Raw genomic sequence first — 72,089 nt, forward strand, 5'->3', positions numbered from 1 at the left:
CTGAAGGAGGAGGGCTGCCATCCATCCAGATCTGTGCCTATTCCTGCCGTTTAAACCCGAGCATGCTCGACTAATACCCCTGCCTCACTTCTCCGTCTGCTGCTTTATAGGCTTTGTTTGAGGAGGCTCCTCTGTTTCCCCTCTCCATCTATCTTCTTCATATTTTTCACCGCCTCATTCTCAACCCTCCTTGTCTTATCACCTTGATCTCTTTGTTCCTGTCCTTTTACTTCCACTGCCCCCCCCCCCCCCCCCCCCCCCCCCCCCCCCACCACCGTACTTTCATTTACCTCTTTATCTCTCACATTTCTCCTTAGCAATTGCTTTCTCCATCATGTTCTTGTCCTCCTGTAAAAGAAAAAAAAAAAAAACGAAAGAAGTTGGGGGTGGGGGTGGGGGCTTAGATGAGAAGTCTGTGGCGTTGAGCCGAGGAGGACACACTCCACTTAGATAAATATCCCCATCGCTCTGAGCAGAGCCAGGGAGATTTATTCATCCGCCGAGCTGGCAGAAAATTGACTTGTTTCATAGGGGCAGGCTGGTGACGCATTGACATGAAAGGCAAGGAGACAGGGTGGAGGGAGGGAGGGAGGGAGGGAGAGGAAGGAGAGATGAAGAATGATAAAGACAGAAGGCAGCACGAAGAGGACGGAGGGAAAGAAAAGGAGAGGAAAAAAGGGGAGAAGGCAATCTAGCAAGAGGGGAGGGAGAAAAACGATAAAGAGAGATGAGAGAGAGTGATGTCCCTCCCCTTGTACCAGAGGATAAAGCCAGTGGGGTGGTGAAACAGTGATGAGGGAAATGGTACAGTTGACATTTATATAAGAGGATATTGATGAAGCAGAGACACTAGCAGACTCAATCCAGTCCTCCTCTTCCTCTTTTACTACTTTTCACTCTTCCTCTTGCCGGTCTTTTCTCCTCTGTCTCCTTCAGCACTCTCTGTCTTTGGACTGATGAAGTACTCTTATTGGACACTACATCCTCATTGAGGCAGAAGGGCCACAACCTTGGGTGACTTAAGACTAGAGCCACCAATGCATCACAGTGATAATCTCTTATTTTCATCCTCCACCCCTGCCACGTACACAAACACACACACACACACACACACACACACTCCCCATCGTGCAGCTGCTATGTTGCAGCATCGTCCCTTATAGAGAAAAACTACAGTCCCTGGTTTTTTTCATACCCTCCATGCTAACACAGCAAATAGAAAGGAGACGAATGCTGCTTCCCCTTTGCTTTACTGAGGAGGTTGCATGAAGGCGCATGTGTGTGGGTGGCTGTATTTGTGTGTGTGTGTGTGCTTGCTTTGTATATATGTGTTTTGGTGTGTGGCTGTAAGTGGGTATGTGTTCTGGGAGCACTGGGGTGTGGAGGAATTCTGCTTGTATCAGCACCTGGGCTGCACAGAGAGAGAGGTATACATGGGAGAAAGATGGGGAAACTGGGAGTCTGTGTGTGTGTGTGTGTGTGTGTGTGTGTGTGTGTGTGTGTGTTTCTGTGTTTGTGATTGTGGGGGATTCAGAGCGGTGGGCGGATAACAGGGAGTATAGAGCAGATTATAATTTAGTCGCACTGCTGCTCAGGGCTCATGTCAACCTTGGATAGGGACCCAGGATGATAATTTGAATTGGGAATTAAGTCACCAATCAATGGTTAAATTTATGCTGAATCAGTGGTTTATTAGGGGAGGAGAACTCAATCACCTTAATGTGCACGCGTGTTTGCACACACATCCGCAGGTAGATCTATGTGTGAGTCTTTCTCCATGTCGTGTTTTATGTCAATGGTCGTCAGCAGAATAATGCATTGTTTGCCAATGAATGTAATTTTTCACATGCGTGGGTCCACACACAAGCCCTTAAAACCTAATGAACACGTATGTTGTTGGGTCCTGGTGTTTCTGTTTCTGATGGGACATTATTCATATGAATTGTAATCCACAAGCAAGGCCATGTCACAAAACCAACTTTTGTGTGGGATTAGACACACATCTTACTACGGCTTAAGAAAAAAGAACAAAAAAAAAACACAAACAACACTTTTGCTGAGATCATTGTGCTTTTATTTAAATTTTGACTCAGTCTCTGTCTAATGTGAATTCCAGTTCACATTATTATTGCTGATAAAGCATGCACATATTTGATAGGGCATTAACACAAATAAAAGAGAAAAAGGTTATCTAAAATTGTTTCACTACGCAAAAATGTATGTGACACTGTCAAAGAATCTTATTTATTGATCCAAATCCTACGGCTCAAACTTCATAGAATAATTAAAATGTTGTAACTTTCTGTGTAATTGCCTTTATAGTCTAAAGGATAGACTATAAATCCAAGAAGCCAAAAAAGACATAGATACTGTTGGAGGTCAGACGGGGTGGTGAGGTGCTCATATAATTGAGTTCCACCCTGGTATCGTCCAAGACTCGATTGTTTTTTTCACGTAACTTTTTTCCTTTTGTTTGAGACATCCTGTTTCTTTTTATTTGGTACTTAGATGTATCTAGGCACCAATATCTCCTAGATTACACCAGTAAAACAGTATAGTTTGCACTGAAGCATACATTCTAATCGCAAAGGTTTTAAAGGCCTTAAAAAAAACACATTTTTATGCCTTACTAAGTGACGAATCTCAAAAACAATATTACGGTTTTAAGACACAAACTAAACCTCTCACTGTAATTTTAACAGTTGTGTGGCTTAGATACAAAATACACAGTTTGTTATCTGCAGGAATAATATTGAAAAGATCTTTTAATTGATATAATATTTAGCATGGAAGCTCCCCAGCTATTAATCACTCCACCCGTCCTAAACCCTAAAACAGAACTTGGGAAGTTTGTATTATTGTAGCCCTACTGGGCCGGCTGATACACACTAAACCGTACTGCAAATCTAGCATTTACCAAAACAAAACGTTTAGATGTGAAATCACCAAAGACTACAAAACTCTGTGATTAGGTTACCAGCCAGTAATAAAGTCTGCATGCAGAGTAGTATACTGATGTGGATTATCAGTCCCAGTTACAACACAAGGCAGTGCAGGAGTTTCAGAGGAACTGCTCATAATTAATTAAAATTATATTTTAAAGGCTCCAAAAATGTTACACACCTACATTCTCCTTTGAAAACGGTAACATGCTACGTAACATTCAATTAATACAATTGTCAAGAATTCCTGCCTACTACAAAAATACTGAACAACTAAAACATTAGTACAGCAGTTATGCATGCATGATGTGTTGCATTAAACTAACAAAAATACATTTACAATCCCTTTTTATGCACTTTCTCTGTCTATCTGTTTCTGTTTCTATCAGCCTTTGGTCCTGAACAGCAATGATTCACACAAAGATAGACTGTGCCATTCACAGCATTAATAAACCTTTTACAAATGTGGTACTAATATAAAATGTACTTTTACAAAAACACTGCAATAAAGCTTTTATCTGCACTATATAGAGCTCATCTTTCATTACTCATTCTTAATTTATCAGGAAGAAAGGGGACAAGATGATTGTTTCTTGTTATGATTGAAATATTTAAAGTTGTTGAGTATAAATTATACACTAAAATAATATACTAATAATGAATTCCTGAGTTTTCAGTTTTCACCGAGCCCACATGTGCACAGATATGTTTTTAAAATGCAGCTTTGTCTCAAAGCTAAGAGAAGCTCCAGGTTTCACCTCCATGGGTGGATCAAGTAAAAAGAGAAAAGATTAAAAGAGATTAAAAAAAAAAATAGAACAAATCTGCATCCACACGACAACCACATTACAGTAAGAAAACCTTTCAGACATGCATATGAATGGAACTGACAAAGTCCATACCTATGTCTATGCTTTGTAAAATATGTGCGACAATTTTGTAAGAGTGACTGTTGTTGTTGTCCTGAACAAAGTGTTGCCTTGCCAAGATAAGCTACAATAACTGTATTCATATGTCACAGAAAGACACTTTGGAGTATCACATAATGTTGAAATCTGCAGTTTATGGCAAAATAAAGTGTCAGAATGTGGACACGTGCATCTGTTTATCTAGCACTTTCAGTATTTTCTGTTTCTTATGTCCTAACATCTACAAAAATAATCCTATAAAAACATGTTATCTCAGTACATCTCAGGAGAGTGGATAGCATCACTTTGGCCACAAAAGTGGATAAGTGCAAAATAAAAGAATTGCTACCAGTTTGGAGCGTGACATTTTAATGCAGTTGTGCTGTGTTGGAAGCAGGGACGCTTGTTCAGATGGTGGTCTTCCAGGATCTCTGTTTTAAATGCAGAACTTCTGGAAATGCTGAAAATACTTTCAGTTCATAAACTGGACACAAAAAACTCCCAAAGCCTCTACAACTGGCCGATTGTAGAGGCTGTTCCTCAGAGGTAGAGCCATGCTACAGACCTTTAAATCCTCAGATGAATGCTTTTAAACCAATGATTTCCTGTAGTTTAGGACATGGAAATACCATTGATAACACAATTGAAACCAACCAATTTAAAAATGGCGTGAAACAGCAATACACTTTTTCTTTTTTATTTAACCTTTATTTATCCAGGAATAATCCCATTGAGATTAAAATCTCTTTTTCAAGGGGGTCCTGGCCAAGAAGGCAGCACAATAGGTCCACATCAGTTACACATTGAACAACATCAACAAAAGAGACATAAAAAACAGCTAAAACAGTTTGGCAATCACATCACTACAGTATAAATCACTCAATGTTTGATAAAAGAACATGTGCATTCAGTAGTCAGATAGACCTTGATCCTAGCTTTAAAATCTAGCAAACTTGGGAGATGATCCAATTTAAGATGACTCTGTAATTTATACCAGGACGAGGGTGCAAATGCTTTGAAGGCCCTTTCCCCAAAAACAGTCCGCGTACGAGGAATAGTGTACATTATCACTCTATCGTGCCTGAGACTACAGCTTTTGGTGTTGACTTTACTTCAATACAATAAAGTAACCAAAATGTTGTTTAGCCCAGAAATCAGTCGATATCTAAAATATACTGAGGTCTGAAGAACTGTAATCCTCCGCTCTTTTCTAATATACAACTATTAAACACCCTCAAACCACTTTTACACATGGTGGTTTTAAACAACTACAGGTTTCCTTGAACATGGTTGCGTGCGTGTAAATTCCACATATTTGTGTCTTTGGAGTCTGAGCAAATGTGAGTGGCAGACGTGCCGGAGAGGCACCGTGACCTTCTCTCTCTGGACTGTAACTCAATCAGAGCTCAAGGCGTGACACCGTAACCCTGCGTGGCAGGAAGCGGCCCGGCCGCTCCACTTTGCTAATGCCCCCACTAACGGCCGTGACCGCATCACGCTCATATCCCCCCTGGAAAACAAAACTGCCCCCACTGCCACTTTCTTACAAATGAGAGATAAGCCCAATTTTTCCGCGATTCGCCACAAAATGTGTGTTCAGGACGACAGGTTCACAGGTTACCGACTCTCAGGTTACAGTTTCATTAAGGGAATTAATGAGGCTGCTGTGGTAGCCGGATTACGAGAGTATCTGCTTTCCTTCGTGCTCGCCAAAAGCTCCTCCAGAAACGCTGTGTATTAACCATGATTATTTCCAATGGCCTGTAAATGGACAACAGCCGCTTTAAAGAACATGAAGATCGGTGTTGACTTTTCTCAGGCTATAAGGTGGCATTAGGTTAGGTCAGTAACACTTGTAGATGTTTAGATAAGGGAAGCTATCTAATCTGATTATGTGAGCTCATTGCTGTGTGTAGATGGAGGTAGTTGTTTCATCAGCTGCTCAGGAGAAGCACACAGTTAGTGTTGCTGGACTAGCCAACGCCTGCACACTGTGTGGGTGGTGAGTGAGTGAGTGCTTCACTAAAGAATCTTTTTCTCTGTGTTTGGGTATTTCATGTTTCATATATGTGACTAGGGGGTTTAGCAGCAGCTTTTGGGTCATTTGTTTTGCTTCGATCCTTTCAGGCAGTTTCTCAAGATCTCTTCTGGGCCAAAATTCATAAGAAAAATAGATTCATTCGCAGATGTGAATATCAACAACACGCTATCTTAACCCAAGTGATGGCTTTCCTTATAACAATCTGCATCTCATGGCTCCCAGCTCACCACCATCCTGTCACTTCTTTTAAAACAGATCATTTACACAGTGCACACTTTTAAAATCCATGACATTTTTAAAATGTAATAAGAAATAGCTTTATAAGATCAATATAACTCATTACAACTTTGATAAATGTTGTAAACTCTAATTAACCCTGAAAAGTTTAAGTGCAGTAGAGTCAGTGTGAAAGTCCAATACAGCATGATTTATTTATGAAATACTTACAAAACAGAAGTTATTGATTAGTGTTCCTGGACATGACAACGTTTAGTATTTTTTTGGACTTCTTAACATTTGCAATATGTAACACAAAAATATGACATAAAGGATTTCTGTGTTGTTGCATTTTTGTGAAGCACCACAGAAGTTCATCGTCATCGTAGAGATGCGCTCAGCATCTAGAAATGTATTTCTGGTTCTTTTTTTTTCTTTTTTTTTTTACTTATTTTGTTTTGCATGTACCATAATCATGTATTGGCATCACTTTAACATTTACCTATTTATTAGTATTTATCATGTACCACAGCAGGTACAAAATAGCACTACAGCACTTTAGTTCTCAAACCATTCATTTCCCCAGCACTGCATTTATCGTCATTGACCTCTATTGTGAATGCATATGCTATGTTATGTGTGCTATATTGTTTTTTTTTTGTGATTGTTATTATTGTTGTTGTTTGTATGACTTTTGCTGATTACATCTGGCAGGGGGACTACCGATGTAAACCAGCCTATGGCTGCAATCTGGGTGCATCTACATTTTTTAAATGCTGATTGATGTACATTGTCCCTTACCAAATAAAAATGTAATAATTGAATAGTGAGAGCATCAGAGAAACAGGCCCCACAAGAAACCCAAACACCCCACTCCTGCTCACAGCGCACTCCTCTCTTCCTGTTTCACCTGGAGGAAGAGTCCCATCACATCTGCAGCTACAAGCTCGGTGTCTGCACGCCTGAGCGTCCCACTGGAGTACGTTATTCTGAAAACAGCTTGGGCGTCAGGATTTAATGCAGTTCCTGTCTACACCTGCTTCTCATTTCATGGCTTTTTCTAGGAACCTCGTTGGACACATGACTCCAAGCACGTTTACTTCCATGAAATTCTTTGAAGTATTTTCCTTCCTTTTGAATTATTATGGGTCAGAGACAACCAGTAACTTTGTTAAAAACGCAATAAAACATGTAAGTTGTTACATTTAGTAATGAGTTAATAAAGCATGCGTGGTTTGTGGTCCCGCGCTGTGTGGCCCTGCGGTGGACTGGCTCCCCGTTCAGGATGTGTTCTGCCGGACGTCCCCCCGACGGCTCAGACGGCTTCAGTCTCTCCCTGAGAAGGAGAAGGCAGGAATAGAAAGAGAGCATAGAGATGAAAAATGAACGTGCACCCTTGTAGATGGGCCAAGCAAAAGATAGAGCTAAATTGAATTTTGAACACATAAATAAGATGTTGAGGTGGGAGGTATGTTAGTTTAGGTGACTGATTGGGGTTATTACCAGCCTGGGTTTGACACTGAGCATTTTTGGCAAACAGATTTTACACTATACATTATTGTTAATGTTGCTGCTTTTAGGAAAGATGTTTCTGGATTTCAGGATTGAAAGGTGCTCTTGTCTGGCAACATGTCCGCTGGTGTGATGAGTTGGCCACAGGCATGTTGAATTAATGTTGCTACGTTTAAGTCCAATGTCTGACAAAAACAGCAAATCTTCAGCTACTGTCAGATTAATGAGTCTCTACCCATATGTGCAAACAGCAACAGTGCGTTAGGCCCTAGATACCCTAGAAATCTAGATTAGTTACAACAAACAAAAACAACAGATGGAATATAGCTAAATTAATCTATGTTTTGCATGAAGGCTTATTCTTTTTAATAGAACATGTACATGTAGAAACAATAAAATTGAAAACATTTACATTAGGGATATATATACACTTATATTTAAATATATATATATATATATATATACCCTCGCTACAGCTCGGTTCGCTACCAATCGCACATGTGGAAACATTGGTACACATGCCTTTTATAGTTTTTATTGCTTTTATTTATTTTAATTGTGTTTTTATTTGTTAGCTTGATGTGTATTTATATTATATTATCATGTATGTTTTGTGTTTGTTGTATTGTATGTTTTCCTTTACCCTCTTTCCCTGCTGACTACGGTCGATAATAAAGATGATTGATTGATTGATATATATATATATATATATATATATATATATATATATATATATATATATATATATATATATATATATATATATATATACATGCTTTTTTCTGTTACGTATTGTTCACTGTAATTATTGTCAAAAAATGAAACTGTCCACCTGTTGACTGATTAATCAATCATTCCTTGATAAAACAGTTTATCTTTTAAAGAGATGTAACCGTTAATGAAAGCGCTTCCATAAAATCAGTTATGTTTGTAAATTATCTTTCTTTCATTTAGTTTTAATATTAGTGATACAGAAGAAAAAAAATATTAGTGATACAGAAGGATCAATGAGATTATCATCAACCAACGGTTGTGAGCCGGTCACCCTAATGCACATCTACACTACTATTTGAAAAAGACCAACTTTGCCTGTAAAAATAAATAATTAGGCCTTTATTTCCATGCATGTGCTGGAACAGGTGCAGGGTTTTAAACAGATCTGAATGGGTCTCCTTCTGTGTCAGAAATCGTGACAGGGGACAAGGTCATGTCATCCAGTTGAACAATCTTGAAACACACCATAAACTCTGAGGTGCCAAGGAGGGGAGAAAAATCCCAGAAACTCACGTCTGAAAGATTTGGGTGCTGGTGTGCCATGTGTGGCTATGTCAGGTTGGTTTCCGTGTGTTATTTCTGTCTGCAGTTATTTCCTGCTTATTCAAAGTATCAATCAGATTCCGTTTAGCCCAACAGAGAAGTGACACAAAGAAATGTGAAGATGCGCAAGCCTGCGCTAACACAACAATACGTTGATCTGCTCCCAGATAGCCATGTTTATTATCGGGGCTTGGGCTGAGGACGGGGCTTAGCTGTGGGGCAGGGGTCGTGGCACTGGGATTTCATGGCTAAGAGAGATCGGGCCACTTGTGAGAGAGCGTGGCCTGTCAAAGGTGCAAAAACAATGAGATTCCCCAGTGGAAACCCTGGACAAACACAGCAGAAAGACTACGGAGGGCATCACGAAGAAAGGTGATACTGAACGTTCTGGCTGTCAGTGAAGAGACATCCTGAAGTGGGTAAAGCCAAGTCTCAACACAAAACAAAGAAAATATGAAAATGTTAATATTATTTACTGCCTTTATTTTCCTATCCCCCCTCTTCCTCAGATTTGCATGTGTTTGAGTTCACCATTTGTCTTTGCTGGTATACACAATTTAATATTAGAATAAATTACAAATGGAAGACTGATGTCTGGGATAGATTTTTCTTGCGGGAAGTTCAGACTCCACCAACATTAATGTCCCTTGCCACCATTGGAGGCATAAATCTCTTTCCCCCTCTTTTTTGCCTTGAATCATATAGGGATATTGAATTACTCCCCTGCTCTGCACACATAGAGGCATTGTGCATTACATTGACTGATAAGCTGTCACCAGCAGTTTAACTTAGAGACATTCAAAGAGTAATACACCAGTTGAGGATAAACTAACCCCAGACCCCTTAGAGTAAGCTATGGCGCTGTCACTGTGAAAAATATGGCCAGGGCATTTCATATAGCATGCAGCATCTGGCATGTAAAAATGGAGGAAAATACCTTGAACAATGCTTGGTTTATGGCTGTTTTCATATTAAGTGACAGTTTTACCCTTGAACGTAAGGAAAAGCTTGAATCAGAGAACCGGGCTGGCTGATATACAAGCTTTACTTACCTATTCTGAAGGACGTATCGAAGTGCTTTAACGTCACAAAAAACCCATTAATACAAAGCAACATACTTAATTTTACAGTCAGCTTGTGTTCTTTGTCCTTAAACATCACCGGTGGTTATATTCTGAACTGGTAAGTGCAAATCTCCTTTTTTTTTTTTTTTAAACCTCTTTAACATATTTATGAAAGCAGCTGAAGGGCCTTTTTCACGCTACAATCTGGGAACAACCATTAACGCTTGGAGACGGACCAATGAGAGCGAACCGGCTTTCACTCGTCTTAGCCGGCGTGAGAGAAGGCTGATCCATCATGGTGGGTTTGGCGGCAGTGAGGCCCGTGGTACTGGTATGATTTCAGGGTGGTCTGTCCAATTCAACATCTGCATGAATGAGAGATTCACGCAGAAAAGCTGCGTTCACGCTGCTGCTGCGTGTGTTTGTGCTCGTGTGTCCTGGTGGCATCTGAGCTGGTAAAGACAAGAGAAAATGTAACTAGAATGAAACATTTCATAGACTGAGACAATGACAAGAAGAGGGGCATATCAGGGCCCTCCCGGGGTTGGTAGAGGATGGCAATGCCCAGGACTGTAGCTTAGGTAGGAGCACTGGGTGATAAAATGGGGAAAAAACTGGGATAAAAATATTAAAAAAAAAAAAAAAAAAAGAAGAGGGGCATATCGAGGGGATTGCTTGTTTTTCTAGAATTTTTCTATTTATTATTTTTGAAATCACGAGTAACATGAAAGCAAATGTTAGCTTTTTCTGTCAGTTTAATGCTGCTGATGTTGCACACGTCCGGAAGATGGTGGCCTATTTTCAACACGTTATTCAAATATGAAGCTACATCGTCAAGTCTTCTGCTAATTTATTTTTTTCTATAATTTGTTGTTGTTGGATCTTGATTTAGAAAAGAAAAAGATTCAAATTTAGCTGGCTAGAAGGCATTTATAAGCGGATTAAGCGTTTTTTTTTTTTTGCAACTGCAGTGATATGTAATGCACACAGCAAGCTTACCTTTGAGCATTGCTGAAAATAATTCATTCCTTGTCTTTAAATCCAAGCCTCAGCCTCTGACAAAGAGATGTTTAAAGGTAAGGCTGTAAAATTGCTATATAGTAAATGACCGCCACTAACTGAGAGGCTGAGCGAGGATATAAACAAGACGGATGTCTGTCCCTTTTAATATAACATAAAAACTGAGCTGGAGAAAATAAAACACCTCATTGTAATGAAATGCATTAGCTGCTGCACAAGCTTGAAATCAAGCAGAAGTGAGCACAAATGTCAAAAGAGCTCTCCTGTTGAGCAGAGCATCAGAATTAAGAGGCCTGATATCTAATCCATTTCCTGCGAAACCGGCGGAGTATGGGACATCAAAGAGAGTTAAAGGGGATTCAGCGAGAGCAGTTGAAGTGGCAAGGCGGTGAAATATTGCACATTTGGTTTCTTCTCTCCCCCGGCACTAGGCCTTTGGAATAATTAGAGCCTAATTCTGTCTAATTAACGGACTCAATTACTCCTGAAGAAAGCTCATCAAAAAGATGGCGGGAAAGCAGAGAGGGGAATGGTAGCGTTTTTTTCTTTAATTAATGAACTGAGTTGAATAACGGCCATGGAATTAAACATTTCCCCCAATGTGTATGAATTGCAAATTGGTGCATTTTTTTTTCCAAGACAGAAGCCCAGGGGCTAACGCTGCTGTCAAGTAGCTCTGTAAAAAGTCAAAGCGCCGATGCAGCACTAACAAATTACTTAAGATTACCATCTTTAGCACATGCAGAGGTCCTAACGAATGGCGATGAATTAATATGCCGTCTGTGGTTGAGTTCTCCTATTGGCTATGAGTTTCACTGATCTAGAAAAGCCAATAAACCGGGCGTCAGCGTGAACTTTATGGAACACCTTTCTTCTTGTACAATTGGTTGTCTGTCGATTGCATATTTCACATCCTTGAGACGTTGATATAAGTCTTGTTAAATTACTCAGCTGAGATATAGCTGTGCATACACTAGTGTTTTCAGGGGTTGAAAACTTTTTATGTGCTATCAGGGCTGTGCATGTGTGCGTGTGTGTGTGTGTGTGTGTGTGTGTGTGTGTGTGTGTGTGTGTGTGTGTGTGTGTGTGTGTGTGTGTGTGTGTGTGTGTGTGTGCACAAAGTGCTGTGCTGTGCTCAGCAGCTTTCCAGGCCCAAGGGTCGGCTAAGCTAACTCACTGCCTCAGCACTCTTTAGTTCAGCTTCTCAAAACATTCGCTGAGGCACTGGGAAACAAACTTAAAGGCCCAATATTATCACCCATATGTAGACAAGGAGAGAAACACAACAACACAGGAGACATTTGTTGTTATCCTCAGTGTAATCTGCATTTTCTGCAGACCAACACATTTGCTGCACTGTTATTTTATGTGTGCTTAATTACAGCTGAGCACAGGTAGCAGTAAGTATGATAATTTTGAGTATCATCATTGAATATAATGTGTTGAGTTTATATGTAATGTATGTTTCAGTTTGTCACAGCTTATTTACGTTGTTTTCCTATTGTCGCCCCTGAAAGTCTTTTAATTTCTCTTTGCTTAAGAAGAATGGGTAAAACTAAATAGTTGGGAGCAAAATGTCAAACGGTTGATTTTATAACCCACATTTACAAATAAACCAGGAGTGTATCTCTTCATGTCTTTGCAGTGTTTCACCCAAAAAATATTTCAAATCCTAAAAAGAAAAGGAATTATCATATCCACTTCAAGGCCTAAAAGTCAAAATGCAAATGAGAAATAAGTAAGACTTTTACATATTTGTGCTCGAGAAGTATCAATCTCCTTTCTTTTTTAACGTAAAGTAAAATAAAAGGATCTTTTAGAGATAATGAGCTGCAGATAATGACGAATGAGCTCTTGCTTGAAACTTGAGGGAACATTCGAGGCAAAATAATAGTTGCTGTATGTATTTTTTTATGTACAAAAAAAAAGAATTAATTTGTTTTTGATTCAACAGAATTTGCCAGAGTCATTTTAAATCCATGCTTCTGCTGAACACTACAATAGTCAAGAAGAAACCAAATCAAAGCATAAAGGTTAGCGTTACATGGAGTCAGTCATGGTACGATATTTAAAACTTGGAGAGATAAGAATCCCTCTCCAAAACTGTTCAATTCCTTCAAAATACCCCGCGAGCATGCGGCCTCATTGTCACAATGAGTAGATTCACGAAAAGATGGAAAACACTTGCATTTCTGAGAGGCATTTACAGAAGGTTTCTTCATTTGGTGTTAGATGTGCCATGACATGCCTTGTTTACATTTTGAATTGGGGTGAAAAGGACTTCCAGATCATCCAATTAAAGTTGTACCCCTCCAGAGACCCAGTGCCCTTTCTCTCTTCAGCTTATTGAGTAGCACCCACTGAGAAAAAGCATTTGACTGCATTAACAGTAAATGAGGCCAACTTCATTTTCTTCATTAGAGCGCCATTCTGAAGAAGGAAGAAAGCTGATCATAGTCAGCAGCGTGTATTTCTAAATTTACACTCTTAATTTGACGTCTTTCGTATTCGGGAGATTGGTGGTGGTAATTGAATTCATTTATAAGAACAAAAACAGATATTGTTACAGCTCAACTAACAATATTAAAAAAAGATGCGTGATAGCCTGCTATTTCGACACTGTCTTGAATGATCATCATTTAGGAGCACCTGCTGTGTTTTTAATATCCTGTAAATCTAATTAAGAAGCAATACTGTGATTTTGGGTTTGTGTGCGAAGAAGCATTTGCCCACAAGTCCATGGGGGATTCAAAAACCTAAATTAGAAAATGCTAAAACAAACAAATCGCAACACTGATAATTATTAGGTCAAGGCTTTAGAATCAATAACCGGGATGCTCATTAGCTGAATCATTTTCCTTTCAGTTGTTTTTTTTTACATTATGGGGCTCATATTCCCGAATGTCTCCGGTGTTATTTGAAAGCAGCTGCTGAAAAGCGGACAGGTAGATGGCTGGAGTCAGTTAAAATGTCTGTCAGCCTAAATACTTCTCTATTCCTGTAAAAAAAAAAGGAAAAGAAAAAAAAACCAATGCAGATGGCTGTGGCACTCCATCTGTTAAAGAAATGGTGTAATCTCAATCCTGAGGGTTGTTTCACTTTTAGCCTGAATAGCATGTGGCAGGGGATAAAAGGGATCTTATCTTATAAAAGGCTCCACTGGTTTTACCATTTGTAATTAGCAAAAATAGATGCCGGTAATTTGCCCTCTCTCAGTAGCCTATAAGAAGTCATCGGTTCATCACATTAGTTTGAAAAGTTCACAGATAAGCCCAGACGATGGAGAGAGTCGCACGTGTCTCCAGTTCATGATGAGGCTCCCCCCAAGCGTGCCCTTACACAAACGTGTGAGAGGACGGGTTGATGGAGAAGACGTGTCATGATAGAAAAAACAAGGGGGGGGTCCAGTTAAAATTCTGCAAAAGCAGAGACACACAATGGATTCCTCAGATCAAACACACACACGAGGGGGCAGGTTCCACTGGGGTGGGGTGGGGGGGGTGGTAGCATCCATCTTATGGTAAGCACAGCTGAACCATTAACCTCATTAGTATAACGGTCACACATGAGTGGAATGCACCATCCATGCTTCATGATGGCAAATTGATGCTGATACACTACTTATGTTGCTTTGATAAATTTAGACAGGAACAGGAAACTCACACAAAACTGCTACGTCTCATTATTAATGTAAAAAAAAAAAAAAAACTCTTTCCGGGCTGCTGATGGACGTCTGTTTTTGACAAACAAAAACCATAACAAAGACAATTAAATAGGTGTCTGAGGTGATTGGTTGTTGCATGGATTTGATGTGTTTGATTAGAACACAGAACAGATGTTTATCTCTACTAATGAGGCAAAGTTATGCACTCTACCAATAGGCACCTGTACACAAGCAAATCATATGAACCCACACAGATTATTTGCTGCATCTGTAGCCCTTTAAAGTCAACCTTGGTTCAGCATATTAAGTCAGGCAAAGAGCCTTAGAAAGACAGTCAGTGTGTCCACGGCACAGTGCGCAGGCTGTCTGCCATGACGAGAAGCGTGTGGCTCAGGCTGCGTCCTAGTGTCTTGCAGGCACCCTGTTAAAAATGTCACTGCAGGGAAGGAAATGGCCGCCCCGGGGCATCACGGCCCCCTTTCTTCCATGGAGATAGAACACAAATTGCATCCTGGCAGTCACGATGGCTCTCCAAATGTTAGATTTCAGTATCATTTCCTCGGCGCAGTGGCCTCAGAGAAAATAAATAAAGAATATGTTTGTAAATATAAATACATTCAGAGGCGGCAAAACGTGTCCGATAGGGCAGTAAATGATAACGCAGTAGGGAGCCATGTGGAATGTGCGTTTATCCCTTTGGAAGGCAATGACCTCTATCCCTCCTGACATTTCCCTGCCGCCCATCCCCAGTCAACAACAGCGAGGGTAGAGCGTATGTGTGTGTGTTACTACTTTGTAAGAAGCAAACACAACATGCCCCCAAGAAGTACCCTTTTCAGCCTCAACCATAAAATAAACCAGCTTCAGCAGGCTCTGGAATCATTCACAATGAAACATCGGCAATTCAGCATTAAGTGTTTTTGATAAATCACTTTTATGAGAAATGCTTGGAAAACAAACCGGGGATAAACTGCAGTAGGCAACGGCGAGTGAATTGAAGGAGAAAAATGTCTCCACCACATTTGGATAGACATGTTCATTAGTCTTGTTTACTAACATATGGCACAGGGACGAAACAGAGCTGCTCCTTTGATGAAAAGCGCAGCTTAACCATACCAAAGCATCCGAATTCACGGCAGACAAACAAGACAAAACAAAAGAAAGTGAAGTGATAATATGAGAGCGTGCGGAGGAAGGTTAGGTACAGGAAGTTGCTATGCCACTCTGACTTTGGCCTTTTGCCAAAGCTCCAGTTTGGGCTTGGATTCCTGAAGCATTAGCATCACACTTTCAAGCTGTTCCAACAGCCTGAGCGCTAACGGGCTAATGGGCTAATGGCTAATGAAAAGACTGCATCACGGGCATGGGCTCCATCTCACCAAACGTCCACAATAACAAACACACAAAAACATGGAGACTAAAACGGCGCTACCTTTAATGAAGACCACAGTTAGACGTAGAAACCTGTTTGGGAAACATCTGTTTGACCATTTTAACGATGTGGAAAAGTTCAGGACATCAACCTCAACAATTGGTTAACTCGATTTGCTTTTTTTTCATTGCCAACTTTCTTTATTACCACTTAGCAGCGTATGTCCCTTTGAAAACATGAGTGAAGCTGCTTTAATGACTTATGAACATCATATTTTAAAACGTTTTAACAGTTTTTTATAAGGTGTCTGGTAAATGTCTTGCATTTATGCGGTATAACTAAACTATTGCTGTTTTTGTTGTAGATCATAAAAAGTTTGGGGTTTTCAACTTGTGAAAGCTACTTTCTGTGCACTACACCATATGACAGCACAGTTCAGAAAATGGTAATAATTATTAAATAATTAAAAAAACAAAACTTAAAAATGTTAACGCATTGGTTTAAAGCTTTTCAGTAAATAAGAATGGGCCTTTTCCCAAAGCATTGTAACCTAAAAAAAGCTTTGATCTTTAACTCTGTCATTATTGAATTTGTCTGCATTTCATAATTCCATCATGGCAAAAGTTATTAATACTCAAACTAATTTCTGTCATTGTTCTTCCTTATAACTGAAAAAAGGAGACATGGAAGTTAGGTGTTATCCAGCATTGCTGTTAACCATTAAGAAAATAAATAAATAAGAAAAAAAAGTCTAATCTCCTCTATGGGCTTAATTAAGCCTCTCATATAGTTAGGGGCATTTTTTTTCTTCTTTTTTTACTTTTATAGTTTCTGTACACATAAAACCATAGTAATACATTAAACTACCTAACCTAATTCTGCATCATTAATTTCTCATTTATTTGAGGGTGGCTGCTGATGTAGTTGAGTAAAACAGTGCTAAATCTCTTCAGTCATTTATCTTCTCATTTGTTCACTTACTTGTTTATTCAGTGGCTCCATCAGTTGCTCTGCAGTAACCCGCTGTACTGGTTAAGTTGTCACCGGTGTAAACTACTGCTATCTAGTGGTGTGAGAATCCATTACACTGCAGGCAGAGGTAGTTTCTCTGGCTGATGACCAGAAACACATTGTAAGATGAAAATATTGAAGAAAAAAGGGGATCTTGAGCTCCATAATATTTTCATTTTTCTATGGTGGTTGTTACAAATTAAATATAAATATCATTCTTTTTGTTAAAATGGAAAGAAAATCCTGTTTTCTCTGCAATCCTCTTCTGACTCCATGCTGGGTTTTTATGGAAAGCAGCAGCAAACAAACAACAGACAACCTAACGGAGAAACCTTAATACACATCACAATCTAGGATGATTCCTTTCACATAACAAGGGTTCGCTAAACGGATTGATTGGAATTCTTGGGTTCCAGAATTTGACCTCATTGAACTATTTTGGAGATGTCTGACTAACAAGTTATGCCGATCAATTAAATAGCTTCTTCACTGAAGAGTTGGCAGAGGTCTGTTTTAACCCAACACCTTCTGAAGACTCTTTAGATGGTAGTTAGACCACACTCTGCTTGGTCACGTCTCCTCATATTTACAAGGAACCATTGCTTTTTTCCGAGGAAAACAAACTTTCACCAACGCCACCATCTCTGGTGCACTCTCCTGCAACCACTATCACCATCACTGTATCCCACCCGCTGTGGCACCCCCGTCGTCCCCCTCCTTTCCTGCCCGTCCTCCACTCTCTAACTGAAGTGTGGCGGGAATGAGTGATGAGCCAGTGTTTGGGTTAACGACAGAGACGGGGTGTTAAACCTGAAGTGTTTAATTAACCCCACAATGGGCTGGCCTGTCAGCCTGCGCCCATTCCCTCTTGATTGAGACTTGAGCTCACATACATTCACATATGTGTATACGCACACACACACGCACATACACAATCAGAGGCAAGTGTGTTCAAATTCACAAGGCACACATGCCCTTAGAGACACACGTAATGGCAGGTGCACACACACTCACACATATATAAAAGCACGCACCAGCCTGGGTGGGGAAAAGGACAAGGGGAGGGGAGTAAAGTGATAATACTCTGCCACAAACACAAGATTGCTTTTTTTTCTCCCTCTCCTTCTCTAAAGTCCATTTTCTGGGTCACTGCATTGCATTCATTACTGTCTTTGAAGACATTGGACTGAGAAGGAATAATGCTTCTCTTTCACTCGCACTGAGCAAGAGTGAGGAGTTGTGAGCACCGGAGTCAGGGCCAGAGGCCTCGGAGGAAGGAGAGGAGGGCGGGGACGCGGTAATATGTGACATCTTTATCTGGTTTTAATTTCAGTCATAAATATTGAATGCTTTATTTGCTCATCTGCAGCTGCCTCAACTCAGTCAGGGTTTGCGTCTCCTGCCTTTTCCCTTTTTTCTGCTCCACCAGCACACGCCATGTTTCTTATGTTGTAGCTCGGGGCCAAAGCAATTGGATTAGGTAACGATTTTTCCATTTTCAAATGAACTCCAAAATGGACTTCGGCCGATTGAAACACTAAAAATCCAGCCGACAGATCCCCTCCAGACAGAATGAATAATAATAAAGCATGATTTAAAATACTCTTGGATCAGATCTACATCAACAGATAGTGAGGATAGAGGCTATTGGCCACTCTCTAAGAGGGTGACACTGACATAGCGAGCTTTATGGGAATCATCTCATCCCCTGGGTGAGTAAGTAGGTGCCATATGACAGTGGCTCACCCATCAAGTGATGGTGACTGGAGGTACTGCTGGAAATTTGCTTAAAGCCTACACCAATTAACTTCACCGTGACAGATTCAGGCAGCCAATGAGTAAGAGCTATGCTGTCTGCCTGGCTGTGCATGCATGCGGAAAACCTCGGTTGTTAGACAAATGGCATGTCGCCTTATGTGTGTCTGCGTCTTTTGCAGGCACGCAAGCAAGCATCGACTTTTGTGCATTCTGCAGTGTGCATGCAAGAGTTAGGTATGTATGGGTGGAGGGTGGTGGTGTTGGGGGGGGGGGAAATCTCCAGTTTTTCAGACCCTGCTCTCTCTCCTTAATGATGATGTCACTCTGTGAAAGTGCACACATTGGTGCTGTCAGGGCCTCATCAATCAGAGAGGGGTTTGTCAAAGGAGCCCAGGCCCAGATTAACGAGGCGGGGACAATAATGGCGGCACATTTGCATAGAGAATTACCCTCATCTTCAGGAAAGTGATCGTGCCAAGAAACAGAGGCTGACAATGAGGACGTTAGCAGACGTTGTTGCAGCAGTTATTGGAGAAAGAAGCACTGTGATCTCTGTTTCTGTATTTAATTTGACTATTAAAACATGATTACAACATTGACTTTAATATGTTTCATGACATTTACATTTGAATTCAAAGACCCATTTTTTTTCTAACATTTAAAGTTTGAAGAAAATGAATGTAATGGCTCACATGTGAACATATATAAACAGAAGTGTTTTTTTGCACTACTTTTTAACTGCTTTCCACAATCACGTACAGCCCTAGCACAGTGTGTCCCCCCTTCTGTCCTTTTGCTTTCCTACCCAAATGAGACAGTGATGAATCAAGTGGGTTTAAGCTCCGTTTTTATGAACTCACCCAAGAATGCTCTCAGAGTCCATCTCCACCAGCGACTCAAGCAGGCACTCCTCCCTCCCAGCTCGCTCCATTGTCAGGCAGAGGACACAATGGTTAAAGCTACATATTAACTCGACTGTTGTTCGGAGCCATCTGGCTGAATCGGGCCCTCCCTCTCTGACAGACAGGACAGTAAGGGTCAGGTCACCTGCGGGGACGGGCCGGAGTACATTAAGGCGGAATGGTTATATTTTGAGTGTGTTTTCATGTGTGTTAGAGGGATTCAAAAAGAGAATTGTTTCTGTTAATCAGATGTGTTTTGGGGAGATTTAAAGACTGGTTTGTGAGAATGACAGCATGTGTATGCGTCAGGGGTACGAGTGCACAGATTTACATTTGCACCTGTGTTAGAAAAAGAAAGTGACTGGCTGTTTGTGTCTTTGTGTTTGTCCTTTTCATCACCACAAGAGACAGTGTGTGGGGTTTAGTGAGTGTGTGGTGGCAGGGGGCCTTCCTTGCTGAGCGAGAGCCAGACAGTTGGGGTGTCACCACCGTGATGGAGAGGGTCCTCCTTCACAGGAGGCCAGCAGCTGCCAGGTTTTCAGCAGCTTGTGCGGACGACTCCACATAAGTTAGTGGTCAGAGGTTTGTGAAGAAAAGGCAAAAGAAAAAAAAATACAACCAAAATAAAAGCCAGGAGATTTACACAGATTTACAGAGGTTGGAGTTCACAGTGCAGAAGGTCACAAGGTGCACTTCTAAAACACACAGACATCAATACACACTCTCCCACTCAGCTCTGATGGCATCTAATGTGATAGAAAGCTGCTACTCTTTTCCTGTCAAAATGTATTTTTAATAGAAAAAAGTCACATTAGCCACACGACAAAATGACATGCAGCATATTTCCCACTGATGTCTAGGTCCGGCCTGCTCTTATCAAACGGGTTCTGAATAAAACACTGTGTGTCATTTCAATACTTGTTTAGCTTTTTTATGATATTTTTTATTCACCTCTTCTCAGTATTTTCTTTGCGCATGTTTTTACAAACTTTGGAACAGATAAGGACGTATGCAGCCAGCAGCTGCTGAAAAAGAGCCGTGTTCACGGTGGGATGTGCAGATTATCCAGACAGAAAATACTTTATTGCCAATGTCACAAATCATTTTAAATCCTGTAGTATAATATTCATTATAAAAAAAAATAGCGATGTTGCAAGGTTTGTCAGTAAGTCATATCTCCAGTTGCTTAGAAAGCTCACTGCATGATGTATGTCCTGTACACAATATGGGCTTCAGAATCAGAATCAGAATCAGAATCAGAATCAGAATCAGAAAAGGGTTTATTGCCAAGTTTTCACACGAGGAATTTGTTTTGGGGATTGGTGCAACACAATACAAATATAAAAACAAATATATAAGAGATAAAATAAAATTAAATGTATAAACAATAAAAAGTATAAACAGTAAAATAAAATGTAGACCGGAAATGTACAAAATGAGGTTTTAAAGTGCCAGCAGATCCTTGTGCCTCTAAATAGGAATAAGCAGATAAAGATAATAGATTGATGGATAGATTATAACTTGTTCATAAGACATTTGACGTCCAGGGTCTAATCGGCCTTTACATGTCAACATTTTCTTTGCAGAAAATATAACATTCTGTGCTGTTTACTCTTTAAAGCTAAATTAAAGGAAGAAAATAAGGCAAACTATTTTTTTTAAAGTCAAACAAGATCAAATAGATTCTTAAAACCGTTCAAGATTGACCTTTAAATCTACTTAGAGAACAGTCTCTCCTCAAACTGTATTTAAGGATAGTAAATAAATAAATAGCCTCATTAATCACCTCTAGATCAGAGCAGACACTTCACCACCCTGACAGTTGACTTGGCATCCCCACTTATTACACTGTCATGGACCAATAAACTCCCTCGCCAGCACCACTCCACCAATCAAACATCTGGCATCTGCAGGTCGTTAGGGACGACGACGAATCAGATCCCTCACTCGCGCGGAGGAGGGGGAGTCGGCTCCGTGCCCGGACCCTCCTAATCTCACCAATGGGAATGCAGCACTCCTTGTAATCCAATTAAAGGAGCGTAAGCGGTTTGTTAGACACTGTGTGTTAATGTAAGCACTATCCAATATACTCTGGGCTGATAACAGCATGGCTGGGGATACACTTTGGTCCGTGGAACATAGGAGTGGTATACAGCTGGAGGGGCTGCTGTGGTAATATCATGATCAGCACATTTTTATGGTATTTGCTTGGGCCTTTTGGAGTCTCATTTGTACTATCTCAAATCAGGCTTGCGAAGTGTGCCAACAGGCCGCAGTGATAATTCTGCTTACCTCGGGTTGTTCTGCATCAGGCACGATGATGAATAAGGCAAAAGACCCTTTAAGATGCAAAAATTTACCAAGAATTTACCACTATGACTCACAAGTTTTCACAGTGATGGTGTTGGTTATTTGTATTTTCTTAAATCAGGATACATGCAGCACAAATCTTAGTGGAATGACTTCTTCATTGTGTGCACTAATTGTACTGCAGCACCACTCACTCTGTACATATACAATTGTGCCATTAAATTGCATGTAATAGCTGCGTTTAATAAATGTAGATTGCTGCAGCTTGTAGTCATTGCAGATGTAAAGAAGAGTGTTTCTCACGTGGTGCCACCCATTTCCTACGAGCCAGCAGCTGCACGTGAACATGCTGGATCTGACACGAAGGAACTTAATCATATCTTCTTTTTTCTCTTTCACAGATGCACCGAATTGAACTTAATTAGATGCTACATCACCGCAGTGAGAGGCTGCATGGCAAATCTTATTAAGAAAAAGCAGTGTGTTTCTCCAACGCTCACTGATTCCTTTACATCTTGGCGTCTGTTGGAGAAAACCCCACTGAGGCGTATTCTCCAGCCCCTGTAACTAATGACAGTGTTGCCCAGATCTGACAGTGAGCTGTGTCTGTATATTGTGCTTAATATCATAATAATAATGAGAGCAAATTAGAACAATCAATTTCCATGGCCGGTTGTTGATTGGAGGAGGAGGTGGAAGTGACAGGAGGTGATCCATCATCCTCGGCCAGTCACATTAAGGAGCGCACCATGGAGCAGGAGGGCTGGGCTGGAGAGCAGCGGCAGCCAATGAGAGTGGCCCGGGAAGGAAGGGGAGGAAGGAGGAGGGAGATCCATTACACCCAAATCAAGTGCTAATATAGCTGTGAAGTAGAAAACAGACCAGAGGAGGAAAGAGAGGAGAGAGGGGATGACATGGTTGAGACTTATGACTTACTCAAGCGGGCTCCTGAGTGTGTCTGTGTAGTTTTTCCACATTTCCCAATCAAAATATATCTGTCCATCTGTTAGCTAGAATTGTTTGCCTTCCCAGTGAAACATCAGGTTTTGTTTAACCTTATAAAATATCCTTGTGTCTTTTTTTTTCCAGTCCATTCTGCAACATGAATGAATCATGAACTGGAGCCCTTATTCCACGAGGTGTCACTAAAATCTAACATCGTCACTTCCTCACAATCCCGCAGGATTCTCAGCACAGGGAAGCGTCGGCATGACAGAATCATGTGCTGTTTGCCAATGCAGAAATGCAGAACCGGAATAATACAAGAAGTTCCTGCCGTGAGCAGCTGACCTTCCTACAAACACAAGGAGTTGTGATCACGATCACAATGGTGAAAATAATCAATGCTGGGCAAACATGGATGCTCAGCTGATAACAGTCACTCCTATTTATGGTTTAAATATACAACCGAGCCTTGTGACCTCAAAAGCACACACACACACACTTCATTTCGCTGACCCACTTGCATCACACACACTGCCGCCCCGAGCCGTCCCTCAACAGCTTACATCCCAGGTTCCTCTTGAAACCATTTGGCTGCGGCTAAAACTTCACACTTTTGAAAATCTGCAAAAGCATTAACTGCATTAAGTACATGTTTCCGCGTTTTATCAGCTGGTGTTGGAGTCTTTCTCTCTAATCCTATTTTCTGCTAAACGATGGCATGGGGCGAGTATATTAGATTTCATCAGCAGCCATCAATCACGGCCACACTTAACACGATCAACTCCCCAGTTTATTCAGAACGAACAATGGGGGACAGACATGGCCCGCCTGCAACAGAGTAAATGAGGAATTTAAATACTGCACAAGAGACTACGGAGGCTCAGAGGGGGCTGACTGATTAAAGGCCACAATATCTACTTTTCTGGGCAGATGATCTGTCAACTGGGTTCCAGAGTAGCTTTATTGAAATAATTGTCTGCTAATGTGATGTTATTCTGACCCAGCAGCACACACACACACACACACACACACACACACACACACACACACACACACACACACACACACACACACACACACACACACACACACACACACACACACACACACACGCACAAATGCTTGTGAGCATATTCACAGTGTCGTCATGCAAGTACAGTGCACACATACACACAAAATGCAAACACACATGCACGTGCACACACATGCACGTGCACACACATGCACGTGCACACACATGCACGTGCACACACCGTGTTTCCCAGAACAGCACGCCCTACTGTGTGGTATTGATGGGTGATTTATCAAATGACATCTCATTCACTGCTGAGAGGAAATTAAATCATGCAGTTCCAGATCCTGATTATGATCTTGAGCTGTACCTCTCATAAATTATGTAAATGAAGTGCCCACACCTTTTATCTGTCAGCGCCTTTCTTACATTTTTCAGCTAATCTTGGGGTTAATGATCAGATACAACAGACACTGAGGACGGTCACAGAGATAAGACACACTAATAGAATATCACTGTGAAGGAAAGGTCACGGTAAAGTTTAGGTAGAGAAACAAATTAGTTGTGCTATAATCTTCCTCCTGTTGAGGATCTTTTTCTCGTCTGGAGCAAAAAAATAACCAAAATGAGTCCCGTCAGTCAGAAGGGCCTCACTGGATCCTTCAAGCAGGGGTCATGGGTCTGACGACGTCCCACAAAGAAAGAAATAAGGTTGAAAATTCACTGTAAAATCACAGCTTTCATTATGTTTCTGTTGGTTTCCTCATTTACGTTCAACAATTCACCAAGTTTTCTTAAAATTAATTCTGTTTCGATAAAGAAAAAAAATGTATTTACATCATCTTTAGAGCAACCTACAGATCATTATTTACAACCCAACTCCAAAAAGCTGGGATGCTGGGTAAAATGTAAATTTAAAAAGTAATAACTTCCACATCTTATGAATCCATATTGTATTCAAAATAGAGCATAGAAAAATGAGACATTTTGCTATTTCATGGAAAACATTTACTCATTTTGAATTTCATGGCAGCAACCTCAAAAAAGTTGGAAGATGGTGACCAAAAGCCTGGAAAAGTAAGTGGTGCTAAAAAGAAACACCTGGAGAAAAAGCTTATTTCCAATCAATAATGGTAATTGAGCAAAGGTCAGAGACATGACTGGGCACAAAAGGCACAACTTAAGAGGCAGAGTCTCAGAAGTAAAGATGAGCAGTGTCACTGGTCTGCAAGGAAACACTGTCTCTAAATTGTAAAATGATTTCAGTGTAAAATTGTGAAGACCTTGAATTCATCCTCTTTACCTACAGAACATTGTTTCATCAAAAAGTTTCATCTGTGTGCATACAAGGCTGAAAATGAGCGTTCAATCCCGGTGATCACCCTCCCTGCCCTCAGGCAGCAATCTAGCCAGAAACACATATGACTCTGTAAAGGAAATTACATAATCATGCTTGAAATTACTGAATTGATTACTGTAAATGACTGCATTGTGTCTGGAACATTTCTGGAAATCACTGTCTAAGAACACAGTCCTCTGTCCCCTCCATAGAGACGGGTCAGAGCTCTGTCATGTAAGGAGAGGCTTCATGTAAATATGAGTCAGAAATAGGGATGGGCGGTATGGACTAAAAAATGTATCACGATAATTTCTGGCATTTATCCCGATAACGATAAAAATTACGATAAAAAAAATACCAATTCAACTCCACCTTTGTAACTATAAATCTATCACACTCTCAGATCCACCATGTTTGTTACACAAAAATGTCATCAACGGGAATTTATCCTTTTTCCTTCCTTCCTTCCTTCCTTCCTTCCTTCCTTCCTTCCTTCCTTCCTTCCTTCCTTCCTTCCTTCCTTCCTTCCTTCCTTCCTTCCTTCCTTCCTTCCTTCCTTCCTTCCTTCCTTCCTTCCTTCCTTCCTTCCTTCCTTCTTCCCTTCCTCTTTTCTCCCTTCCTTCCTTCTTTTCTTGTTTTCTCCCTTCCTTCTCCCTTTTCCTTCCTTCCTTCCTTCCTTCCTTCCTTCCTTCCTTCCTTCCTTCCTTCCTTCCTTCCTTCCTTCCTTCCTTCCTTCCTTCCTTCCTTCCTTCCTTCCTTCCTTCCTTCCTTCTTTTTTCCCTTCCTTCCTTCTTCCCTTCCTCTTCTCCCTTCCTTCCTTCCTTCCTTCCTTCCTTCTTTCCTTGTTTTCTCCCTTCCTTCCGTTCCTTCCGTTCCTTCCGTTCCTTCCGTTCTTTCCTTCCTTCCTTCCTTCCTTCCTTCCTTCCTTCCTTCCTTCCTTCCTTCCTTCCTTCCTTCCTTCCTTCCTTCCTTCCTTCCTTCCTTCCTTCCTTCCTTCCTTCCTTCCTTCCTTCCTTCCTTCCTTCTTTCCTTCCTTCCTTCCTTCCTTCCTTCCTTCCTTCCTTCCTTCCTTCCTTCCTTCCTTCCTTCCTTCCTTCCTTCCTTCCTTCCTTCCTTCCTTCCTTCCTTCCTTCCTTCCTTCACGTACGTTGTGCGTGGATTTAACACAGAACCATAAATCAGCTTTACACAAAAACGTCATCAACGGGAATTTATCATTTTTTATCGTGAGATGACAAATTCTTATCGTGAGGAATTTTTTTGACGGTTTGTCGTGAACGGTAAAATATCACCCATTCCTAGTCAGAAACACTGGAATTTCTCTGGCTCAAGGCTTTTTTTAAATGGACTGATGCAAAGCAGGAAACTGTAATTGGTCAGCCCCATAAAATATTTTATTCTTTTTGGAAGCCACGGAGCTGCCATCCAGGACTACACATCCAGGTTTATTATGAGCCTTCAGTTCAAACGCCTGCATCTGATGGCATGAGGGCGCATGAGTGCCCCCCGAAAGATATACAGAGGCTTCTGGACAAGTGCTCAACATGTGCTCCCGTCTTTCATCTTTTTGGCAAACAATGCTGAAGCACACATCTATTACTAAAGTAGTGGAAGAGTCTGGATGTTGGGCCGCTCTGCCTTCGGTCCGGACCTTTCATTACTTGAAAACATTTGGTGTGTCATGAAATGGAAAAAAAAAAAACATAGAAAAAATGCTGTCAAAAGAAGAGGGGATGAGACACATTGCAGCACTCCACCTTTTCTTAGACATTTTGCTGCCATTCAATAAAAACTGACCTTATTTATCTATTTTGTTTTAGACAATACATTTCCTCATTTTCAACATTTATGTTTTTTGTGTCTTTTATGCTGCAAACAAAATATGGGTTATGAGGTTTACAAATCATTGCGTTCTGTTTTTATTTACGTTTTTCATTTTTTAAGATTACTTTTGCATATTTCAACCATTTTACACAGTGACACAGCTTGTTTGGAAACTGGACCATATTCTCTGTGTCATAATTGGTTACTTGTAATTGTCAGCCATCTGCTTTAACACCCAAACTTCCTTTTAGCCATCACTATGTTCTTGTTAAAGTGCCACAGTCTTATTAAAAATGTCCTTAAACGTGAAAGACAAAGAGAAGCAAGAAATTTCTGGTGGAGACAACTTGTGTGTGTTTTGACTTGGGAAGAGACATCAGTAAATGTTTAAAGCCCCACAAATCAATATGTCTAAACAAACAGTCGGTGGATTTATTATCTTCATGTAAAAGAGGTTGTCTGTATTGATGATCCCAGAGTTAATTATCACTCTATTGTTCACTCCGTTTCTCTCTAGAGGGCTGCTTAGTGTCTTTCTACCATTTTTTTTCTTTTTAAAGTCCATAATTTCACTGATGAACTTTATTCACATGGCTCCAATAAAGCCGGTTTGTGTGTGCAGGTGGGAGCTGTTTCCCCTGGAAAAGCTCTGATCAGCAGTGCTGCGCTACCCCGTCCAGCACAAAGCAGATCTCAGCAGAGCTTTATGAGCGTACCGGTACACATATTTAAATTTGGCATTGTGCAGACTTTATTCTTTTTTTTTCCCTACATGGTTCCCAGGAAAAGGTCAAGGAAAAAGTCCAATTCAAAGTGATTGTCATGCAACTGGCGTGAAAGAGAAAGTACAGGATCTTTTAAACGGCAGCAGCACTGTTTAATTGAAGAGACAATGACACCAAGACGTCCATAAAGAAATCCTCATGGCGTCCTGATCCATATAAGCACAAAACAAGCTTTCATTATTTCATCTGACATTAACTAAGAATGAGCATCAGATAAAATAATGAAAGTATGTTACTCTTATTATCCATTACATAATATACAGGACTTTTTTTTAAATTTTTTAAATAAATTTACAGGAGAAATAATTTGTTGGGCTCCAAAGCTGATTTTGAGGTTAATGGCCCTTTCTAAAATGATTAAACAAAGGTTTGATAAGCTTAATGAATCAAAATTTACTTGGAAAACTAATTTGATCTTTTACGGAAGAAGCCAGTCTCTCCCTTCCCTCATGACATTTGCACCACCTCGGTAAGTTATGTACTTTACCGCAGCACAATTCATCTTATATGCAAAAACAGCGTGTCACCATTGAGATTTCACACTGAGGTCATATGACACAGGCCATTTGGCTTGCATGATATTCCCAACTTGGTTAACAGTTGGGAACACCAGCCTGAGGGTTCACTGGTTGTTACCTAGTGTAGGGAATAAAGTGTTGCATTAAACAGCATCAGGGTGGATAATTTAGTGGAAGCAGCAAAGAGGACGGGACTGTACATTCCTTTGCCAGCTTTATGTTATTTATTTATTTATCTATTCCTTTACATATTAAAATGAGTTATGTTTTCCTTAATAACTCCCCTCTTTTGTGTTGCTGTATATAATTTAACTTTGGGAATTACTAAAGTGTTAATGATTTTGAATAGTTACATAAGAGGTGCACTCTAAAAAAAAAGCATGACCAAACTCATGCTGCACAGAATAGATATTGTCTGTTGGACGTACCCATGTGTTGTTAGGTCATATGTTTGTGTCAAAAGCAGGAAAAACGTATATGAAGCAGTAACAAATGTGTAGCAGGAGGCAGTGTGACCAAAGCCCGGGAAGAGACCACGCAGGCATGTGTAAGGAAATGACACAAAGCATTTTGCACTAGATTGGTGGATTACCTGATGTCACTGATCCTTGTGAGCAAAAGAAAAAAAAAAAAACCTCCACCCTCGCTAGGAAAAAACGAAACATACATTTTAGTCAGACATTGTAAACCTTAAACTCTTCGTGAGGTGCTTTTGAGGCAAAGCTTAACGTAACACTGTGAAGTTTACTTCGTTGATCAGCGTTACAGTTCGACACAAGCTGGGAACTCCTTTGGTATTATAAGAATTTCTCCTTAGTCAAAATTACAACAATTAAATTTAGCTACACAAACTTTTAATGTTTTTACGGGACCTATTAAACATTCAATAAAAAACAATTACAGTTGAATGAAATAGAGAATGATTGGAGAAGTAAACTGAGAATTAACAGAGAATTTAAAGTTTTGAACTGCAAATCTATCTGACAGATTTTAACTGAGTGGAACTTACTAAAACTTAAACTGATCGCTGTCTTTTTATTCCCCCTAATAGTCTTGTTTGCTACTTTATCACAGCATTTGCACAGCAGGACGTATGTTGCATCATTTGGTATGCAAAAAGCTCCAGGCGGGAAACCGGAACATTTTTGTTGCACCTCTGTTCTGCCTTGGTAGGTAGTAGCTGAGGTGAAACCTCGGGGAGATGGGCTCTGTGCGTAAGAGTAAGCCAGCATGGCGGATCCCACCGGTGATGCTCCTGTCACTCAGATGACTGTGATGTCGGCATGCTGCGTGTAATCACACACTGATGTGGCGCTGCGCCACCTCACTTCAGTCTCAGTTTAGAGCAAATTACCACAGGGGAAGAGCGGTGGCTTAACGAGCACGGCTTCCTGTGCCTGTAAGGCACGTGTGAAAGCACTGCAGAGGAACCCAAACGATCCAAAAGCTTTTTTTGTACTTGTTTTAAGGAGTGAACCACTCAACGTAGGGGACATGGGGAGATTTTTTTTCTTTTGCATTATCTAGGAATACGTTTTTGCGTTTCATCGCAATAATGATGCAGTATATTTACTTGTTCACTGTGGACACAATAATGAAGCACCCACACCCTTAGGTTTATAGAGTTTAATTTTGAGATTGGTCTGCAATACAGAGATAATCGCTCGCCTGAAGGCATGGGTTTCGTATCAGTCTGAGAAGTTTGAACTACATTGAAGCGGACACAGTTGTTGCAAGGACTACCCAGACCTTGTGGTACCAGAATGACGGTGCTGCATTACCTGCATACCTTATTGCAAGAGAACGCAAAACTATTGCTAGTTAACGCAAAAGAAAAGAGTCTCCCTGTGTCCCCTAATGGCCCTTTTGCACTAGTCCTTACTCGGCCCGACTCGGCTCGTCACGCCTCTACCCGCCTCTACCCGCCTCTACCCGTTTTGTCCCCGTTTGTTTTTCCACTGCCAGGGGAGAAGTGGGCAGGTTGGGGTGAAGCTGCTGTGACGTACTCGATTGCGCAACCGCTTTGTTCATGTCGGCGCTGATCAGAAATCAGCTGGAGCCGCGAGCGGCTGAGAGTAAAACAGCCCGTCTACATCCCTTTTTTAATTCTCTCCTCAGCCACCAGGTTTATGAACATTTGCACCTCAGAGTTGGATCCCCAAACAGACGTTTTGCGCTTTATAATAAAATCGCCGCGAGTCGGGCTCGCGCTGACTCCCGCTTCCTGATTCAAACGTCTGACGCCCCCGACCAATCAGTGGCGTGGAGGGTGGTGACGTCAGAAATAGTCCCGGCTCAGCCCGGATAGAACCTCGCCAGAATGGTTACAGAAAAAGTATCTGCTTGGAGCGGCTCTACCCGTCTCAGCCCTAGTGCAAAAGCCAAGACGGGGCCGTGGCGGGTAGAACCGAGCTGAGGCGGGACTAGTGCGAAATGGCCATAAGGGTCTCCATACACACACACCAAACATCAGAAAAAAAACTTGATTTGTGAATGCAATCTTATACTTCAGTTGTCTGACGTGTGGCCATACACAGTTTATATTGAGATGTCTTCGCGGCACCATCTTTTCGTGATTCATGGCTTGAACTGGCTTGTTATGTTGTGAATGCTATGTATAAGTTCCTCTTTCATGTTTAGGCTTCATGAACCCCAGACACGTCTGCCAGTCCATTCCTCTGCATTTTGTTAAGGTGTGAGCAACATTTCACTGATGTATGCAAGTAGAAAATACTGTTGCAATCATAGCAAAAAATTTTAAATTACTGTTGAATTATGGTCAAAAAGGTTGAAGATTGATGGTGGATCAACCATCAATCAATCATCCCATTCTAATGCCAGCATGTAATCAATGATGAATCAACGTATTCTGTTTGTCGCAGACATGGCTTCAACTTGGATTCAATGTTTTTGCCTAACCATATTTCAGCGTTATTAAGTTTTATGTTTTATGTAAAGCGCTTTGTGTTGCGTTTTTTACTTGCATGAAAACCGCTATACAAATACAGATTGATTAGATTTGATTAGATTTGATTTGATTTGATTTGATTAGATTAGATCTTGAGGTTTGATGGAAATCATAGAATAAGATAAAAGGGATCTTGGTCAATGACTCACCCATCCTTTATCAATCTGAACGGTTCACCAAAGGACATTTATAGACCTGGGGCCCCGAGTGACAGAATTGTGTTTATGAGTTGGTCAGGGTTGTAACCCAATATACTCTCAATTAGAGCATGAATGACAATGACGGCCCTTTAAAATACATTTTAGAGGGTTTGTATCTATCGATTTATGTGCATAATATGCCAAGAATTTTGCAGGTAAATGTATTTGTAATTGTGATCAAACAAGAAACATCCCATCATCATTATGCAACAATTACAGCTGCAAGTCTCTCTGTCACATTCACATTCAGGTCATTTCAATATCCAATACTAGTGCAATTCTTTTTATGCTCACTGTTTTATGAGCAATAATTACCTTTATGTCATATCATCCATGAAAAAAGTTAAAATGCTATAGAATGCGCATGACGTCACAGATGCGACTTCAAAGCCGGTTACGCCCACTGAGTGGCAGAAAGACTGAGTGGCAGCGTAGACTTTCAGTTTGAGCAACTCGAAAACATCTAAAATGGGAAAGAGCTGTTGTGGGATCGACTGTACTCATAGATTTAGCAAGAAATCTGAGTTATCGTTTTACAGACTGCCGAAAAATAAGCTTAAGAGAGACAAATGGGTCGCTGCAATTCGCAGAAACAACTGGATTCCAGGCACCGAAACGTGGATTTGCGGTTCCCATTTTGTATCAGGTAATGTTGGATTTTTGGGTAGCTAAAGTTAAACGGTCAAATCATAAAGTTCGGTGTCCTCATCACTTTAATTTCGCCAACAAATCCTGCCTTGAAGTCGGACCAAGCTTCAAGACTTTTGTATGCCTTCAAGCTTTGCTTTGTGTATTTCCCCGGTGTAGAAATTAAGTACATATAAATATCAGAAAACTGGATTTGTGGCCAAATATTAATGTCCATGGGCCACTGGTTCTTGGGGTCACTGTCAAGTCCAACTGCCTTTAATTTAAGCCGGTAATCGGCTGTTATCCCGTCTTCTCCACTAGTTGCAGCCATTTTTGCCACTCAGTGTGAGTAAGGGGGCTGGTCCAGTGGAGAAGTGACGTCAATGCATACCCTCTATTCTCATGTTTATGTATCCTGGGAATGATTGTATTTATGTGTCTATGAAACTTTTTTTTTTTTTTTTTATCCTGATTTTTTTCCCACTTTTCATCGCCCAGTGCTCCTACCTAAATATCAGTCCTGGGCATTGCTCCCTCTACCAACCCCGGGAGGGCCCTGCACTGAGCTCAAGTCTCCTTATTAACCTGAGGAGTGAGCAGGCCGCATCTTTTCACCAGACAGGTGAGGCTTCTCTGTAGTGCGTATCTTCCCCCACCTTCTGGTGCCCCGGTTGGCCAGAGGGGGCATGTATGGCCCAGGACTGTTGCATGTTTTTGTGAGGGTAGCTCCCATTAGCTACCCAGGGGAACACGGGGAGAACATGCAAACTCCACACAGAAAGGCCCTTTCGCCAACCCCTCCAGAGTGTGGGTACTGAAGTCATGGGGAAACTAACACGCACTTCAGCGCCCACAGCGTCCCTGGCGGGAATTGAACCCAGGACCTTCTAGCTTTGAGGTGACTGCACTACCAAACTTTTGTTTTTTATGGTTCTAGCTTGTTGTAGATTTTTTTTATTCCTATTTATTCTCATTCAGTTTTTTTGCCCTTGTATTGAATGTTAAAATGTGGAAGTGAAAACTGCAGTTCTCGTTGTCCTCATCTACAACGACAAATAAAGAAATCTGAATCCAGAGGACTAGCACAACGACAAATAAAGAAATCTGAATCCAGAGGACTAGCACAACGACAAATAAAGAAATCTGAATCCAGAGGACTAGCACAACGACAAATAAAGAAATCTGAATCCAGAGGACTAGCTCATCTTAACATCCAGGATTTTTGCCAGTCCTCAAGGCAGAGCGTTGACCGGACTCATTGACATCAAACACTTGCTGCAACATGATAGCAGTCCATCTATGTAAATACCCCTACCATTATGGGAACATATTGTCATCAGCGTCTGAGAAGTCTTTCCTATGAAGGCTTATATGCTCCGGTACCAAAATAGATGTATTTTATTGTTATTTGGCCGAGACAGTTGTAACCCTGTTCATTACGTTATATACCTTTGGCCTTGTTTAAAAATAAATCTATTATATCTGAAAGAAGAGATGCAAAATATATGAGCAACATGTAGAAAACACCAGAGAACTGGAACGTAAAAGTATTTTGCAAGTATTTAGTCTACAAACATGTCTTCCTTTTCCTAGCACAGCATTTTATTATACAATAGAAGAGATGGTATGAAAGTAATCAAATGAATGTGAAAGATATTCTACAGAATTATTTATTTTACACTTATCTACATACAATGTTCATGTAAATGTATTCACGTAATACTACTACTAATAATAACAATATTATAAGAAGAGAAAAAATCTGAGTTTATTAGCGTTTCCTTTCAAACAAAGTACATCGCTTCAGCTTAGAATTGTTTACAATCAGATGTCTGGGTAAAAGAAAATGATTACTTCTATTGTGGTTGTGAAGCCGTGCTGCTTTAAATGTTGTTTATTTGGTGTGTTACCAAAATCTTTCCATCTTCTAAAAATAATTAAATTGTGTTCTAAAGGGGTTTATATATACATAAACCATGGGCGACACATTAACTACTACTGGATGTGAGGTCCAGAATGTTAAGCAAATTTGTTCTTGACGTATACATTATTACTTGAAAAATAAATTTAAACAGAATATCTTGAATGTATGTATATCAGATATGTCATTTATAACTATTGCTACCAGAGACAACATGGCACCTGCAGATTTTCATGTTACATAATGAAATTCCCAAAGTAAACCTGATGTAGTACTTCCATCCCTCTGTTACCTACACCCAGTCAGCAGTAGCCCACCCTGCCCCCCCAGAGCTCAGTACTGATACATTTATAAATATCTGCACATAACAAACTGTCTGTCTGCAACATGGGCTATGTTGAGGAAAGCATTTATTGTAACTCGAAGCAGGACCAAGTATTTATTTCGCATTAAATTACTGGTTTCACTTTCATTTGAAGGAATATTTGATTCATTTTCATTTAGTTCTGGCAGTCTCCCGACCTTAGAACACTCTGGGCAAGCAGGCTTTCAACTCCCATCCTGGTGGTGATCTCTTGCAGCACCTGCGCACTACTTCACAGCTCTGCAAAGGTATAGGCCTAATGTACTGTACCGGGTTTGGGCACCCTTCAGTTATAGGATACCAAAATCAGCTGTGCAGTATGCTTAAGGTGAAGAGAGAAGCACTGCATCCGCGTGACAGAAGATACATACAGTAATTTTGTGTTCTTTTCTCAAACAAAGCGATATCTGTGCAATCCACTCACATGAGTGCAACTGTTATATACTGCATACTATGTGCTACACTTTAGCAAAATCTGTATGCACTTGTAACAGCGTGCGGTCTTAAAAATGGCTTGGATCTTGGCCTGTGCTATAAAAGTGACTTAACCTCCATCTTTAGAGGAAACCCTCTAACCTAGGTGGTAAATATCGCCTGGTGGCACTTTACACAGATGCTTGTTACATGTTATAGGGTCATGCAAAACATACGGAAGAGTATTAGGGCCAGGCAGGAGAAAAAAAAAAATATTTTAGAGGAGAAAGATTTTTTTTCATTATGCACTTTGAGAAAAAAGTCTAAATGTCCAGATTAATGTTGGAGTAAAATTTCGAGAAAAAAATTGGAAATGTTGAGAAAAAAGTCGAAATGTCGAGAAAAAAGTTGAAATGTCGAGATTAATGTTGAAGTAGAATTTAGAGAAAAAAATCAAAAGGTTGAGAAAAAAGTCAAAATTTCGTGAATAAAGTTGAAATGTTGAGAAAAAAATCGAAATGTCAAGTTTAATGTTGAGGTACAATTTTGAGAAAAAGTAGAAAGGTTGAGAAAAAAGTCAAAATTTCGTGAATAAATTTGAAATGTCGAGAAAAAAGTCGAAATGTTGAAATGTATTTTTGAAGTAAAATTTTGAGAAAAAAGTCAAAATGTTGTCAAAAAAGTCAAAATGTCGAGGTTAATGTTGAAGTACAATTTCGAGAAAAAAGTCGAAATGTTGAGAAAAAGTCAAAATGTCGTGAATAAAGTTGAAATGTTGAGAAAAAAGGTGAAATTTCGACTTTATTCACGAAATTTCGACTTTATTCTCGAAATTGTATTTCAACATTAATCTCGACATTTCGACTTTTTTCTCGACATTTTGACTTTTTTCTCGAAGTGCACAATAAAAAAAAATCTTCCCCTCTCAAAAATGTTTTCTCCTGCATGGCCCTAATACTCTTCCGTATAAACATATGGCACTGGCTATAACTGATTCAAAATGTGTGTTAAAGGACTTCAATTTAATTTTCAAAGTTCATCCAACAATGTAACATTTGGCTGTTTAGTCTGCCAAATAAAAAAATAAAAAATAAAAATGATTGGCCCTCCTCATGTCTCGGTGTCCAGTTTCCTTACCTTGATTAACCCCCTCATCTCCCTGACTGTACATGACAACCAGTGGCGTCAATTCAGTCGAAGCTAAGGTATGGCAAGGTTACGAGTCACAGAACTTAACTAGAGTATCAATCAACACGTCCAGCACTCATCACAGAAGTCTGCTATGTAGCTTATCTGTGTCAAGAAAATTTGAACTTTTTCAAATGCAGTCTCGGTCACTGCAAAAACTCAAAATCTTACCAGGAATATTTGTCTTATTTCTAGTTAAAATGTCTAATTTTTAGTAAAAAAAAATCTCATTACACTTAAAACGAGAGTCATTACCAGAAAAATAACTTGTTATTTGACCATTTTCACCTGTTTCAAGTAAATTTTCACTTGAAATAAGTAGAAAAATCTGCCAGTGGAACAAGATTTTGCTTGTAATCAGAAGATAAATCTTGTCCCACTGGCAGATTTTCCTACTTATTTCAAGTGAAAATTTACTTGAAACAGGTGAAAATTTTCAAATAAGTTATTTTTCTGGTGTTATTTTTCTGGTGATGACTCTAAATGTTGAAATAGCAGTAAAAAAAATTATCTTCTCATTACAAGCAAAACAATCTTGTTCCATTGGCAGATTTTTCTACTTATTTTAAGTGAAAATCTACTTGAAACAGGTGAAAATGGTTGTTTTTGAGTCTTGTCTTAAATGTAATGAGATTTTTTTTAAAAAGACTAAAAATTTGACATTTTAACTAGAACTAAGACAAATATTCTTGTTAAGATTTTGAGTTTTTGCAGTGTATAATAACTAGTGAAATCGATCATGTTCTTCTTATTTGCATTTGTAGTTATTCCATAAATGTATTTAAAAAACAAACATTTATATTTAACCCTTGAAGCAAAGGTGTGGCGGCTGCCATACCTTGCCATACCCAATTGACGCCCCGACTGTACATGACAGCACATGGACATGACAGTGCGGGCCGCGCCGGCGGCTCATGTGACCGTGAAGCGCCGCAGTGGGAGCTGGAGGTCCCGACCCGCGCGGCGACGTGCAATGTACGCCGTAGGCTCTGCGTTGGTGTAACGCGGAACCATAAATCAGCCTTGACCGAGAGTTGGAGACGTCTCTTTGAATTCCGCCCATCATCACAAGGCGCCTCCTCCTCTGTCCTCGGGCCATGGCTGGTGTCTACAAATGGGATGCGGCGTGATGACTTTTTAAAAAGTTGTGCCGATGAGCTGTTTCTGATCTCCACGGAGCAGATCACAGGAGGGGGGACATTATTTATGACTTAAATGGCGGAAGAACTGTTACCGGAAAATGTTGCAAGATTCAGCGGGGTAAGTGTTAAAACCTGTCGGGCACTGACTGGATCGTTGTTTCCTGAAATATGTGACGCCCTCCGCTGACCACGTTGTATCGGGAAATATGCCGTTCTGGCATCTTGATTTAATTTGTGTCTGACAATTAAGGGAAAGATGAAATCATGGTATGTGATTGAAAATGGAAAAGACATAGATTTCAGCATCTTCCCACTCTTTTATCAGCCTTTCTCTGTTATCAGCTGTTAAAAAACAAACTGTCAACATAGTCTTCCAACTAAAGTCACATTTCTAAACAGGAAGCGCTGCCCAGAGGTTTTATTAAAGTAATGCAACATGTGAAGAGCTGCGGATCTGACAGATAATCAAACTAATGTAATGCTGACTGGTCAGCTTTGTCTGCTCTGGGCTATTTTCACATCTCTAACTCCTTCCATCATGCCATTACCAGCTAAATTAGGTTTACTCAACTAACTGCACTTATTGTTCACTCCGAGCAGAGGCTGAGTCCTCTGTCTGTTGTGACCCTTTGTGGGGTTAAAGCCTGCTCATATCTACAGCCACGAGGTCCCTCCACGCTCCATGAAGACCGGGCTTTTAAAAACACTCTAAACCCACAGACGTTCACCTCTGAGGTCAGCTAATCTTGCTGTGTGGAATTTAGGATGGTAGCCAAGAAGGTAGCTTCCTGCAGGCTGTTCCTTATGAAAATACAGTAAGCTCTTCTCTTCTCAAGCCTGAAAGGGGATTCACGTGACTTTTGGGTCTTTGGGTGACCAACCGTGTTAGCAGAGTGCCTGCACTCTTCTGTTAGAAGCTCATACCATCCCATACCCTTATATGACGTGTACTTTATTAGATTTACACAGCATTTAGTATTTTATCTTTTAAACCATATAACATTTAGGTTACTGTCATTGCAGGGACTTTCTTTCACTAAAATACCACATAACTAAGTGTAATGTGTCATGTTTCCTCAGCATCTTACACCGTCTCTGCTGGCGGTAGCTTTCCTGTCCTCCTTTGGCAGCTCCATGCTCTATGGCTACAATTTGGCAGTCGTCAACTCACCTTCAGAGGTTTGTGGCACCCCCATGTCATGTCATTGTCATAGCCATCATTCACACGGCTGGTGTGACTCATCACAGATACAAGGATTTATTGATGATCACAATGGTTTTTGAACTATTTGGAATCTCAAATGCCATGATGTTAAAGCTTATAAGATAATGTTAAGATAAGATTGTATATCCCACTGTCATGTGTAGCTGCAGGGAGTCATGTGGACCTATGCATCAAATCCACTGTGTCATCGATGTTCTGTCCATGTTACTCTATCATGTGCTCCGTTCTGCTCCTTCAGTGTTGAATTTGCCGCGGTGCAGTGACTAAGCTGTGAACCATTCCTATTTGGCCACGGACAGCTCCCCACTCAAGCATGTGAGCTTCGGTTCCGCTGCGTTTAGGAGACCGCAAAAACCACCGTTTTAAGATCCCTTAGAACATAAAGTTGATAAAGTGAAGTCTGTTAAAGCACTGAGCAGCTGCAGTAAAGGCTCGGACCAGCCTCTTACTGCCTCACACTCTGTCGTGTTTGACCATTTTAAATCCTGTTTCTCTTTCGTCCCTCACTGATATTGTTGTACATATGAAAACTACAAGTTGTCCTCTGGACATTCTTCCAACTAAATTGCTAAAAGAGGTGCTTCCTACTGTTGGGCCTTCCCTCCTGGTTTTAATGAACACTTGTCTCAGCTCAGGAAGTGTCCCTGATTCTTTTAAAGATGCCATAGTGAGACCAATTCTTAAAAAAGCACATCTTGATGCCAGTGTTCTGTCCAATTTTAGACCTGTTTCTAATTTGCCTTTTATTTCAAAGGTCATTGAGAGAATTGTTTTTACTCAACTGCAATTGTTTTTAGAAAATAACTGTGTTCTTGAAAAATCTCAGTCTGGGTTCAGGACAAGGCATAGCACTGAGTCTGCACTGTTGAAAGTGCATAATGACATTGCCCTTTCCGTTGATGCCAAATGTCCTGTTATTTTAGTTTTGTTAGACCTGACAGCGGCATTTGATACAGTGGATCATTCAATCCTCTTGTCTCGCCTTAATCAGTGTGCTGGTATTCGTGGCACAGCGCTGAAATGGTTTAAATCGTACCTGACGAACAGAAGTTTTTCTGTAATGATTGGCGACCTGTCCTCCTCTGTTGCTCCTTTGTCCTGTGGTGTGCCCCAAGGCTCCATACTGGGCCCTTTATTGTTTTCGCTTTACATGTTGCCTTTGGGCTCTATCATAGCCAGGCACAACCTAGCTTTTCACTGCTATGCAGATGACCTGCAAATTTATCTTCCTGTGCTCCCAAACAAAAGTGGTGCTCTTCAAACCCTTTCTGACTGCATTGCAGAAATTAAAATGTGGTTGGGGCGAAATCTTCTGCACTTAAATGAAGATAAAACAGAATATATTTTCTTCGTGATTCAGCACACTCTGGTGATCTCTTTTAAAGCGAAAGCTTCTGTGAGGAAAGGAGTTATTTTTGATAGCAGCTTAAAGTTTGACAAGCAAATTGACAGCGTGGTCAGTACCAGTTTTTATCAGTTACGGGTTTTAACAAAAGTAAAGCAATTTTTAAATCGTGCAGACTTGGAAAAAACCATTCATGCTTTTATAAGCTCAAGAATTGATTATTGTAATGCTTTGTATGTTGGTGTCTCCAAGTCTTCTCTTAGCCGTCTTCAGCTTGTTCAGAATGCCGCTGCACGCTTTTTAACTAATACTCGACGTCGCGAACACATCACCCCGGTTTTATTTACTCTTCACTGGCTTCCTGTTTCTTTTAGAATTGATTTTAAAATGTTAATCTTTGTTTTTAAAGCCCTCAATGGGCTTGGCCCTCTTTATTTATGTGAACAAGTGCGTGTTCAGAACTCCACTAGAGGCCTACGGTCCTCAAATCAGCTCCTGCTGGAAGTCCCTAGAACCAGGACTAAACTCTGGGGTGATCGGGCCTTCTGGGTTGCTGAACCCAGAACCCAGAGGAATACGCTGCCCCCAGAAATCACCATCACTGACTTTGGGGTTTTTAAATCCAGACTTAAAACCTATTTATTTAGACTGGCTTTTAATACACAGTATTGATGTGAAATATTCTTAATTTAATTTTAATGGTTTTATTATGTTGTTTTTAAATAGTTTTGTTTTAATGTGGATTTTAATGGAAAGCACTTCGGTCACCCTGCGTGTTGTAAAGGGCTTTATAAATAAACATTGATTGATTGATTTATAAAGTGGGACTTCCTCTGTCTTTTGTTACTAAAGTATAGTATAGTGTCCCATAAAAGTCTGATTCTGACGCTTAATGAAAGTTACTTTAGCTAAGATCTACAAAACACAGATACAGTGCAGAAGATATAATACATGTGTTGTTTCCCAGCACACCCTTCCCATGCCTCCAGGTTTTGTGTGGCTCAAGAATGAGCATCCCACGTGCTAGGTACTTTCATGGTGTACTTTGTGCCATGTGATGCAGAGGAAGGTTAGTGGGTTCCCCATATGTGTACTTGCTAAGATACTCCACGAAAGCCTAAGCTCTGGCTACATTCTTGACGTATGGAACTTAGTGGGACAAAGAAAAAAAGCATTTTTTTCTCAAGTCCTAAAACTCGGACATAACCGCCTGCCTTGTCATGGATTGGATCTCACATTTTGTATCCAGATTGCAGCAACTTGAGTAAAAATGATCTCATTCTTGTACCTACCGGGAGATCCCCCTGTACCCTCAGTGTCTGAGGCTGAACTGTGAACGCTGTCTGGATGTTGATATTTTAAAGGCTTGTTCCTACACTTCTGTCACACATTCTTTTTGGTTTCAAATCCCTGTGTCCCTGTTTCAGTCATCCCCTCCCGCTCTTAAGCCGTATGCTTATGGGCTCATGTTCTGGGTCTCTGGAAAGCACCTAAAGACAACTTCTGTTGTAATAGATGCTATATAAATAAAATAAAATTGAATTGAATTATGCTAAATAAAGCAGGTAAAACATAACTCCTTACATTTGCGTGTTCTTTTTCTCAGGTAAAATGACACTTTTAAACATTTCAACAGAATCTTTGTCATGTCTTCATCGTCTTCTTCAACAAGCTGAGCTGAAGAGATACTGCAGTCTAAATCTCTGCATAGATTTGTTTCTGATATTAATCACCAAGAATCTGTACTTTCTAAATCATTGACCTATAAAGGACATTTCATATTTTATAGTCCATGCCCATGAGGATATATTAGCTACTGATGAATGACTGTGCTTGATGGAGTGCTGTCTGAAGGGTCTGAGACTTCAGATGTCCATCTTAGTCTTGCACCCTTGCCCTTCAATTACTCTAATTCCTTTAGATTCCTTGACTCACTTGATAATATTATTCAGTGTAGGAAGATAAATGTGGAGATCCCCTTGCCATATTTCTTTGTGAAGCATCATTTTTAAGCATTTCAATGATTTTGTTGAACAAAATGGGGAGTGTGTTGCAGGCCTAAATTGCAAAAATGACTGTAAATGAACAGATTTGATCAAATTAATCAGGAAAATAACGCTGAAAGGACTTAAGTATGTGTGGATGTTTGGAAATATGAATATATTGTAGAGTGACTTTAACAGAATAACAACAAAGCCATGCAGAGCAGATTCCAACTGACTAAGTGAAGATTGACTATTTTGATGTTATGGCACTTGTTAAGACACAATAACCAATCCAGTTTAGTGATGATTCCCTGATTTATGATACAGTGAGATTGAGTGCCGCCATGATGAGGATGTAACTAACGCTGAGTGTAACTTGAGTCCACATTTATGTCCACATTTATGTAACTATAGCAGCATTGTAGAGCAGAGTGTGACGTGTTTTACATCGCCTACTGCCCAGTTAATAGACCACGTCATCGAGACAGATCTCTGAGAAATAATATTTTATGGAGAGTATTTTAATACTACAGACATAAATATACCAGTTCTGCCATAATGGTGCATGCTGATTAGTCTTCATCCTAAAATGGACCATTCGCTTTCTTTCTCCTGTTTCAGTTTCTGGTGTATGAATGAATTCTCATCTTGAAAAAAAAACGCGATTCAGTTCAGTGTTTTTTCACTATGCGTTGATCAGTGAGGAGTTTTCTTTTTGTTGTTTTTTTGCATATAAATCCAAATAAAATTCAAGAGAAGTTGCAAGTCATTGCATCAAATTACAGTCACATAACAAGACTGAGTCTCTAAAGTTTTTCTCTTCAAGCTACATTGGATTAATCTTGTGCATCAGTCATTATTAGTGTTTCTACAGTTTGTGTTTGTAAGCAATTAAAACCCTTACATAATGTAACACGCATGCATTTACCACCTGTAAAATCCAAACAGTGTATCAGAGCTAAATCAGAAGTCAGAACTAAATAATATGTTCATCCATTAGTGTGTTAGCAAGATTTTATAAAAACTAATAGTTTTGAAAGTTTGGTGGAGAGGTCAGACCTGGACAAACAAAGAGCCTTACGTCACTTTTGAAACTTTACTTTACCTTACTGAATATATGGCATTGGCCATGCTGAAGGTTGAGCGTTCACTCTGTCTTGTGTGTGTTGGTACGGTAAGAATAATATTTTTTTTATTGCCACCAGTACATCAAAGCCTTCTACAATGAGACGTTAATAGAGCAACACGACTGGATTCCAGATGAATATTTTCTCACTATCCTGTACTCCGTCACTGTGTCCATCTTTGCCATCGGTGGGATGATCGGGGCGCTACTGGTGGGTCGACTCGTTACCAAATATGGGAGGTTAGTGTGTACGAATGTCAGTGACTTGAATATGTACAACACATATGCATTTTCCTGTGACAAAAAAAAGAGAAACACTGTTTTAAAACAGGAAAGGGACGCTGGTGAGGTCCAGCGTGTTGGTGTTTATAGGCGGATCGTTGATGGGCTTCAGCAGATGGTTCAGAAGTCCTGCAATGGTCATTGGTGGACGCTTCATCACAGGAGTACACTCGGGTAGGCCTGCTTGATTCCTGAGGGGGCAAATGCTGTTTTTGTATTATATATATATATACAGGACTGTCTCAGAAAATTAGAATATTGTGATAAAGTTCTTTATTTTCTGTAATGCAATTAAAAAAACTAAAATGTCATACATTCTGGATTCATTACAAATCAACTGAAATATTGCAAGCCTTTTATTATTTTAATATTGCTGATTATGGTTTAAGATTAAGATTCCCAGAATATTCAAATACATTTTTTGAGATAGGATATTTGAGTTTTTCTTAAGCTGTAAACCATGATCAGCAATATTAAAATAATAAAAGGCTTGCAATATTTCAGTTGATTTGTAATGAATCCAGAATGTATGACATTTTAGTTGTTGTAATTGCATTACAGAAAATCACAATATTCAAATTTCCTGAGACAGTCCTGTATGTGTGTGTAGGTGTATGTATATGTATGTATATATATATATATATATATATATATATATATATATATATATATATATATATATGTGTGTATGTTCATGTATATATTTATGTATATATTTATGCATAATAACTGTTAAACCTGCTCTAACAGCTACTGAAACATCGAAATCAGACACGTGGAAGATGTTTGTTTGTGATCTTTGTGATTTTCACAGCACTGTCTAAAAAAGGTGATTAGATTAAGTTGAAATAAAATTAAACTCGTCAAAAGAAAACTGTTTAGTAATAATTTGCAGTCGTGTGTGTGAAGTAGGCCGCAGGAGTTCAAAAAGAAGGCAACGGGACTTCTTGTCTTGGTTCTTGAAGAGGGTTTAATTCTCATTTGAAAAGCGTCTGCACTTCTAACAGAGGAATGTGTTATAATCTGTTGTTGGGACATTCACTCAAGTCAGATGGAAATCCACTGACTCACTCGTCCCTCTGGTAGGTAATTATGATATTTTGTCCACTGTACATCGTGTTTTGGTCAGAATTTGAGATGTTTTGGTCATGTGAATCAAGTTGTCAATAACTATGAATCTTTGTGATTATAAAATGAATGTTCTTTTCCCCACCAAACATAGATTGATTATTTTACTCTCCTCACAAGCCATCTGTTTTCTCTGTCCACAATGTGGACGCCAGCGCCTCTTATCTTTGATGCAGGTGGCCCACTGAGTCCTGACCTGATGGGCTGGATCCACCTTGTTGTGCCATGCATTGGTGGATTAGTTGTGCAGTTTTATTTTTATAAAGAGATTTCCACTCTTTGCGGAGTAAAGTTTATTTCTGAGGCCACTCGGTTTCTGTCTTGGAGCTTTGTCCTCACAGTGAATCCGTGTTCGCCTGAAGGCTTCTCAGAAACTCATGCCATACATGGAATGACTATGTTTGTGAACTTTTTTTTCTCACTATTTGATGCAGTGGTATTTCTTTACTTAACTAGCAGGTTTAGGATTAATATCCACAAGTTTAAATTGAGGGTTTATGTATTTGAGTTCCTTTTCTTACTATCTTGGTGGGGACATTCTCAGGCCAGTGGTCTGGAATCCTGATGTTGGCTCATGTCCCCATGGCTGATGTAAATTAAACGGCACATCTTGGTCTGTGTATGTCGGTTTCCAGTCCAGCTCAGAGTTAAGATGTATAAATCTTGATGTACTCAGAGTTGAGAAGCGTGAGAAAGGATTAGAAGCTAGATCAGATTAAGCCGGTATATGGTATAAGCCGGTATATGGTGCAGATCATTCACAGTTCACAAGGACCCTAAACACTCTCAAGATGCATGGATGAGTTAGTGATTCAGGTGTTACTTCAGCACTTCAAAAGAATGACGTTTATAAGCCTGAAACTCCTACTAGTCACAGGAACAAGTAAAGTTTTGGATGTGAGGTGAAACATCTTCAAGAACCATCAGAAGTCCAGTTGGCTTTTATTCAAGATTTGAGAAACACATCTTTATTTGAATCAACTAATTTTTCACTCTTCATTAAAAGTGTTTTTATTTTCATGCCACATTCAGTGTTTTATTTTCTCTTAATCTATTGTAAGTTACACAATTCTACATTGTACTTGAACAAACATAATAAAGTGTGTCTTGTGACAGATTTTAAATTTATAACAAGTATCGGGGTAAAAAACTGTACCGATCTTTGAAACGCAGTTAGTTTGTGGTAATTGCACTCTTCTTCTTTTGTTTTTGTTTCTTCAGGGATCTCTCTCAGCGTGGTGCCGATGTACCTCGGTGAGATTGCCCCCAAGAACGTGCGAGGCTTCCTCGGCCTTGTTCCCAGCATCCACATTTGTCTTGGAGTCTTCATAGCTCAGATCCTGGGGCTCTCTGAGCTGCTGGGAAAGGTACCAACTTTGTGATATTATCCACTACACAGGCCGGTTGTTATTTCCGTTGACTTATCCGACCTACAACTTCCAAGTTACACTGCTATATTTCTTTTCTTTCAACAAGTTATATGAATCATTTATGAACGCCCAGGATTTGTTGAGTGGCGGCACAAAGGGGGCTTCCAAATAAAACATGTTCATCCAAAAAACAACATAGTGAAATAAGTTGAGACAGCTTCTCCAGTACTGAGGAAAGTGCAAATGAAAAGTAGATTAGGTGCACTGATGTCACAAGTAGGTGGAGAGTTAGACAGGAACTTCTCTGCTGAGCATGGGTTGGAAGTCCCAAAGTCAAAACGGGAGGAACCTCCAGGAGTGCATGAAAGAGCAAACATGACGAAGGATTTCCAAAATGATGTTGATGAACTGGTGCTATCTAACCTACTGGATTCTTGGCGGTGGTGATAGATGTAGCAATCAAGAGACATTTTGGACTCACGTGGCTGAAAGATATGCATATGTGTAAATATGTACAGTATGTGGCGTATTATTAACTTATTATCTCTCATGTTTTTTCAGGTTTTAATATGGTAATGTTTTTTGGGTTGTTTTTTTTCCACACAGGAAGAGTATTGGCCTCTGCTCCTCTCCCTTGTCGTGTTTCCTACTATGATCCAGGTGCTATTCCTGCCATGGTTCCCAGAGAGTCCACGATATCTGCTGATTGATAAAGGAAACGTGCATGCTACCATTGCAGGTTGAAGACTCTATTCTTCTTTTTTTTCTTCCCTGAATTTCAGTTCTACATCTCTTAAATTAAAAAAATGATCCTGCAAAGTCTCACTGTGAAACCAGATTGTGGTAATTACTGATGACAGCTAAGGATCTCTCTCTGTTCCGTAGCCCTGAAGTGGTTTCGTAAAAAAGGAAATATCCAAGTTGAGGTTGATGAGATCCAGGAGGAGCAACGCTCACTGTCCTCCGTCCAGACCCTCTCTGTCCACCGTCTGTTCATGGACCGCTCCGTCCGGTGGCAGGTCATCACTATCGTAGTGGTCAACATCGGCATGCAGTTGTCTGGGATTGACGCAGTAAGTGGGAGAGGCATTGTGGGCTCATTCTCTTTTCCATTTTGAATGTGCAACAACTGTGCACTTAATGTGAAAGTGTGCCTACATATTGTCACAGCTCCCAGCTGTGCTCTTTCCATTTGACCATACATAACAGATTCCCACCCAGTGAATAACTAAGCTGAGGGTGACGGCACCACGCTTCATTATCTCTGATTCTTCTCTCCTATTGTAACTCCACCTAACCAGGTCAACCCATCTGAACATAAAGTCAAGCATGTCTCATTGTTTTCTGTGGATGGAAGCTCCAGACATGTTGGTTCATATGCGAGTATCATTTCCCCGCAGGGATACATACCCTGCTGGGAACCTCGGTCCCAGATGCTCCAGACAGAAACACTGAAGTGCTTCAAACATGCAGATGAATCCAAAAGCTCAAACCTGACACAAAAGCAAAAAAGATATTTTAAGAAGATTCAATGTTATGGGTTTAAGTTCATCTTTGACTTTCCTATACTTCCTGGCCATCAGTGTTCAAGTTACGACTGTAACTAAAGTAACTCCTCATTTACTATATTAAGAGGCAGACCCACAATTCTTGCTGCTTTAATTGTTGCTCTTTTTTGTTTTTGCTCCCACACTTGAAAAACAATTCAGCCAGATGGCAATGCATCTACTATATGTTAAATCCTTAAAACTATGGGTGGGTAAACAATAAATGAAGAAAAGTAACGATAAAAGCAACAATGGTATACGTGTTATACATATATAAAATAATATGCACCAAATTATATAAAGTTATGGCTGCAACGTCAACAATATGTAAACTGAAAATCTAATGCAGTTAGTTTATCATTTTTTTAAATAATTCTAAAAAGGATTTTATTTTAAAAACACTGGACTTAAAACATACTTAAAAACACAAGACGTTTCGGTGTTCATCCAAACACCTTTTTAAATAATGTTTTATTATTTCCACAATAATTTCACTGTCAATGCTTTAAATTAATTTCTGTGACACTAACGTTGCAACTCTTGAAAGTCTGGTGTGGAAGATGTAGTGACATCTAGTGGTGTAAATTGCAGATTACAACAAACTGAATCTTTTGCAAACTGCATGTCGTTTTGCATTCATCAAAGAATAAATATCATACTGCTTTTTTTAAGATAAGTTCACTCAACAAGTACATTCCAGTTTGATACCGTGTGTCTGTTTGGACATTTCATTAGTCTTTGGACAAATAAAAATGCTTGCTCTTCTTTAAGTGTTTAGTGTCTTCACTAATTTACAGTTGAACAGGTTTTCACATCATGTAACATCAGCTGAGAACCAACACTTCTCATGTAGAATATTAGGATGACACTTTCTAGAGTCAAACTAATACAAACCTCTATACTTAACTTAGGTTTCCATAGTGATCTAGACAGGTTAAAAGAGAGCCCACTTCGTGGAAGTGGAATCTCTGGCTTCAGGCTCAACATACATTGCTAAGCCATTCATACTGCCTCATAGTACACCCCTGTGGTTTCCAGGCTGTTCAAGTATATAACAGCTACATGTCTCATCTGATAGTTTATACCTCCTGTTTCAGGGAGAAAAAAATGTTATGCAATATATGTCTAGATTTTAGGAGTTCTGATAAGCGAAAACACATTTTGTAGTTATTAAAACTGCTTTATTACGTGTGTGTGTGTGTGTGTGTGTGTGTGTGTGTGTGTGTGTGTGTGTGTGTGTGTGTGTGTGTGTGTGTGTGTGATTCAAAGCTGCTAAGTTGATAAAACACAACATGTAAGGTTACTAAATCATAAAGACAGCACTGAACTGCACCAATTCTATTCACACATCATCAATGATGGATGTTGCATCAACAAAGTGTGATTAATGAGAATGCGCAAATTAATTTCAAGGGGAGCACTTGTCAGCAGTCCGTACTGATGAAATGCTGGATCTCAAATAGATGAGTGATGATTGCCCTGATGATGACAGTGATCAGTGTGATCAATCATGTGGAAACACCTAATAAGCAGTGGCTTTTGGCTCCTTAGACAACAAGACAATCTTTCATTGTGTGTGTATCCATCTTCCTGTAGTTTGGCATTTTCATTATCATAATAAACTTCCATCTCACTGTGAATTTCAGATCTGGTTCTACACAAATGAAATATTTAGGGACGCAGGAATCCCAGAACCACATATCCAGTACACAACAGTGGGAACTGGAGCCATTGAGGTCATTGCAGGGATGCTGGGGGTGAGTACACATGAACTCCCATTCCACACAATGATGGGACTGTATGTGGTCTGTTTTACACGATGCTGCTGGTAAACTGTCTTCTTTCATTTTTGAGGAAAAGCCCTGAAACAGCGAGCAAAATCTTAGTGTCAGTCATCAGTCAGACCTTCCACATTAACAAGCAAATGAGGGAGATATTGATGAACTTTATTTTGACTTAACGGAAGTATTTAGGCTTTTTGCAAGACAAACAAAATAGGAAAAAAAATCAACTTTTCTTCTTTATTGATTTATATTTTCTTACATTATATAGGCACAATAAATGGTTGCTCAACTGTATCAGACATAATTTCATTAATGATATAATTAAGCATGTAACTATTTTAATTTTAATAACTGAATTGTATCTTGAAAACTAATCCAATATGTAAGTTCAACACATGTCTGTTATTAGATGATACGGATTAATCTAAACTTAATTTACAAGTGGTTTTGGTTGAATCACTTCTTTACTAATAGACAATCATCTTATTTTAACTGTTTTCATGTTATTTGTCTTATATATTTATAAAATAGATTGGTAACATTGGTACCTTATGTGGCAGTGTTATAGTTTGCCTGTGTTTGTATAAAAGTATCTAGTAAACTAGCCCAGTGACGGCTTGGCGACCTGTCCGATGGCTGGACTGATGTTTGTTTAATTCACATCTCAATTTTGAATCAGCATTAACGTCCGAGTGATTTAATATGTTTGATTTTGTCTAAAGGTTAATTGTTAAACTGAAAAAACACCCCCTTTGGAAATAAGCCCACTATTCCTAAAACTAATAAAAGTTGTCTTCATTTAAGCATGAATGCCTCTGCAAAAGGAGTATGAACTGTTTTTTTTACTAGGAATCTTAAAACTAGTAAAATAGTCTTCCAAATGTTCTTGAAACATGGTGGACACTCTTAGAAGATAGTTTTCGCAGTGTAATGGTTGTCGGGACATTTATATTATAACTGCAGAGTTCATCATAGATCCCAGACCGCTACAAATAAAAAGATGTAGCAGACGGATGGAGGGAAGATATTACGGTCAGCAGTTTCTGTTCGTTTGAACTCGTCTCTCTTCTTTGTCCACTATTTAGTGTTTCACCATCGAGCGCCTGGGCAGGAGACCTCTGATAATAGGCGGCTTCCTGTTCATGGGAATCTGCTGTGCAGGGATCACTGTGTCTGTCCTCCATCAGGTACACGTCATCTGACGTCCTGCTGCTTTTGAATTATGTTATGATCAGCTGCTGATTGTTTTACACGGCACTTAACATATTATTAGATTTACATAATATACTTACATTGAGATCTATATCAAATTTACGATCGGTCTCAGCTAAAACTCCACATGTCAAAATGTTTTCTTTAACGTCTATAAAAGAAAAAAAATTAAGAAAAAACAGAACAGACTTTGCAGTTTTTCTGGTGAAGATGGTGTATAATACTACACTATCAGCTGCTTCTATTACCACTGTTTGTGGCAAAAGTCCTGAAGTAAACGTTTGGAGCACCACATGATACAAGTCATGTTTGCAAGATGTTGCAAATAATCGGAAATATCCACGTGAATAACAACTAAAACTGTGCAAACTGCATGTGAGAGTTTAAAACTGTTCACTTTTATTTCACAGGAACAGTTTCCCTTCATGAGCTACATCAGTGTGGGCTGTGTTGTTGGTATTATTGCTGGCTTCTGCATAGGTCCAGGTAAAAACTTCACTAAATCCTTCTATGCATTTTGCACGAACACGCCTGACACTTGAACAGAACCCTTTTAAGCCACTACTTAGGCGTTGCAGCCATGTGTGTGAGCTTACACTGCTCCCTGCTGGACCGTTGAGCAATAGCAGGCACCCAAGCTGAGACGCACCACTCCTTCCTCTGCAACTGTAAAGAGATAGTGTATTTCATTAACCTTATAAATTAGGAGATCATAACAGCCACACTGCACTCATTCCCATGGCCTTGGATACATCAACAGGATGAGATGAGCGAGGAGAATGAAGAGGCATTGCTTTACAACAGTGGGAGCCACGTTGAACAGACCTGCAAGGATGATAAATTAGGACGACTCTGGTTTACGTAACGTCATTTGTCAAAGCGGCCAAATCCATACCACAACGCATGGATGAGGATTTCTGCTGCCGCAATTAGACTTTTAATAGCTCATTGTTCATAAGCTTGCCATGATGAACACGGTTTCCTTCAGACGAAACCTCGCTTTCACAATAACGCCCTCCCATTCTCAGCGCACATGTTGACAAATTATGACCTAGTTATTGGTTTGACAATATTAAAGCTTTCCCTCTGCAGTTAGCAAGCACAGATAATGAGGACATCATTCTGAAAGCGGATCATTAGAGCTTTTGCTAATGCATATTTCTCCTTCACATTCTTCACTTTTAACAATGAGGGATGTTTAAAACGAAGCCACGACCCCGCTTATCAAACTGAAAAATGGAACAAGTTCTGGGTGATCTATCATCCAGGTCCAGACCTGACAAACATCGTTCTCTTTGTGGTTACAGAGTAATAACAAACACATAATGAAATACATGCAGAAAGGAGTGGAACTTTATAGCACTTGGGCTTGTTATATCATGAGTAGTCTTGAGCTGAAATATTGATGAACTCGTTGCTGAGTGAGGCTGATGATGTTAATTTCACAGCAGTGCTGGGTAATTAAATATGATTTGTACGCTGCGAGCTTGGGTGGATCAAACCAATAAATTTAACCAAGATAATATGGGGTTGCTGAGAATTCTGCACCATCCAACTCTGTGCTTGAAAGTAATCCAAACATACACCAAACACAAGTAAGAAGTTTTGATCGTGTCCTTACAGCTGGCGTGCCGTTCCTGATCACTGCAGAGCTGTTTAAACAGTCTCATCGACCGGCTGCCTACACCGTGGCAGGCTGCCTCAACTGGATGTCCAACTTCACCATTGGCTTTGTTTTTCCCTTCCTAGAGGTGAGACCACACTCCTGCACACAGTTCTGGGTACACAGTTGCATCCAGGTCACGCTGCTCAGATGCAATTGTTTGTGTGAAATCTCCTGCTTGTAATAAGCAGAAAAGATGTGAAGTGAGTGACTGACCTCAGAGAAAATACTGTCCAGCTGACTCTGATCTTCGTGTTAGCCCGAGGGTCTTTTGCAGCTACACTTAATTGTCCTTAGTGTTATTTTTATTAAAGGAGCTTGAGGCAGGATTGAGGCAGGATTTATGAAAAAATGTCGTATACGTTTCAAGTTTTCTAGTAATAATGTCAGATGAAGCGTTCCAAACCCAAAAGAATGAGCCCTCTAGTGTATCTCTCCTTTGCCTTGAACAGGCTGTGTGCTGCAAAATGTGCTGCAATTGTGACCGGAATTTCCCGCGCTGTCCTGTGGATGTGACGTCACATGACGCTGCATGCACGTTCTCCCCGTTCTCCCGTGCCGGCTTCACTGTTGGCTGCAGTACCCCCGACGGCCGTTGTGGTGAAGGGTGGCGCTAGAGAGTCTCATTTCTTAAAAGGAGCCTCAAGCTCCTTTAAGTACCGCATTTTCCGCACTATAAGGCGCACCTTCAATGAATGACGTATTTTAAAACTTTTTCCATATATAAGGCGCACAACATTCCAAGGCGCTACAGTAGAGGCTGGGGTTACGTCCTACATCCATTAGACCAAGGGTCGGCAACACACAGCTCTTTCATTCTTATACTGCGGCTCCGAGTGGCTTGGGAAAATAAATTACAAAAAAAAAAAGTATTTAATTGAAATGTATTTTATTTGTGTTAGTTCTTTAATATTTTAGTTCTAAATTGGAAGATTATTGTGATATTGACATATTAGAATAAATATATTTTATTGTTTTTCAAAATAAACGTCATACTCGCGAAAGCCGGTATACATATATATAAGGCCGATATACCCGCCAAAACGCCATCCATTCGTCGTGACTTTCAACCCCAGCAAGGCCAAGTATGGAGAAATGTAAGAAAAGAAAAATATCTGAAGAAAATCGAACATTCAATGATGCCTGTTCAGATTCATTTGCATTTAGCTCTGATGAGAGTGGCCTACCAGTGTGCCTAATTTGTGGAGAAAAACTGTCTAACAATAAACGGTGAAATGTCGCAAGACATTTCAACAATACACACAGAGGCTTTGCTGAAAAATATCCAGAGGGAGAAGAGAGAAAAAAAGCTGTTTCGGAACTGATGCAGAAGGCTGATCTGACGAAAAATCACTTCAAGAAGCGGGTGAAGTTGCGGCTCAATATTGATCCATATATAAGGCGCACCAGACTATAACACGCATGGTCAGCTTTTAAAAAAATTTAAGGCTTTTAGGTGCGCCTTATAGTGCGGAAAATACGGTACATCAAGACTTGGTCGTCAGCTTCAAGTCCTTGGAAACACGTGATGGTCATACTCAGAGTAAAGTAGGACCATGTGTTGATTTCTGTGCCTTTCAGTTAAATCTGCTCTCAAAAGGTTAATACAGCTAAGATGTTGAACTCAAGCCCTCAACCACTGGTCCATCTATCAATGGACGCTGATGCAGGAGATCTGTGGATCAACAGGAGGAGCAGGGACTCACTGCCGTTCTTTTCTCTGATCATCTCTTTGTTTCCTTCCCCAGGAAGCCACGGGTCCTTACTGTTACCTGATCTTCTGTGTGATCTGCTTGGCAGTGGCTGTCTACGCCATCTTTATCATTCCTGAGACCAAAAGGAAAACCTTTCTGGAGATCAGCCAGATGTTTGCCGCTAGGAACAACATCCCTAATGAAGAGTTGGCTGCCAACAATCATGTCAAAATGTCTCTAATGAATGGCTATGGAACCCTTGGCGTCCATAATTGAAAATAGCATGCTGACGATGGGGAAGGTATAGAAGGGCAAACTTTGGCCATGAGGTCTACTGGTTCACTTGAAAAATCCAATACAAACCATGATACTCACACAATGAAATATGGGCATATGTGAGACACCTGTCCTTGTCTGGACACACGTCATTCTCTGTAAGTGTACATTATTTGAGACTGAAGTCACATAATCATGTACTTTGTAATCAACCATCAGCCACATTTCATCCATTTCCTGCAGTCTGGAAGCACTTTTGTGGGAACAAAGATGGTTTCTCACACTTCTTTCAGAGGCGTCAGCCTCTGTGACAGATTGGACACCCATTCATCACTGCGTTTAGTGTTAACAGACCTTTTTCTTCAACAACTTCGGAATGAACATTTATTAGGTGACAGGAATAACACATCTTAGGCGGGCCTTTCATTCATGTTACTGCAGTACATCCCGAAAAAAGAACTCACCAGACTTCATGTGTAATTTACAAACTATTTACCTTTTATCATAAGGTATGTTTACGCTCTTGAGCTTACGGTAAACAGGTCTGTTTGTTTTTTACCTCCTTTTCTGTCCCTTTGCTCAATGATTTATAGTCTCTTTTTAATTAAGAGAGCTGGGTACTATAAATACTGTAGCAGTCATTCATCCATCTTTTCCAAATGTTTGTACATTTTTACACTCATTTAAAAAGAGAACCTTTTTACGCAGATATTATACTATGACATGGCAACAACATAGTATCTTGTTATTTCACCATTGTTTGCCTTTCCCTGTTTTTACTGATCACATGGAGGCAGCATAATGCTGCTACCAGTGCTTTAAAATTGGACCTCAGGTTGTGCTAGCTTACGAACAGATTCACGATGATAGCCGACAGCCGACAGCCCCACCACGGATGGGCAGTGTGAGAAAGTATAATTAATATCCTCAATGGACATGGATGCTCACTTTTTCAACATATTTATATGCTGCAATACTTAATCATTTTAATCAATACACTTAATGATGATGAAACCGTAATAGATGAGATGCCAATGATAAGAACCTTATTAAGGGTTAAAAGGAACCCTGGTTATTAAGACTTGTAGTCCCTAATTAGCCACAATTGTTCTCTTATACTAAAATATGTTGTTAGAAACACATAAAATAATCTAATTGCTTTAAAAATCTACAATGTTTATCACATATTTTGACCTGCGGGAGGCGCCATGTTTTACCTGCGCAATGCATTCTGGGGGCGATGACGTACGACGGTGGCTCTGGGAAGATAAGCCGCGTTAGTTTAACTGGGACAGGTATCTAAAACATAGATGAGCAGCTCTCTCCCGGCCGTGGAGGCTGACGAGGGAGCCCATAAGACGTCTCGGTTCAGGCAAACTGGATCAAAGTTCTGTGATGCACGGGAGATCTGCAAAAATGATCAATGTCGTGCGCATCTTACCAGTGCATTAGGCTCCTGCGTAGACGGCGTAGCCTACAGCGTTTTTTTTTTTTTTTTAACTTTTTTGTAGGTGCGCCGTCACCTTAATGTTTAGCTGTGTTTTGATCTGTGTTTCTGGTGCGCCGTCACCTGTTTAGCTGTGTTTTCATCTGTTTCTGGGTGTCAAAACAGTGGACGGGGGTTAGCAGTGGCCACCGTCTGACGTCACTACCCAGAATGTAAACAACAATGGCGACCTACGAGTTAAATTATATTTTCAAATTTTATAAAAACGAAGACATCAAAAAGGTTTTTATATGACATTGTTATAATTGATACCAACATTTATCTTTTAAGACCTACATGTCTTAATAGCCAGGGTTCCTTTTAAGAACTCTTATTTAAAAGTCTGACATCAAGGAGCTGGTGTTGTTAAAATCATGATGGCAGTATCTCAAAAGCCTAACCCCAAGGGCAGTACGGAAGAAGATTTAAATAGATTTCCAATTCACTTGAAACATTACCACATTAGAGAAACATCACATGCCGTAAAGTTTCATCAACTTCCAAGCCAAGACAACCACAAAAATCCAGCCAACAGATGTCTGATGTAACAAGGTCTCAAAGAATCCAAACGTTCAGCTCATGACCTTCCAGTAACTGCACGTGCTGGTGTCAGAGCTCATCCACACAAGAAGCGCAGTCAATAATGTGTCATTGCATGGCTGCCTGCATGTCTTTCAACCGGACAGTGATCCTCAGAGTTCTGCCAAATTAACAGTGACTCAAAAACAAGAAGTGGATATAGGAAGTTTGAGTTGAAGCCAGATTTGAACCCCACTGAAATGAATGTGCTAGGAAATGTTCAAATGTCTTGAACCTGTAAGAATACTATTTATTTGAAATGGAGGTCAACATTTTCTTCTGGAAAATGTCCACAATGTCAGAGATAGTAGACGATCCTGTGAAAGTTATGAGAAGTTGTCTCTGGTCTGCAATCAAAGTCTCTTTGCTTTTGAAAAAAAACGAGAAATAAATCTTTGGCAATTTATTTTTTGTTGTTCAAGAAAGGGTTAAAATATTGAATTTACCTTGCGGTGTTATTCAAGTCCAACAACTATATCTTTTGTTTTTCCTCACATTTGTCTTTGTCAGAGAAAATACAACATTTTCTGAATCAAACATTTTTGAAAAGTGTAAAAACCCCAACTTCTCCAACTTTTGCGTGACTGTATGCAAAAAGTTATAATTTAATAATAAATCACATCAAAACAGCTGAAAATGTTTTTTTTTATTTTTGTTTTTCAGTAAATATTCTAAATGAAAGAAAAAAAGAAGACCTTTCTGACTCGTAGTGTAGCCCTGTTCTCACTTATCACGCTGCGTTAGCTTCTTCTTGGGCCTTAGCATCCTACAGATTCCCAGACAGAAGCTGTCTCCAAGCGGAAATGAAGAAGACACCACATACATGAGGCATTGCTGCCACACACACACATACATACATGCACACACACTAACCTCCCATATGCAGCGCCCCAGTTATCCCACCGGTAGCGAGGATGGACACGGTGATGGAGTACAGGACAGTGAGAAATCTCTTCTGGGTGGAGTTTGCTTATTCTCCCAGTTCCAGCATCCAGAGTTTTCGGTGGCTGCTCTGACTTTCTCTCACAGGCCGAACACATGCACAGTAATTTGTGTTTCTAAATTGGTTGCAATAAGCGTGAGTGTGCGTAATGATCTGTGGGTGCAGTCCATCATTATTTGCTTTAGGTTCCTAACTGAGGGAATGACCAGGAAGTATCTAATTGGTCGCCATCAAGCGCTGGTTGAATTCCCTAGATGCTAAGGAAAAGAGGTTCAATGCCTTTTGTTATCAGTTTACTGCCGCCCTCGTTGGTAGCGCTGCTCCTCATAAATAATTGAAAATTTAATTGAACATGTTTACTATATTCCCATATAGGAAGTTGTTTTGAATTCTTCTCTCGGGTGGACCAGTCAGTGGTTGATGCAACAGACACCATGAGATTGTTATTGTCGGATTCAAAAATACATCATGTTACATAGGACTTTCTATTTCGAAGTGGTAATGCAACTGGAACGTCCAGAGGCGATTCTAGGGTCTGTTGGGGCCCTAGGCAAAAATTTCTAGGGGGCCCCTCAAACCAGCGTTCATCACTGTTATGTTATAATAAACTGACACCAACGAAAACTTTATGAAATTTATATTTATTTACACACTGCTAATTTACACACACAACACTGTGTGTAGTTTTTTTTTTTTTTTTTTTTTGACACTGCATACAGGTGGATGGCCGTGATCATGGGAATGACAACGTGGGGCCCCTTAAGGGAGGTTTCTTACTGGCTACTGAGATGTCATTGATAATTGCCTTATGTTTGTTTAAGGAGGAGGATGTGGTCATTGCGGTTACCACATTTTGAGATCTGTACAGTAAAAACAGCCTTCAATACTTTTTTAGTCCTCAAAACCCCTGATAGGAAACACTTTTGTAATAAAAGTAATTATTAAAAAAAAAAAAAAAAAAAAAAAATTTTTTTGGGCCTCATGGGCCCCCCAACAACTCGGGGCCCCAAGCAGTTGCCTGCCTTGCCTGTTCACAAGCCGCGCCCCTGGGAACGTCACTGATTTGATCCCCAAGTGATCTTGTTGAAGTGTCCTTGGTAACGCCACCATCCCCAAATGTGATGCTGGCTTGAAAGTTACTGTGGATCAAAGCGTCTGCTAAAATGAATTTAAATGTAAATGTTACCGAGAGCTGCTCTGGTAACCTCCGGACACTCCTCTCATCTGAAACTGTTATGAAAATGGACTTTGAAAGTTTTAGTAAAATATTGCTCACTGAGAGTTCTCAGTGTTTTGTCACAGTAGTTTAAAATTGCTGCACCACGTGACACGTGACTGCCAATTTTGGAGTCACAGTGTCTGCTGAGCCTGGGAAGGGCCTCCTCTCTGCCTCTCATCTCCTTCTCTCATCTCCTCCTCTCATCTCCTCCTCTCATCTCCTCCTCTCATCTCCTCCTCTCATCTCCTCTCATCTCCTCCTCTCATCTCCTCCCCTCATCTCCTCCCCTCTGCCTTCAGGCTGGCTGATCCATCTGTCCGCCCCTGCAGAAGGGCCCTGCAACCCCCGACCGAGGCAGAATGGATAAATGTTGTCACATCTCTGCCTGTCCTAATATCACAGACAGACGTGAAAGGAGCTGAGCAATGGCATATCGTGTTTGGATTTGCAACGAGGTGTGCATGGTGCGTTAACTGCGCCACTTCAGACACGGCAACCCTGAAGAGGTGAGAGCAAGCTATTGATGGAGGGTCAACCTTTGGAGATGTTGATTTGCTGCTGAAAGACAAATGGGTAGCAGAGTCTCAAGACTCCACAGAGGACGGGAGCGGAGTGCCCTGTTCATATGTAACGTCACTCTCAAACAAAGGTCTCCTTGTCACAGAGACTAGAGTACATTTCTGTGGATAATGCCACAGCATCGTGCACATCATGTGAAAACACACAGACACACGCGGGCTCGTTCCGCCTCGGGCTGGCAGAAGCTATAAATCAAACAAATAGCATCACAGCCTGACGATGGAAGCATTCCAGCAGATAAAATGCTCTCCCACACAACAAAGCCACACTCACGGCGTAATTAATTGCAACAAATTACCTCTTCCTCTCCCTGTCGGCCCCCACCTCGGCGCTGACAAGCGCACAACACACTCCTAAACACACTCCTAAACACACTCCTAAACACACTCCTAAACACACCTAAACGCCCTGGACGCAGACGTGCACACACACACACACACACACACACACACACACACACACACGCACGCACGCACGCACGCACGCACACACACGCACGCCCCGGCCTGCACCCTTCATAAGTGCTTTAATGTGGCTTATTGCAGTGTGCGCTCCCCTTAGCCGTGGAAATATTCGCTTGACGGATGTGCTTTGTCGCTGGCGCTCCCCGGCGGAGGGCGGCTGTCAGGGAGGAGATGATAACATTAACAGGGAGGCATGGCGATGACAAATGCCTGTTATCAGCGAACGAGGCCGGTGACAAATCGAACGGCAGCGCCCAGGCAGCCCCGGCGCGGCGTAATAAAAAAGAAGATGGATGGCACAGCCAGGCAGGGCCCGCGTTAATGCGATTTCCACTGCTCTGCCTGACTCCCAATTAAGGCTGGGGATGGGGAGGGGGTTCGGGCCGGGGGGGGAGGAGGAGAGGGGGAGAGGAGGGGAGAGGAGGGGAAGATGGAAACGTAGATGCCTGTGCGCATGCAGGAGGAGAGGAGCAGGTGGAAACTGGGAGGGGAGAAATGAGGGAGACGCAGAGGCTTGGGAAGAGGTCGGATACCGCCGAGGATGAGATGAGCGACAGGAGCAAAGTGGAGGGACCTTAACTGAACATGCAGCTTTAATTGACTACACACCCCTTCTACATCTCTTGTCTTTAGCTCAGTGGCGTCAATTCAGTCGAAGCTAAGGTATGGCAAGGTTACGAGTCACAGAACTTAACTAGAGTATCAATCAACACGTCCAGCAAATACTCATCACAGAAGTCTATGGAGCTGATCTGTGTGGTCAAGAAAATTGGAACTTTTTCATATGCAGTCTCGCTCACTGCAAAAACTCAAAATCTTACCAGGAATATTTGTCTTATTTCTAGTTAAAATGTCTCATTTTTAGTCAAAAAATCTCATTACACTTAAAACAAGAGTCATCACCAGAAAAATAACTTGTTATTTAACCATTTTCACCTGTTTCAAGTAAATTCTCACTTGAAATAAAATCTGCCAGTGGGACAAGATTCATCTTCTCATTACAAGCAAAACAATCTTGTTCCACAGGCAGATTTTTCTACTTATTTTAAGTGAAAATCTACTTGAAACAGGTGAAAATGGTTGTTTTTGAGTCCTGTCTTAAATGATATGAGATTTTTTTTACTAAAAATTAGACATTTTAACTAGAAATAAGACAAATATTCTTGTTAAGATTTTGAGTTTTTGCAGTGTATAATAACTAGTGAAATCAATCATGTTGTTCTAATTTGCATTTGTAGTTATTCTATTCTTATTCTGTATTAAGTAATAGAATAATCAATACAAATAGACACAGAGTAATTCCATAAATGTATTTAAAAAACAAACATTTACATTTTCCCTTGACGCCAAGGTGTGGCGGCTGCCGTACCTTCATACCCAATTGACGCCCCTGCTTTAGCTTATCTCCCAGGTTGGTCCACAGGTAAATATCATCAGTTTGTTTTTTTTTTAAATTAAAACCCCACACAGCCTCTTTAACCCCAAACATCTGTATAAATCCATGTTGCATCAAGTTAGAACTCTTTGATTAGTAGGATGTCTGACGTGATCATGTGGTTTTCACAGGATTTAAAGACTCTTCCATTATACCGGTGCCTTGAAAAAGGGTCTTATGTGGCTTATATAAGCTCTGTTGAAGATGTTCCAGCTTATACTGTCCAAAGACCCAGATGTTATCTCTTTACTAAAAGGATCAGTGTAGGGTATATTGAGAAATTGCCTCTGTGAGGGGGCATCTGTGCCTGAGCACCCAAGGGCTGCAGTTTTGTCACTCTGACAGTGTTTTATAGAAGACTGAGGAAGCTCAGAAGGCTGCAGAAGTGAGTGCCATATATCTCCTGCTATTACACCTAGGCTGGAAAGAGAGGGCTGAAATGACAATGAAATATAGCCATGGCTCCTAGGGAGAAAAAGAACAGGGTCTAAAGAGGGACAGCTGAGTCTCCCCAGGAGCCTGCAGGGGCTGTGCTCCAAATCAGAGACAGATGCTCAGCAGTCCCACACTCCAACCCTGCACCACACTGCTATAGCACAAATGGTTGAAATAGGGAAGATATGTGGCACGTGGAAGTCCTTGGAGAGAAAAAGCTTCTCAGTGCCTTTGCTGATATTAGTCTGAAAGAACGAGGAGAAATTAAAGCCCTGCGGGGGGAAGGGAGAGTCGTGTGGGAGGGGGGGGGAGAAAAGTCCAAACTCGGCAAGGACCCTTGCATCATTAAGTTGTCAACTGGACGGGAGGCCCCGAAATATGACTTGGAGTTATTGCTGAGGCCAGGGCTGATGATATAAGAATTACAGTACATGGATCATCGGCGGATCGATAGGTAGACAAAGTCATTATAGGGGGGCTAGAGTTCAATGCCTCCCTTGGGCTGCACAGGCGGACTCATATTTATCACCATGGCAATGTATAACACACACACAACATACAGGTGGGTAACTGTGTAGTTATATTTTGCTTGTTGCTCTTATTTCCAAAGCTATCAGTTCCAGCTGTATTGATCGTTAAAGTAATCTGGTGGTGCAGAAATGTCTGCTTGTGCTTCTTGGCCTCCATTTATCTGTAATCATCTCGCTGTGAATGATATCAGTGTACGTGTATGTTTACAGGTGAAGTAAATGCTTTAGAGTATGCATATCAGTCAGCGTCCAGCATTTGTCCCTCTCGGCTTTTCTCTCTTAGCAGCCCGGGAGAGCAGAGGGATGCGGTCCACGAGCAGGGCAGCATCGATCCTCACTTTGCCGAGAGAAATTAGGCATGAAATTAAAGCTCCCATCAAAGGCCAGGGCTGGCATTGTCACCTGATCCAGCACTATTTATACTGACAGGAGATGATGATGGTGATGATGATGATGTCTCCATCACACTGATGATAACAGGACAGAGGGAGGAGAGAGGGAGAGAGAGAGACGAAGGCAGAGATATAGTTTCTCCCCTCTATTCACAGTGCCACCGACCCGCCATCATTTATACTGCCAGGCTCAACTGCAAGGTTAGCGCCAGCCCGAGCCCTCATAAATCACTGCTCTGCTGGATGGAGAGAAACCGGGGTCGATGCCTCTCGCAACCAACCTCTGCTGACGACAGAGTATTTATAGATCAGGGAGGAGAGAGGGAGGGCGGAAGGAAGAGGGAGGATGTGTGTCTAAGTGGCTTATGAAGATGTGTGAACAGAAATACAAAAAGGGACGTGAAATATCTGTCTCATGGAAGAAAATGAGCTGATAATTCTGACTGTAAGTTACACATGCAGGGGCGAAAATCCCGTTTCATAGTTGGGGGGGACAATAAACAGTAAAATTTTAGAGAATAAATCCAGGGGGGGGACAAGGAATAAAAGTTTTAGCCTTCCTTTAATACAGCATTTTGACATTTTCATCTCTATCTCGCAAACAGGCAGAAGACCTTTCTCAGAGTAATACAAAACAATGGTATTAGGTGGAAGGTGGCAATAATACAGCACATCTGACATAATACACTGCAAAAACCCAAAATCTTAACAAGAATATTTGTTTTCTAGTTAAAATGTCTCATTTTTAGTTAAAAAAAATCTCATTACACTTAAAACAAGACTCATCACTGGAAAAAAACAACAATTTTCACCTGTTTCAAGTAGATTTTCACTTAAAATAAGTAGAAAAATCTGCCAGTGGAACAAGATTGTTTTGCTTATAAGATAAATCTTGTTCCACTGGCAGATTTTTCTACTTATTTCAAGTGAAAATTTACTTGAAACAAATGAAAATGGTCAAATAACAAGTTATTTTTCTGGTGATGACTCTTGTTTTAAGTGTAATGAGATTTTACTGTTTATTATTATTTTCGATTTCGGTTTCGGCCACAAATTTTCATTTTGGTGCATCACTACTAAATACTACTGCATTGTTCCAAAATTATTAATTCTGTCTCAAATGATTCTAGGGGGGGACAGCTTTACTAATGGGGGGGACTTGTCCCCCCCGGGATTTTCGCCCCTGTACACATGAGCACATTAGCAAACGCTGTTTGGTTTGGTTTTTTTCTGCTGTAATGTGTGGTCACCTTGTGCAAGTGCTGAGAGAGGTGTGATGAACACAGGAGACAGTAGGGGGAGTCCATCAACCACACATCGGACCCCACACGTGGGGCCGCTGCTTTAACTGACAGGCTCTTTGACTTCCCTGAAACATCACAATTGTTGTTTATCTTACCTTCAACTCATAACCAAGGTGTCCTAACAAACCACCCGACCTGTGCGTGACGGACGTGTGTCAAATACAGCAGACAGGGCAGCTCTCACACGGTTCCCAGTCCCGTGTTGTTGTGTTCAGACCTCGCCAAGTGCAGTGTTTTGACAGCAGTACCGCAGGTCCAGCATGGTGCTGTAATGACCAGTGGCCAAACACTGTGCAGGCTAAACACTGGTTATGGTCAACCACTAAATGACTGTGTCCCTTTGACATCTTTGGCATTGTCTTGCTGTAAGTCTGATCCACCTCTCCAGCAAAAATAAACTATGGCACGGCCCCAGATTTTGTAGAAAGACTTACTTACGAAAGAAGATTTTCAGGATAACGACCAGGCTCTGTCAGCGTGCTTTTATCCGGTGATATGAAATTCACTTGAACTTTGCTTGGAACAATGCTAATTTTATGTGTGAAAAGAGGCGGCAGTACTCTGGGTTCAGACTGACTGAACTGCATACTGGCTTAAAACGTTTTTAAGAAGTAAAAGAGTACAATTCTTTGGTTTATGCTGCGTTGTGCATTTGCTCCAGTGGAGGTTTCAGTCACTACCATCACGATGCCGTCAGATCACTGACGGCATCATGTCTCTGATACAGTGGAGCAGTAGAAGTACAGGACATTTTCTAATGGACAATGCAATTTAAAATATTTACAAAACTTAAAATGAAGTTACAACTGATGTCAGTGTGACCAAGATGAATGCAAACATTTCAAAAGAATTTACTGACCATGTTGTAAAAGTCTGCAGTTTTATTTCTGTCAAATACATTTGTTAACTTGTTGACTGCACCTAATTTGACTGCTTGATTTTTATGCACTGAAACTATTGTGAAGAAAGAAAAAGGTCATACAAATGTAGAAATCAGAAAATATAGAATAGATAGAATATATTCTGTTTCTATCTCTATCTCTCTGGTTTGATCTCCAAACTTAAAAACTTTTGTCTCCATCAAAGAAACGATTAGTAAGGATGTAAAATGGTAAAAATGAAGGGTCGTAGAATTTGAGGAATTTCTTTCTTTTTTATTTTCGTTCCTCAGTTAGCTAGTTCTTTGTTTACAATATACGACCATGTAGAACATGACACCAACAACATGCTTATTAAGTTGTAATCTTTGGTAGGTGAAGATGTGAGAGGGTCCACCACTCTGTAAACTGAAGTGTGGACAAGTACAGTAGTTCAGCAACATAACAACAGGGATTTCAACTGAAAAGTCCAAAGAATTTGGGGAATTCTACTGTAAATGATGTCAAGATCAGGAGCATCCAGAACCGGTGCTGAAGCTTTAGGCCCTCAAGTGACACTGCATTAAAACCACACAAGAACATTTCTCAAACACTATTTTCCCTGGACTTCAGCTAACTTAAGAAGTACTGGTTTGGTATGAGGTGCAAAACTGCTTGTTGATTCTGGACAGGCCTTCGTGCTAACAAAAGCCACTATCAAACTTGTTAGCAGTACACAATCTGAAAGTCAGCTGTGGTGGAGGCAGCAGATGGCATTAGTTTACATCACTGTGAAAGCAATGTTAAGGTGGATCTGTATTTATAGGGTTTGGAGCAATGTACACTGCCCTGGACAGCTGTTTTTCATGCTTGCTTCCGCAAGACAGACGCAAGACAGAATAAAAAAAAAAACACAACCTATCAAGAAAATTAAGTTTTAGAAAAATCAATAAGGTGAAACATTTCATTTTCAAAGTCCTCAGTTAATTCCCTTTGATGCATTTCCTGTACGTGTTTCATGTGGCTCAGGGTCGGGGCTGGGCAGGTCCCAGTCCATCACAGATCCCCACAGAGCCAAACAAGCCCTTCAACATTAAATACATACATGTTTTTGGCCTGCAAGAGGGAGCTTCCGTGTCCCGGAAAAAAAAAACAAAAAAAACACACAAGCAGGAAAAACACAGACTGAAAAACTGGAAACTCTGAAGAAAAGCTCCAGTTGACGCTCAAATCGGGAATCTTTCAGCTGTGAGTCAACAGTACCGACCACGACACTACCTTGTGGTTTACCAGGGACTCAAACCACTTTTATTACTGAATAAATATTACCGTATTTTCTGGACTATAAGCCGCTACTTTCTTCATAGGTTTTCAACCATGCAGCTTATACAAAGGTGCGGCTATTCTGTGGATTTTTCTTCCACCGCTCGGGCGCTCTAACCGGAATTAGAATCAAAACTAAGACAAAATAAATGCAAAGAAGAATACGCTACTTCTTCTTTAGCAGATAGAAGTAGAAGCAGATTTCAAACAGATAAATAAATACTGGTTATTTTCTCTTGGTTCTGTCCCGTGTTAATCAGCAAAGTTGCTGCCGTGTTAAAAGACACTGTTAGGAAAGATCTATTTAGGTACAAACATGTACATCATTTACAGTTCAAAATCCTTCTGTACATGTAGTAAATATCTAATCTAACAACAGAAATATCTTCGGCTTGCATATTATTTTTTTAAATAGAGCGGATGCGGCTTATATACAGGTGCAGCTTGTCTATCTTTTTTTTTATTATTTTTTTTTAAATAGAGCGGGTGCGGCTTATATACAGGTGCAGCTTATAGTCCAGAAATTACGGTAACTGCACTTTAAATGTTTTACCATAATTGCATTCATATTTTTTTGAATATTTGACACATTACACAATATCCCTGGAAACAAGGATATATTCTCGAACCTTGAATGACGAAAGCATTTATGTTAGCTGTGTAAGTTGGGTAATGTTTCTGATAAGACGCTTAAACTGTTTAAGTACATCAGTGAAATGTGTGCACAGGCTTTGATACTGTAATAAACGTACCATCATCATCATGAATCCCCTTCACCTCCTCCCGCTGCTGTATCCTATTACAGTGTCCCCGAGCAGAGGACCCCTCCTCAGGACATGAAGGTCAGCGTGGCAGATAGGAGGGGTGTTTGATTGATAAGCACCACCCTTCCCTCAGCTCACTGACAGCTCCTGTCAAGTGTCCAGCAAGACTCCTATCAAATGGATCAAGTCTTTAGCCCAGCACCCCTTTTAAAAGAGAACTGTCACTAACTGCCACTGTCACATACCAGGCAGGTGCTTTCAACGCACTGATAATGTGCCAAGGAATTTCACCAGGACCCAGAGTGTGTGTGTTAAGAGCGTGGGCTGTTGAAAGATGGCCTGTATTATGTGAGAGTGTGTGTGTGTGTGACCCCTCTCACCTCATTTGCTGTCTATCATTTCATACAAACGCATAAAAATAAAAGTTTGGCTGTATGGTTGGAATTAGTTTAAACTATGAAAACATGCCTCTTTTGATTTAAAAAAAAAAAAAGAAAAAAAGATGAAGCAAGTTAAGGGGTCACAGTGTGCGAAGAAAAAAAAAATGACCGAAACGAGTTGTGAGTCTGGAAATTGATACTTTCATTTCTTCTTTTTTTTTCTAAACAGACCTGATACTCTCTTTGTGTCACCAAAGGAGAGGTGCTCCTCAGTGACCCACAACACAGATGTTGGAGACGGAGAAGAACTTCGTGTGAAGTCTGAGAGAGCTGTGTTTGTGTGTCCTCCAACGGCCACACGGCCGCATTCTTAGGTGCTCAACGCACTGGTGATGGCCGTGTCCTTAAAGCGAGATGCCGTAAAGCGAGATGCAGGCTCTCATAGTGTATGAGTGTTTGTGTCTCTTCAGAGGTGGGTCGTGGGGGTTTAGGGCGACAAGGAGATAGTGTCGGTGATTGACATGAGAAGAGCAACTAAAAAAATGCTCCCCCATGGAATGCGACAATCTCCCAGCTTTCCATGTTGCTCTGCGTCTGACAGTGAATTGTTAAAAGCATTCCTGGCAGTTGGGGTGAGGGTGAAAAGAGGGTGAAAGGAGATGGTCTGGTGCTAAAAGAGAAGTTTATTTACCCTAAAGTGGATGAATATCCCAACTAGGCATGGGGCGATATACGATATTATCGTATATCGCGATAAAAAACGGCCGGGATAACGTTATCGTGGGGTACTGTAATTATCGCCAATTTTTTTTTTTTTCTTTTTTTTTTTTCACACAAGGCTACCAGCCAGGTAGAAGCCAGTGTTATTTTTTTTTCATGTATTTTATTAATATTATTTATTATTATCATTTATTTAATATTTTTTCAGAGAGCAGTACAATCCGTGTGCATTTGACTACTGTGGCACTTTATTTTCACTCAATCTTTGTGTTGGCCATGCAGCTTTAAATGTTAAAATAAATGTTCTGAAGGAACTAGTGGATCCACGGTTAGTGTTTTTCCTTGCATTTTAAGAATTTTATAAGCGACACGCTAATATCGTGATAATATCGTAATCGTGATATTTTTGTCCACTAATATCGTGATATGAAATTTTCATATCGTCCCATGCCTAATCCCAACTGCCCTGCAGCACAATAGCATACACGCAGAATAAAGCAAGTAATGCAAGTCCCATTTCCTTATGCAGCGTCTCTGGGATGTTACAAACCTGATGCAACATGTCAAACTAACTTTCTGTATTTTAACTTAAGACAGAGGTTAAAAAGTGGCTTGGTGGTCCCACAGGTCCTACATTGACATACAACCCCCACCTACGATCCTAAACCCACCCACTGGGGCAGGCGAAGCGGTGGTCATGCTATGAGAGGTCCTTTTGGAGCAGCAGGTTAAACCTACCACACGACAGGGGCAAAAGGCCCCCGCTTACAAGGTCTAATTGGTTCCACAGGTTGCAGACTACAGAGGAAAAGACAGGGACGCAGAAGAAAAGGGTGGGTGTGTGGAGAAAGGAGGCAGAGAAAAATGGTAGGAGGGGGGGAAACAGAGGGGAGAGAGGAGGGACTGGGGGAGGGGGGAAGGGGGAGAGAGCTGGCAGGGGGCAGGGTGGACGAGAGAAAAGGAGATGGAGGGATGTAAAAGGCAGAAGAGAAATGGAGTAACAAAAAGAAGCAAAGGCGTAGAGGTGAAATCAGAGGACGGGGGGGGGGGGAGAAGCAGAGGGGTTCTGGTTCTGGTTCTGGCGTGCAGGTTTACACTGACTCTTACTGCAGCTCTGAGACTGATTTAATTAGATCACAATGGTCCATTTCAGTCCCAAATGTGTTACTAAGAGACATCACTAAATATTTTCTGAGATTTAAATCACCCGTTTGAACAGATTTCAGTAAAAGTAGGATGTGAACAATTCCGTTTGAAGTGGTTTTTGTGAATGCAGCTCTGTGCTTGACAAAGGCCTCTCGCACTAATCTGTTATCCGCATGGGCGTCTCCGCTTCTGATGACTGAGGGTTTTTGATTACGATAATTGCCGTTTGAACCTTCATGGCAATTATAGGTGTCCAAATTAGGCTTGTGCACTTGCCCTTCACACACTACATTAATTGAATGTATAAACTAATTGAATCACTTGATACTCCTTCACTGTTGTAGGAGAAATGTGTGAATCTCCTCCAGTCTTTCTTTGAGGAATGTTGTTTTCAAACATTTAAATTACATTTTCTTTCATTTTCTCTGTTTTTCTTCATTTTCTTATTAAAGGCATTCTCCCTGATTCTCCCTGAGCTAGCAATAATTTTGAAATCAAATCTTGCTAGCTCTAGGAAGTTGCATAGAATACCTTTAATTAACAACATATTGCAGTAGTGCACATTGATTTCCCCAAAACTTTAGTAGGATGAAGGATGTGAACAACTGCATACTCTGCAGTATGTTTGCTGCTTTTTGAAATATTAACAGTAAACAATTGACAAATCTACCTTGCACAGTGTTTCCCACAAGACGATAGGCCTGAAATTATACCGTAGCATAATTATTTTTAGAGCATTATATTTTGAATTAATAATGACCCCTGTTCACTAGTAAGTATGCACAATGCTTTTCATGGCTACTGTAATATTGATGTAATAGTCATTATAATCACCTATTGACATAACCTGTTTGAAACATTTCTTACGTCCTGTTTTGGTGTTGTATTTTGCCCAATTTTTTTGTTTTTACAGTAGACAGCACACAGATCTGCACTTATTCAAGTTCACAGTGTACCCCAAATGCTTGCAGGGAGAACATACCATACCAACTTTATTACTTTATTAAGTACTTTTAAAAGCTACAGTGTACCAAAGTGCTGTTTGCATTTTCCAATTAGCATCTAAATAATAATAAAAGTTACCCTTCAGATACATTTGTAATAAATGGGATACTGGCCGGGATGAGAATTAATAATTACTTGTTAATAAGCATCTGTTTTTGCACATCAGACATGCAATACATTGCAAACAAGTTGGCAAAGGGGCACTTCAGTGTGGATGAGGAGGTGAAAGATGAAGAAAAGGATGTGCTATCAATGGATGATTGTCATGAAGACTTGGTACATAATTAGTAGCCATGAAAGGCTGAGCCTTTGAGGAGCAAAGATGGGCAGCGGTTACCAACTTCTTTTACAAATGCATGAGAAAATCACTCAAATGTTTTAAAACAATGCTCCTCAAAGAAAGAGTAGGGATGTTCCTCCTTCAAAAGAGAACAATTTCATTACACAATTCAATGAATCCTTAGGAATGTTAGAGCGTGAAGGGGAAGAGCACAAACCTAATTTGGACGCTTGTGATCTCTGATCCCCGAGATGCCACTGCATCAAAAGTTGTCATTCATAAACAGCTGATATGAGCCAGGGATTACGGGGGGAAACCTTTTGTCAACTTTTGTGCAAAAAAAGTAAGCCCTATGTTAATTATCTCTTAAGGTGGCATCAGTGTCAGCAGGCTCAGCAGCTTCCTGGATGACCCCATACACAGTAGAAATGTGTACCGTGGCTTTTTAAAGGGGGTTCAAGTTGGTTTTTAGGTTGGAAAGTGTAAAAGTCAGACCTGTGGTGATATGGGGTTGTATCATTGACCCCCTTAAAGGTCATTTACACTTTTGGGATGACAGCATTGATGCAGAAAAGGCTTTAAAGCAACATATGCTGCATTGAAACCACAGCATTTCAGGGATGTTCATGCATTTTTCAGCAAGACAACACAAAGCCACGGTCGACTCTATAACAAAGGCACCATTGAGGAAGAAGAAAGTACAGGTGCTGGCCTGCCACAGTCCTGACCTGTTCCCAATGAGAAATGTGCAAAGAATTTTGAAATGAAAAATATGACAAAACAATGCGGTCCTTTTGCACACCTCAAGATGTAGTTGCAAGAATTGTCATGTGCAGCTCTGACAACTTCACTCCTGGAGATTCCCTCATTTCATCAACCTCTGCCACACCCTGATGTTATCCACCTGTGTCTCATTGCCTGTGTCTATTTATTGACTGATCACATGCAGCTTCCCTTTGCTAGTTCGCCTTTGTCCCTTGTGCCAAGCAGTATAGCATTTGTTCTTTATCTTCCAGTGATTCTTGACCCGGCTTGTATTGTGGACTTGCCTCTGCCTCTGTTTTTGGATACTTCATCTTGGATATCTACTTTGTGTACCGACCCTGGACTGTATTAAAGGCTAATTGAGTTCTGTCACTGTGCGGAGTCTTGCATTTGAGTCCTTTCCCTTCTGCCGCATGACAACAATAGGGCAAATGATCTTTGTATCACATAATGACATTACATATAGGAGAAATATTCAAATCCCTATAATATTTCTGGAGAACATTGTTCTTAAGCATTTCATTTATTTTCTCATATATTTGTTGACAAAGGGGAGACCGTTGACTATCTTTACTAGTGACACATGATATCTATCGGATCAATAAATCATTAGGTCATTTTTGTATTGGTCTAAAACAGTGGTTCCCAACCTTTTTTCCTTGTTTCCCCCCTACTTGTGTCTAAGACCAGCCGGGCCCCCCGACCCGTACATACTAGCACCAAAATAGTCTTTAATTGAATAAATGAACATTAATTATGTTTTTTTGATACATTTCTCTTTGGTTTACTCTGAATACATATGACTTTGTTTTTCTCCAATGTCACCAATGTATAAAATACGCACAAAAGGACATAAAAGGACCTAAAAATATTTCTGAAAAATGTCTCTTTTAATATGAGACCAACATTTTTTTACATTTTTCCTTTAACAACCTGTCGGAGTAGATTAAATGTTGAGTAATGATATAATAATAAGGAATGAAATCATTTCCTGTGTTTGTCACCAGTGTATAAAAAATAAAAAAATATTCAAAACATTCATAAATTATTCCTAACAATGTCTTATGAATGACTCATTCGCAAATTTAATTTCTACAACTGCATAATTTCAAAGCAGACAAAGGCCCAATCTCAATACTCCCCCTTCTTTTCTCCACTCGCACTTCTTTTCTTCCCTAACCCCTAAAAAAGAAGGGGGAGATTTTAGGGCACTTGAGATCTAGGGCACTTGGCCCAGGTGCCTGTCCCATTTCTCCCCCTACCCCTCGTTTTCATCCTTAACCTGAACAGGAAGCAGAGAGCCAAAAGCTGTTTTAATTTCAGCTGTAGCGCTGTTAATATGGCACTTTATTAAGTTTTTATATTTTTTCAGGCATAAAGGTAACCTTAAGATCCGCAACCGGGGCTCAGTTTATCCAAATAACGCCTGTTAAGAAATTTGACGATGTTTTGGGAGATGAGAAGAGCCGCCGCCCCCGGGGAGCAACCTCAGCTCACAGCCCGAAAACAGACGTGTCCGCCGGGTCAAGCTGCTCCGTCGTCCCGGGAGAGAAACTCTC

General features: G+C 40.4%; 1 protein-coding gene across 1 annotated transcript; it reads left to right on the forward strand.

Moving 5' to 3' along the window:
* The first annotated feature begins 37,275 nt into the window (after window positions 1-37,275).
* Window positions 37,276-56,615, forward strand: slc2a15b (solute carrier family 2 member 15b). The gene is made up of 12 exons (XM_061732630.1): window positions 37,276-37,405; window positions 38,368-38,466; window positions 43,048-43,208; window positions 43,300-43,424; window positions 45,600-45,745; window positions 46,355-46,487; window positions 46,634-46,821; window positions 48,942-49,052; window positions 50,165-50,266; window positions 50,702-50,777; window positions 51,915-52,042; window positions 53,703-56,615. The coding sequence occupies exons 1-12, from the start codon at window positions 37,361-37,363 to the stop codon at window positions 53,922-53,924; spliced, it is 1,536 nt and encodes a 511-aa protein (XP_061588614.1). The 5' UTR covers window positions 37,276-37,360; the 3' UTR covers window positions 53,925-56,615.
* The last annotated feature ends 15,474 nt before the right edge of the window (window positions 56,616-72,089 follow it).

Source organism: Cololabis saira, chromosome 1 (genome assembly GCF_033807715.1).
Source record: "Cololabis saira isolate AMF1-May2022 chromosome 1, fColSai1.1, whole genome shotgun sequence".
Taxonomy (NCBI): domain Eukaryota; kingdom Metazoa; phylum Chordata; class Actinopteri; order Beloniformes; family Belonidae; genus Cololabis; species Cololabis saira.

What these genes read in the sequence shown, in the direction of transcription:
- slc2a15b (XM_061732630.1), top strand. Translation starts at nt 37,361, where the DNA reads ATGGCGGAAGAACTGTTACCGGAAAATGTTGCAAGATTCAGCGGG. An exon ending in ATGTTGCAAGATTCAGCGGG is followed by an intron (nt 37,406 to 38,367) that starts GTAAGTGTTAAA and finishes ATGTTTCCTCAG; the next exon opens with CATCTTACACCGTCTCTGCT. An exon ending in TTGTTTTTCCCTTCCTAGAG is followed by an intron (nt 52,043 to 53,702) that starts GTGAGACCACAC and finishes TTCCTTCCCCAG; the next exon opens with GAAGCCACGGGTCCTTACTG.